General features: G+C 45.4%; 2 protein-coding genes across 2 annotated transcripts; both read right to left on the minus strand.

Annotated features, from left to right (window-relative positions):
• Positions 1 to 36,817: 36,817 nt before the first annotated feature.
• Positions 36,818 to 49,876, minus strand: LOC109734432 (BURP domain-containing protein 14-like). The gene is made up of 2 exons (XM_020293638.1): positions 49,812 to 49,876; positions 36,818 to 37,901 (listed from the first exon to the last, which is right to left on the minus strand). Exons 1-2 carry the CDS (start codon positions 49,874 to 49,876, stop codon positions 36,818 to 36,820), a joined length of 1,149 nt encoding a protein of 382 aa, XP_020149227.1.
• Positions 49,877 to 51,984: 2,108 nt separating this feature from the next.
• Positions 51,985 to 54,246, minus strand: LOC109734423 (BURP domain-containing protein 14-like). Its single transcript, XM_020293632.1, has one exon. It carries the CDS (start codon positions 54,244 to 54,246, stop codon positions 51,985 to 51,987), a length of 2,262 nt encoding a protein of 753 aa, XP_020149221.1.
• Between the last annotated feature and the right edge of the window lie 17,843 nt (positions 54,247 to 72,089).

A 72,089-nucleotide genomic window follows, 5' to 3' on the forward strand; every position in this document is an offset into this window, starting at 1 on the left:
GTGTTTTGCTACACCCGTAGTTTGATTTTGCTACTACCTGTGAAGTTTTTTGCTACATCCATTCAAATGGCGTTGATTGACTGGCGGCCGTTGTTGATGTAATTCCGTGCAGCAAGCATCAATGGCGACGGGCGGCGGCGGAGCTACAAGCATCATCGTCAAGAGCTGCAACCGCAGGTGGAGCTGTTGCATGGGTCGAGGTGACAACGAGGCCGGGAGGGGTGAGGACCGGTGACGAGAACGGCCGGCAAGGGCGGGGTCCGGCGGGCGACGAGGAAGACCGGCGAGGATGGGGATTGACGACGGGGACGGCCACCGGAGGGGACAGGAGGCGTGGCGCCGCGGTCCACGAGCGGGACATGCGGATCCAGCCCGAACTGCCCGAGAAAGAAGAAGCTAGGGGCGATCTGTTTTTTTTTGCCTGGATCCAACTGCTGCGCGGCTCACATCCAACGGCCTGGGCTAGACCGGCCGAAACTTTCGGCCGGTGCGCCGGCGCCTATAAGCGCCCCTTTTTTATAAAGGAGGGAGATGTTGTTTTTAGGTAGCGTGGGAGATGTTCCTTTATTTGCATATAAGATATTTCCGTCATCACGTGGCACAATAGGCCAGGACTCCTTAGGTATTTTAACAAACGGTTATAAATACTTTGTACAGAGATCGGTTGGATGACAAACTAAGTTTTTAAGGATTAACGTGGTAGTAGAGGGCTAGCTATTTACATGTAGATATGCATTTTGAAGTATTGGTGGATTTAGACGATTTTGGATGAAAATGTGTAAGACTAATATTTGGGTTGGAGAATGCGAAGGATTTGAATTTACTGATTTTACATGCATTAGATTGGTCTGACATTTTTTTCTCCGAAAAGGGTGGATTTTCTTAACTCAAAATGAAGCATCAAGAGGATACAAACACAATGGACACGCATATGACCTCTGCGTAGCTAAGATGCACACAGCCGACACCAACACATACAAAGGATCACACCGACATTGAGCAAAGTCATAAAAGACCAAAGCTATGTCTTGGTGGAGTTAAAATAAAGCAAAGATGATCCACACCGAGCTGATGACCTAACCAAGATAATGCAAGCACACATGGCATCTGACATCTTGTTTGTTGACAAGAAAGTAACTAGGAAAGGAGATATCAGGCACATATTCATGTATGCAGTCCTTCCACTATTCGAGGAAGCTAGACATTAAACTTAACTAATCAGGCACAGTTTTTGTTGCAGTAGGAGGTGCAGCAGGCGTTGCACTGACGGGAGTAGTTGTCCTTGCAGGCGTTGCACAACTGTGAATTGGTGCAGTTCCTCTTGCACTGGATCTCGACGCCGCTGTGGCAGCCGTCGCAGGCAGTAGCGCAGTTGCACCCCCCGCTCGGGCAGCTCCTGTTGCAGCTATGTGAGCAGCCGGCCACGCACTTTGGGACCTCTGTGGCCTTGCAGTGCTCCACGCACGCCGGGATCGGGCTGCAGTCGCTGCTACATGGGAAGTTGCGGGCGCTGCACGACAAGCTGCACTGCGACGCGCAGTCGCTGCATGTCGCCGCGGCCGGGCATCCCATTCCCAACAGCACGACGACAAGCACGGCCAACACAGCAGCAGTACTTGGCGAAGCCATTAGTTGCAAGGAGGCTAGCTAGCTGTAGTACAGGACAGCAGCAGTACAAGACAAGAAAAGGAAGGCTAGAGACGACGTCTGTATGATAGAGGAAACCTTCTCTTTATAGGCTAGCAAATTATCACTCATTATATTAGACATCTAGATGCCGTCTATCTATAATTCTATATACATGCATATGCATGCATGTTAGCACTCTTACCCAGTCAGCTTGGCCGTATTTGTAGTTGTCTACACACACGTACTTAATTCACTGAAGATTCAACTTGCACTAGTCATTTGCATCTTACAGAAGTTGACTTGCGGCGGAGCTACAAGCTACTTGAAGTAGTACTATATATGTCAACGCGTTGGGCTTAGCGAAGGTCAGATCTGAAGATCGAGATCAGACGGTACTAGCAACTCATTTAATTTTCATCACTTGACCGGGTCCATTTTTCACATACATGTTTAATTACTTAGAATATTTTTGGGTAGATCCCATTTTCATCGCATGATGTTGTAGTTAATTACATGGAGAGGAGATGGAGTGGTCACACGTGAGAGAGAGATAGAGAGAGACAGAGAGAGAGAGAGAGAGAGAGAGAGAGAGAGATATGTTGGCCCATAGGTTAAATACAATTGTGTCATGTCCTACATTTGAATAAGTCTTACACGAGATCATTAAGTTGGTCAGAGAAGCTAGCAGCCAGTCAACGGTAAATCCGGTAGGCTATCCGATTTACTTGAGCAAACTGTTTCATCAAACCTTGGCTCACGTTAGGAAAATCAAACATTACGTACAATTAACTTGTTGGATGTTGTCAAGCAATCTATTCTCGCCACACACAACGTACTAGTAATTAATTCAATCTAGATTCTCAAAACAGGTTTCTACCCCAGTTTATAAATGAAGTGCATAGCCAAATGATATATATGGTGTTGAGTAAAATCATCCAAAGCTGCTCACAACAGAAAAATTGACAAAACACACCAAGGATGTGAAAGACACATAAGAGTGTGCTCTGGTTTTCTCTCGCAGTTTTCCTTTCTTCCCGTTACAGTTTATTTTTCACACTATTCATGGTGCCTTTTCATTTCATTTTATAAAAAAATAAAATGGAGATATTACCCTTTATTTTCTTGTTTTTTCCTGCTTTTTATTTTCTTGATTGTCACTTTTTTGTAGATACATTTGTTTTTTATTTACATGTCCTTTTCATCTTTTTACCTGAAATATGTGTGGTTTCTTATTATTTTGTTCTATCAGCTTTAAATAAAATGTTCATCATGTATTTCAAAATTGTTCACCACGTTTTAGAAAAAGCACCACATATTCTACAAGAAGTTAGGTGTATTTTAAAAACAGTTCACATGTATTTGAAACAGTGTTCATCACCTTTAGAAATATTCATCATGTACTTTATTATTATTTTATGTATGTTTTTCTTGTTTGATTTGAAAAATCCATCAGCATTTTTCAAGATGTGTAAGAAAAGTACATGGACATTTATTTAAAATATGTGAAAACTTTTCAAATTTTACATGAACTATTTTTAAAATACATGGAAATTTTGAAATAAAATATGAACAAACTTTCCTATGTCCTATTTTTAGTTGCACTACAAACATTTTTTATGTATACTATGAGTTTTTTTAATACACGTTGAACATGTTTTAATACATGAAATACATTGTTGAATTACGCCTGACAATTTTGAAGTGCAAGATGATTTTTTTAAATACATGATAAACTGTTTTTAAGTTGTGACATCTCTTTCGGACACCACTCCCCAAAATAACTACGCAGAGTTTATAGTCATTGTCGATAGATGGAAATTTGCATACCAAGCTAGTCATCAAAGAATATCTTGCACTTTAGAAGATCGTTTATGATGCGAGGATGGCTTGGATGCACGTCGAAAGCACTCCTCAAGGATGACTCCATGCTTGTCTTCTCGGATTCCATGGCTCCATAACAACTGATTTCTATAAAAAAATCTTCAATCTATGATAAGTGATTGATGCTGGCAGGTGAGACCCTGCTGGCTCTGGTCCACTGGCACTGAACATTAGCAAAAGCCTCTGGAGCTTGGTATCGTATCGGCCTTAAAGGACATGTACAAATCTTTGTTTAATTGGAGATAAAACACTTCAGATCCAGGAATGCTCTTCTGTCATCGATGGTAATAATTTCTACAATGGATCTTCTTTGGATTTCAAATCGAGGTGAGTGAGGACAGGAAAGTCAGCAAGGATGCCAACACCGTCATTTAGCAGATGATGAACTTTACTCACTAATTTCAAGAATTTATGTGTCCCCTTATCCAAATAACAACCGTGGAATACCAATAGTAATTCATGTGTGTCTCCTAGCACTAGTATAGAAACCCCTTATAGGATTTTGCTAGTAACAGCATGTCATGAAAATCGATCGTGGCAACTATTTTTCCAAATTACTAGTAACGTTCGGCGAAAAGAATCAACGTCATAGAAGCAAGAGTACTAGCAGCGTCCGACGATATCGAACGCTGCTAGTGTGGTGCATCATGCTAGCGTACCAGCCATAAACTACTAGCTGCATTCGAGCGTAAGGAACATCATGGGTAGTTACAACACTGACAGCGTTCTATCTGATCCAGGACGCTACTAAGGTTATTATGTGCAATTGTAAAGATATATGTAATTTATATTTATATTTGAAAACTCTTGTTACATTAAGTTGTTGTGTTTTGATTCTTTAATACACACTAAACCTATCTGTTCATACAAGTTGGAAGGCAAAATAAAAACCAATATTTAATGATTGAACTCCTCAAATACATAAAACGTACCAGGAGCGTTTGACCTGGGGCAAAGGTGGCTAGTGCACACTCTAGCAGCGTTTGCCGGATAGCGAACACTCCTAAGATTTTTGTTTTACCGAGTAACTTTCATACTTCAGAGACCAACCTATCTATAATTGGATATGTAAAAGTAAAGTGGTGCAAACTATGTCTATATATCTTAAACTCCCAAAGTGTAGAAATCACACCAGCAACAACGTATTATAGCTGCCAAACGCAGTTATAGACTAGAACGCATGCGTGCTTCGAAAGTTGACTCGAAGAGGGGTAACTTACTAGCAACTCATTGAATTTTCATCACGGGTCAATTTTTCACATACATGTTGAATTAGTTAGAATATTTTTGGGTAGATCCTTTTCATCGCATGCTGCTGTAGTTAATTAGATGGAGAGGAGATGTAGTGGCCGCACTTCAAAGAAAGATGTAGCTGGTAACATGCAGTTCGGAGAGAGAGAGAGAGAGAGAGAGAGAGAGAGAGAGATCCATTGAATTTTCATCACTTGACCGGGTCCTTTTTTCACATACTTGTTGAATTTGTTAGAATATTTTTGGGTAGATCCCATTTTCATTGCATGATGTTGTAGTTAATTACATGGAGAGGAGATGTAGTAGGTGCACTTCAAAGAACTAGGTAGCTGGTAACATGCAAGTCGAGGGGGGGGGGGGGGGGGGGGGGGAGAGAGAATGAAGTTGTTATGTCAGGCCGTCAGCCAGCAATATTTTCTCGCCGTGTACTATATTTAGTAATTAATTCGATCTAGATTCTAGAGGCTTGACAAAGTCTTGCACAAGTGCATTAAGTTGACAAAGTCTTCGCCCATAGGTTAAATAGAATTGTGTTATGTCTTACACTTGACAAAGTCTTAGACGAATCCATTAGGTTGGTCAGCGAAGCTAGCAGCCAGTTAAAGTAAATCCAGGAGGATCCGATTTACTTGAGCAAACTGTTTCATCAAACCTTGGCTCGCGTTGGTCAAATCAAACATTACATACAATCAATTTGTTCCATCAAGTTGTCGGCAAGCAATCTATTCCCACCGCGTACAACATACTTGTGATTAATTCTATCTTGATTCCAGTGCGTCTCCAGGAATTTGAGGCCCGGTGCGAAAAGTAAAAGTTTTCACCCTGAGTGTCAAGGGGAAGGGAGAGGACCAAGGCGACACGCCAAGAGGAATGCGACACCCACAGCCATCGCCACCATTGGCTACGAGACGCAAAGCTTTTGCTTGCCCTCCCTGCCTCCACACCCACCTACCACGCGCAGTAATAGGCCATAAATCCACCATGGTGATGGAACACCATGTTGAGCCGGTATCTACAGATCTAGAAAGGTCTAGGCCGCCACCGGTACGACAGCTTCACCAGGACCACCTTCCACCATGCACCCTACTACTCACATGGCCAACACACACCTCCGTTAACCTCAACGCCACCGCCAGACATCCACTGCGGCAACCATGGCCCCAACACCCCCATGCTTGCTGTCACCAACCACTGAAGATATGGGCGGGAAGGTCCCTCCTCCACACATGGACAACCCCCAAGCTTGTTCCCACCCGGGCTTAGTCCGATCTAGATATCACCGCCCACCTTGCCTCTCTTGGGCAAGGTCTGAGCTCCCCGGTGCTGCACAGGCACTAGGGGCATAAATGAATCTTTGGCCTACCTAGCTACTAATCCACACCCTCAACGATGGTCATAACCTAGGAGTAGTCTAGCTCTTCGGCAGCAGCCCACACATGCTCAACACGGTTTCGAGAGGAGCCGACCTCCGACCGACAACACTAACGGAAGGCAAAGGAGGGGAGCCCGCTCCGCTAGACTCGTGCCACCGCCGACCAAGTCGCCCCCAAGCCTTCTTGCCTTCGAACACCATCGACCACTACCGCCAGTGCACAGTCAAGACCGGGAGTCGCAATCACGACTAGATCAACCACCGACCAAGATCCCCACGCAAGCCACACCTCCTGCCGGCCATGCCTCCGCAGCGATGCCACCACGGCTATCCACCTGTGCCATGCCGTCGGGAACTAGCCGTCGGGCCTCTGTGCACAAGATCTAGGGCCACGCCCCCACACACCTGGGAGCCCCACGTCACCATATAGAAGAGCAAAAAGGAGGATAAGCCCCGCTACGCGCCAGCACCATGCCGCGTGGGCTTTGCCTGGCTGCGCTCGTCAGCGGCGGTGAGGAGGAAAAGGCAGAGGATTGGTGGGAATGGAAGCGCTAGGGGTGGCGCTCGGGCTGCTCACGGGAGTGTCTCCGGCTGAACTATTTTTTTCTTTCTTCCGAGACCTGATTCACGCTTCCAGCGATGACACTATTCGATCTAGATTCTCCCATTTGGCCCATAGGGCATGTAGAATTGTGTCATGTCTTACACTTCACAAAGTCTTAGATGAGTTCATTAAGTTGGTCAGTGGAGCTACCAACCGGTCAACGGTACAAAGAGATCAAGATAGATCCGTAACAAATTTGCATGTAGGAGAATCCTAGATTTACATGGGCAAACATTTTCATGACAATGTGTTGCTACTATTTAAACATTCGGTTGTATTGAAATAAGTTACTCCATATATTTCAGTCATGCAATTATAATGGCTCAATATATATGCTAAAACTAGCTAGCTAGTGTGGGTCACTGTGCTAGTTCAAAGTAATGTGATTTTTTTCCCGATAAAGCCAAACTAATGTGATGATCTGGATACCCCTCTCCTTGTCAACTTTGGAAACTTCCATGCATGCATGATGCAAGTTGAAGATATATGAAATACGAGGTACGCCCCGACGACTTGTAACTTGCATATGCATGGCGCCGTTTAGATGGACGATCCATGCATGTGTGTGTACTCAAGTAGTTAGCTGGAGGGGGTGCCTGCCTGACTACTCTATAAATAGCAAGGTTGGCTCTACGATATGGGCACCAGCATACATACATACATTGTCATCCTCTTCTCTTGTAATAATTTGTAATAATGGCTTCATGGAGCGCAGCTGTAGTGGGCGTGCTGGTGTTTGTGGTGTTGGGCATGGGAGCAGGGCCGGCGGCGGCGAAGATGGCGTGCAAGGGCTGCCCCACGTACTGCAGCTCGATGTGCAACAGCACCATCAGGGGAGTGGCGTCGTCGAGCAACTGGTATTTCTGCAACGGCCCCTGTGGCTCACCGACGAACTGCGTGGAGGGCTGCAAGTCCTCCGGCCGCGCGCCGTGCTTGAGCGCCTGCGCAAGCTCGTGCAGCCCCTCGGCCGGGAATACCTACTGCTCCAGCTTCTGCGCCGGCTCTTGCAGCCGCATCGACTACGAAACCGCGTGCAAGAGTAGGTGCTGCCCTTCCCGTCGGCAGTGCGACGAACGCATCAGCGGCATCATCCAGACGTGCATCACCGGCTGCACCACCGGCTGCCAGGCCAACTGTGTCACCGCCTGATCGACTCATCGTCAGACAACTCGAGGACTGCATCTATCATGTATGTATGTATGTACGCATGCATACGTGGCTATGCTTTGTTGAGGTTGTGTCATTGTTGTCGATTTACGCATTACGCTGCTTGTAACTGGAGTAGATGTTTGGACCTCGTTGTCTTACATCTGTTTTAATAAAATCCTGTGAGGTTTTTTCTCTGTCCCATCAGCGCATCCTATAAGGTAGTTCTCTTGTTTTCAGAAGTTACAGATTTTTTCCCTCATAAATAAAGGAAGTTGCGGTTTAAAATAAAAACAGAAAGTCAGTACGAAGTCATTTTACATAAAAAAAACAGAAAGGCTAATTTACCACAAGAAAGACCAAATTAATGGCAGATTGATCCCCGCGACCCTCTATCGCGCTGCCACCAGCGAGGCGCCCAGGGAGGGCCTCCCGATCTACGCCGCCAATCTCCCTCCTCCCCCCCCTCCTTCCTCGCCGCCACCAGAGGGCGCGGCCGGGCGAAGCCCGACCGCCGGCGGCGGCGGCAGGGCTAGATCTTCTTCTCGCGTGACAGGGTGGAGCGGGCCTCTCTCGTCGGGTCAGGGTGCGGCACGGGCGCGGGGGCGCCGCGGTGCGCCGATGCAGCTGCTGCATGGGGGTGTTGCGGCGTGAAGGGCTGCGTGGTAGCAGAGGCGTGCCTCGTGGCGGCGGTCGGATCTGGCCGGCAGGCGGCACGGGCCACGGCGGCGCGTGCGGAGGTTACTACTCTCCTTCCGGTGGCAGTGGCTGAGGTAGTGGTGGAGCTCTCATGTGGCGCGGTGGCGGTTGGCAGATTGGATCGCCGGGCGGCAGGTGGCGGTGGTGGCATGCTGCAGCCGCTTAACCTCAAGTTCGGATTCGGATTGCAGTGGTGGTGATCATCTCCTCCGTCTGAGGTGGTCGACCTGAGGCTGGGTGATCGGATCTCGAGATCCGTCGTGTAGTCCCGGCTGCGAGTTGGGGAAACATAGTTGCCGGTGAAAACTGAGCCGACGACGGGTGATGGCGGCATTTTGCGTTATTACCTTGATGAAGGCATCGTCGTGTAACTATTGTCGACCCACTCGTGCTGCTCTGGGGGAAACCCTAGGATCCATCTTTCAGATCAGACAATGGCGTCACAACGGCGTCACTGCGGCGTCGTTTCTCTCTTGGGAGCATTGTTTGTGGAGCAGCGCTGGATGACAGAGGCGGGAGGTGGAGCGGCTTCGTCCTGCACGAAGTTTTGATGGAGACTTCAAGTCATGCCTAGCCGACAGGTGCTACACTTTGTCATGCGTGTTCGGCAGGTGCTATGCACGACAAATCTTCCAGGGACTTCAAGCTGTGTTAGCTGGTGGTACTTTGCGGCATGGTGCCGTGTTGTACCGACGGCGACCGCGACGTGCTCAGCAGTTTGCGCGAAGGGAGGTGGTGCCGTTGGGCATCGTGGTGGCGTCGACGGAGGGCCGGACTGGCAAGGATGATGCATATCTCTTTCCTGAAGATGGGTTAGCGGTTTGATGATGATGCGGCCTCTAAAACGTGTGCATTTGGTGCACGCTTCTGCACCGGTTGTAGGTTCCAATACGTTATGTGGATGGATCGGCGACGTCACCGGTTTTAGATATGGGGAGTCAGGGTGGACGTACCGAGAGGGCTTTTCGGCCCGCTCGTGGCCCGCTCGGTCTTGGCCCGCTCGGTCCTGGCCCGCTACATAAATTGGACGGTCCGGTCTGCCAAATCAGGCCCGAGAAAATGTCCGGTCCGGTCTTTAACCGAGCCGACCGAGCGGACCGAGAAACGCAGTCATCGTGGCGGCCACCGGCAGCCCCTGGGTGAACCACCGTGTCCCATAGCCTCTTTCCGCCGCTCGCCGTCGATGCCGTGCGTGCACTGCCGCCGTTCGCGAGTTCTCGATCACGGCAACAGTCTCAGCAGAGCACGCACGCACGCACTCATGAAACGCTCGGCCGTGATTTTTGCATCGTGGGAGAAACGCTGGGCCATGATTTTCTCGTCCAACAAATCAGGAAAGTGTTGCTTTGGAAGGTGCTAGATTTTATACCGTCAGCTTCCTATAATCACGTCACGCGCGATCCCATGGTGCCGTCTCCTTTTGTTCAGTAAAACAGAAAACTGAAAGTACGAGTACGAGAGAAACAGGGCTTGATCCAAAAATCACGTTACCGTTTGACGATTAACTCCACGTCCCATTTGATCCGCTAATCACGCAAGGCCCGCACACGAGAAATCATGGGCTCATGCACACCATAGATTACTTGCATGCAACGGAAAAACTGCTAATCAACAAACATGTGCACGTTCATGGCAAAGAACCGCGGCGCCCACGCACTTCCCACGGCACGTCGCCCACCTCGACACAGGCGCTCGCGCATGTCACCCACCTCGCCACAGCACCTGCGCACGTCGTACACCTCGCCGCTGCACCCGTGCAAGTCGCCGCCGGTGGTCGTTGGCCGGTCCGCTCGGTCCGGCCCGGGCTTCGTCGTCGCCGGTCCGGTCCCTGAAATCAGGACCGTCATGCTGCTCGGTCCGGTCTGGACCGCCGGCGGCCGGTCCAAACGTCGGCTCGGACCGGGACCGGACCGGCCCGGACCGTGTCCACTCTGAATGGGGAGTGAGAGCACTTCACATTATCGAGTTTGTAAATGTGAGTGGTGGCTTCGAGTGGCTTGATGTATATTCTTGTCAGATCTTTGTTGAATAATTAATAAAGATGGTTGTATGCATCGATCGATGCAGAGGCCAAGGTCTTAACCTCTTTTTGCAAAATAAAATAAAATAAGAAACAACTAGTCATGTCACTACTGTAGAGCAAACCTCCTATACTGCCACGTACTCCCTTCATTTCATAATGTAAGATCGTTTTGCAAGCTAACCGGTGGCAATGCATATGCATGCATGATGCATCTTACAACTCACCTTTGCCGTATTTACACATACATACTTAATTCATGTTACTGAAGATGCCACTTGCGCCACTCACATGCATGTTACAGAAGTAGACCTACGGAGGAGTAACAAACTAGAAAATCATCATCTGAATGCCTTGGGCTTAATGAAGTTTTAGTTTTGACGAGTTATAATACCCGGGCAAGTGGACATTATTCTACTTTGACCTGTCAAAGTCTAAACCGAAGATTTAGATCAGGAGGATCTTAAATCACTACAGGAAAATCACTCGTGCACCGAGTGTTAAAACACGGGCTCACGATTTACATAAAGGTATGCCAAGTGAGTATCAAAATGTACACGGCAAACAATTCATACTGTTTACACCAGAGTAAGCCGTGAGGACATACAAAAGGCATTCGGTTTCCGATTCATACTCTTCTTATCTGTGAGTAAGCCGTATGGCACTTGAAAACGTACTCGGCATAGAAAAAATCGCCGGCAAAGGCTGCTGCTATGTGTCGTCCGTCGGCGCACTTGACGGCCGTCGGCATAGTATGCTCTCCGGACACTCGGATAATATTCTCGATTTCTCTTCTTAAAACCGGTTACGCTTGACCTGCGCAGTAAGCCTTGTGGCCGTGAAATAACACTCGGCTTACACCAGGTTATAAATGGAAATGGCCAGCCCTTTGAGCTTGAAATCCTGCCACCGACGAATGTAAGTCGGGGCCCTCTCCTCTGCCACTTTGCCCACCGCATCCGCAGCCACCACCGCCGCTGTCCCAGCAAGAAGCACGGACTTCATCCCTCGCCGGTCTTCGTCGCGTTGTCTCGGAACAAGAAAGGTCAGTCGATCAATCTAAAATCTTACATGTTGTTCGATCTTCGTGTTTATATATAGTTCCATCTCTTGTTGTTTGACCGGTTTATATATGATGATATTTTGTTTAGTTATATATAGGGGTAGTGAGAATACAAGAATGTGTGAATTGTGTTGCTTCGTGTGTGTTCATATTTATATTTGTGAAGGACAAACTATGAACACGAACGTGGCTCGTGTGTGTTTATATTCATATTTTGTTTAATTATGTTGCTTCGTGTGTGTTCATATTTATATTCATATTTGTGATGGACACTAGCTTGGTGAAGGAACGTGTTCGCAATCACTCATATTCATATGAATAGAACAATGTTATTTTGTTCTTTATATTAGAATAGATGATATCTTGTTACATATCGATTATTATATGGCATGCCCTTTTTTTCTTATATGACGAGAGTACGATGGATTTTGTGCACTGGCTATAGTAGCTAGATAGAAGCGATTGGTAATTGTCTATTTGGATCGATGGTCGATAGCTAGCTAGTATTGTAACATTTTGTTATGTTAATAAAAATGTAAAAATGCATGCATAAATTACATATATATTCAAATATTTGTATATGTGTATATATATTTCAATTGTAGTGTTACACTTTATGTGTTTTTATATAGTTAATAATGACATCTATCTATCTATCTATTCTATACTAATTATAGACTCCCTAGAAATTACCACATCAATTAGAAATTACGAGTCGTTCATCTCTGTGGGGCGCCAAATTATTACGTGTAGATTTAACCATAAAATATCAGCAAAAAAACCTGCTCGGAAGGCCCAAAAACCTTTCTTAGAAAAAATGGCAATCTACACCACAATCTCATTCCTTTGTTAAAAAAACAGAAAAAACAAAAGAAAAAAGTTTATCTCAATCTGTCAATAGAATATAGGTCCGGTTAGCAATCTCATATCTCGAACTCGACGATCTCTTTCCTTGGTTAAAAAAAGAAAAAAGTAAAAAAAGCTTATCTGAATCTATCAACAAAATACCAGTCCGGTTAGCAATCTCATACCTTGAAATCAATCTATCAATAGAATAAATAAAAAAACTATTCCTTGCTCCATGGGTCTAAAGCTCCATGGCTCTTCTCTCCATGAAGCAATCGGCAACCATACTCCACGATCTATGCCTTCTGATTAGAAAGATCAACCACCTGAAGTGATCTCTATGCATTATCCATCGTCTCTTCCACTTCCGAACCAATCTTGTGGCATGGAATCCTCTCTCTCTCTCTCTCTCTCTCTTCGAAAAAATCCATCGTCTCTCTCCAGCTAAAGGCGCGCCCAACCTTAACAACACCGAGTGTTTTCCGGTAATGAAGCCTTACTCGATTACTTTGGAGCCGAGCCAATCGGTGTTGTGAGGAGATGAAAATGCAATACACGCGCGTCCGTAAGCTACTAACACCTAGCTGACGGATCTACTTCTCTGGGAGAGCAGGTATACGTGCTAATCACTTCAATCTGTTATGCCAAACACATGGATTCAGGACTCCGCTGAAGTGATCAAAGAACATTCAGTTCTATCTTAAATTTTAAATCCAGTCAATATTTCTACTCATTTTGCTTACTATTTCTAATAAGCGATCTGATAAGGGAGCATATGCCGTTCTTCTGCAAGGGAAGGCCGATCTGCTTCGCTAAATAATGAGTTAGCATTGCTCGACAAAGATAAATCGCTTGGGATGGAGCGGCTCATATCATGAAGTGATGGTCTGTCGGTTGATGTCTACACATACATATTCTTAAAAATCATACAAAACTCGGTGCAATCCAATGGCCCTGAGGGAGGACTTCTTATGCAATGCGTTTTAAGATCAAATTCTACCATTCTTCCGTGGCAGAAAGGAGGAAGTGTGTCTTCGTAGGTAGTGAGTATACATGAACATATATGCTATAATAGGGGAGCTTGATCATATACCTTTCAGAAATTTATATGTCACAAATACATGATACATGCAACAACTTTCGAATTTGTAACAATGTTGTGTAGTAACATAATAACAATCAATAATAACATATTCTTATTATTGTCCAACATTTCTAATTTGTCATATTCAACATTAAAAGTGCTAGCCAGTGCAAATGCATGGGTTGATGACTAGTAATACAATAATCTAAAACTGTAACCGCGCATCGCAACCGAGTTATAATATAGTTTGATGGATCAAAATTTCACCTTATGCACTTGTAATTATTTCCCGGGAGAAGATAAGCAGAGGTAACATGCCAGTCGAAAAATTTCTAAAAGTGTTGGGGTGACATGATTTAAGTCTTCCCGAGAGAGAGAGGAGAGGGGAGTGAGGGGGGGGGGGGGGGGTACATTTAATTCGATCTAGATTCTCCCTGATTGTCCCTTAGGACAAATACATTTTTTTAGAAAAGGAGGATGACCCCCGGCCTCTGCATCTGGGAGATGCATACGGCCACTTTATTGATTATTCTCGAGGCCCTTACAAAGTATTACAACAATATGCCAGAATCCACCATCTTGGCAACATATGCCGCTACTCCTATCCATACGATGAAGGGGTGCTAGCTGGGCCACTCAGACCACTCACCTAAGCCTAACATCAAAAGCCGGAAGCCCCAGCCGAGCCACATACCGGGTCTGGGGCACAATCCGGTCAGACGCACTCGTGTGTCGTCGCCGCCATCTTCCACAGGTCCGTCTTCAGATCATATTGAGGCATCTACCTTGTCTAGCCACTCAGCCATCGACGTCACCATGACGCCAGACAGCTACCTCTTCCTGCGCGAGTCCATCCCGCGCATCGGACGCCGAGCCTCCACATCACCATGCCGCCGATAACCACCGCCATCAATGTGTGAGATGAAGCACCGCTCCGCCGAGTCCGGCAGGGCTGCTGAAGACCAAGCACCGTGGAAGAAGGACTCCGAGGCAGAGCACATAGGCGGCAGAGCGCCAACGCACCGCCACCAGACGAACTCCGACCACGCCACCAACCGCCGCCAAGCAACCAAAGCATCACATCCACCCCAAGCTCACCACGAACGACACCCCGAAGAGGGCGACGACGCCCGGAGCGCCGCTGTCGCTCGATCCGGCAAGGATTTGGGCTTTCGCCCGGCATACGAGCTGGGTGGAAGGAGGAGGGGAACGAGGCAACCTGGACGGCGCCTACAAGAAGGGTACGGCGCCCTCGGGCGTCGCCGCCGTCGTGGCCAGCACTGCTGGCCTCGGATTTCTCCGGAGCCACCTCCCACCTCCAGCCGCCAAACATGTACAACTCCGGCGACAAAGGCCGCCCAAAGCAGGACCATCGGAGGCAGCCCTGGTTGAAGTAGACGGAGGCCTTTGGATCTGGATCGGGCGCCGCCGAGACGCCCGCACCACAACCGCCACCTGCCGCCGCCTCGTCACCCCTGCGGCCGAGGAAGAACGGCCAGCACCAACGAGCACCGGTCACCGCAGACCCGGTGTCGATCAACTAGCCGAGGCCGCCGCCACGAATCCAAAGCCCCCCGAGGAAGAACGGGGCAGCCAGATCCTCGCTGCCACCTTCACCGGCGGCCGAGCGGCGAGCCGGGGGCCACCTCCGGTGGCGACGAGGGAGAGGAGAGGTGGGGGAGAGGGCCGGCGGCGGGCTAGGGTTACGCCGCCCGAGTCGCCCCTGCAGGAGCGACGCGGGGGCCAGAGCTAGGACAAATACAATTGTGCTATATTTTACACTTGACGAAGTAATAGACGAGTGAATTAATTTGGTCAGCGGAGCTAGCTACCAGTCAAAGGTCCGAAGAGATGCAGTAACTAATTGGCATGCCATTGGATCCTAGATTTACCTGAGCAAACAGTTTCATGACAACTTGGCTCGTGTTAGTCAAATCGAACAATGCTCATGCATGCTGTTTTTCGTGGTGACAAATGGCATACCTAATTTGGTATGTTCTAAGAATTTTGTATTTCCTTTTCAATCATATTCTGTTCATGCCAAACCTACTACCAAACGGACACCAATTAATTAGTAAGTGAACACAATGTGTTGCTACTTATGATATTTCCATGGTGACCCGCCTTATTTAACCATTCTGTTGTATTGTGAAAAGTGAATGCTCTTTTCATATATTCGAGTCATGAAATCGTAATGGCTTAATATCATAAAGAGTACTATTGTGGGTCACTGTGCTAGTTAAAAAGTAATGTGATGATCTCGATACTCCTCTCCAAGTCAACTTTTGAAACGTACATGCATGATCCAAGTTGCACATATAGGAAAGTATGTAGGTAGTACTAGGACCCGACGACTTGTAAGGTGTAACGTGCATATGCATGGCGCCGTTTAAGATAGTCGAGATCTGCCAGAGATGCCCTTAGATGGATGATCCATGTGTGTAGACTCAAGTGGTTTGCTATAAATAGCAAGGTTTGCTCTACCATATGGGCACCAGTACCTTCACACATCAGACATCACATACAGCCTGTCCTCTTCTAATGGCCTCATCAAGCGCAGCTGTGGTCGCGGTGCTGGTGGTTGTGCTGTTGGGCCTGGGATGGCCGGCGGCGGCGGAGACGACGGCATGCGAGGGGGACTGCCGCATGAACTGCAGCTCTATCTGCACCCACAACATCAACGCCCAAGCGTCACCCTGGCTTGATTGCACCACCTCCGGACCCTGTGGCCCGCCGCCGGACCCAGGCTGCGTGCAGGCCTGCAAGTCCAAGGCCCTCGCCCGGTGCGCGGACGCTAGGTGCAACAGGCAGTGCGCCGCCTGCCACGTTTCCCGTCAGCAGTGCCGCGAAACCATCGACATGTTCATCGGGATGTGCACGGACGACTGCACGACCCGCTGCAAGAGGGACTGCGTCGCCACCTGATCCACCGGCTAACTACCCCCTCCATCCCGTAAGACTTTTTTTAACACTACACTAGTGTCAAGAAAGTCTTACATTACGGGATGGAGGGGTGGTTTTCTTTGCCAAATAGTATCATCTTCGTTGTGTTTGTGTCATTGTTGTCCACTCCTTGCTTGTACCTAGATGTTTTGATCTCGTTGTCTTACATCTCTGTTTTAATAAAATCCTGTGATATTATGGAACGGAGGGAGTACAAATTTACCAAACAAAGGCAATGGCGGATTGATCCAGTTCAACAACATAAGAAACAACTAGCTAGTATGTCACTATTAAAGAGCCCTAACTATACCTCCATCTTCACGTATGGCAATGCATATGCATGCATCTTACCAGTCGCCTTCGCCGTATTTGCACATACGTACTTAATTCATGTTATTGCAGATGCCACTTGCGCCACTCACATGCATGTTACATACAGAAGTAGATCTGCCGAGAAGTAACAAATTACTCCCTCCGTCCCAAAATAAGTGTCTCAAGTCTAATACAATTGTGTACTAAACTTAGTACAAAGTTGAGAGACACTTATTTTGGGGACGAAGGGAGTAGAAAATTAGCATGTCAGTGCCTTGGGCTTAACGAAGTTTTGACGAGTTATAATACCCGGGCAAGTGGACATTACTCCACTTTGACCTGTCAAGGTCCAAACTGAAGATTTAGATATGTAGGATCTTAAATATGTATAGTGAAAACCAAAAATCTATTTAAATTTTCTAGCGACTAGGCTACGACATATTCGAAACCATGGTTAGACAATTCAGGGAACCAATTTGAAACTTGGGGATCCAGTACCACTACTCTAGGATAAATTGCCGTGTGGAGGCGAGCGCTAAAAGCCTAACGACGGCGGGCGAGGTCTCTAGAATCGCCCGCCACTGATGGGGTTATTTCAGCTCAATAGCCTTTTTTTAACATAGTACAGGTGCAAGTGCTCATACATACGCGCATACACTCATCCCTATGAATGCACACACGCACACTCTACCCCTATGAGCACTCCCGAGGGACTGAGCCTGCATATCATCTTGAGATTTACGAATCCACCGTAGGCGCCTCGTCGTCGACGTGAACGTCTCTTTCCATTGAAAGCGTATCGCCAGGAATAATGCGAGCACCAGGATTTGAACCCTGGTGCGCTGGGGATACCACTATCCCTCTAATCATCCAACTACAAATTGGTTCGCAGCTCAATAGCCTTTCTGTTCTACGCCAGATGTAAAAAAGAAAGGTTTATTACGCCACCAAGCTCCAAAATTTGTTACGCCGAGTTTCACTATTTGTGTGCAATATTTGAGGTTACCACGAGTGTACGGATCTAAGGGCATGTACATCGGTACAGACGCCTGGTATCTGTAGGATATGTACACATCATCTATATAGACACCATCAAAAATAAAACTCAAAGCTGGGCGTCTGTTACGTTGGCTGTAGAAACTCCAACCGCTCGTAATAATTAGGCCCACGAACACGAGATGCAACAGCCCACGACATGCGACGGACTCGTACAACGGGAAACGAGTTGTCTATATGCAGCGATCTATGCGGGAGTAGACCATCGATATTTCCGCAGACAGACTCTAGCGTTTTCCCTCTTCTCTCTCCCCCGTGTCAGTTATTTTCCTACGTGGCCAAAGTTACAGACAGCTTTTTTTTTTTGAAAAATCTCGCCACTTTATTGGATAGTAATGTTCATAGGTACACGGTTTGGGTCATGAGGAATCCCCAACCAGACATGTCTACCTAAGTCAAGATTACAAGCAAACATGGCGAGATTATGAGCCTCAAAATTATGACTCCTAAGCTCATGAACAAAATTACAGAAATTGAAGCTAGTCCTACGAGCTACTATTTCATGAACAATTGCCGAATGTGGTCCTCCCGTGCCCTAATTTATGTCCTTGACTACATTCTGGCAATCTGATGCTATCAGTAGTTGCTGAATATCCAGGTCCTCTGCAAGTGCAAGCCCCTCCCTACATGCATAAGATTCTAGGATCACCGCATCATTTATTCCTCGAAACACCACCGCCGACGACCCCAAGTAAGCTCCAGAGTGGTCTCGACAAATCGCAGCTACTGCTCCTCCACGTCCATGGCGGGCCACAACACCATCTACATTGATTTTCTGGGTGTGAATCGGTGGAGGTATCCAACGTTGCTGCACATTACTGGAAGGTACACTCGCTGGTTTAATAGCCCCAGCTTTCGGAAGTTGATCTAGCTCATTTATGTAGGAGTTGACAAAATAGAAAACCTGATATGGACTTTGAAAGATTGCTTCATGTATTGCCTTTCGCCTTGCATACCATATAGACCATCTATCAATCTATCTATCTATCTATCTATCTATTCTATATACCTCTACTAATTAGGGACTCCCTAAAAATTACCACGTTAATCAGTAATTAGGAGCCGCTCATCTGGTGGGACCGAGTTATTACGGTCCAGATTAATCCATATATTTAGAATTCCAACATTAATTAAATTACCATGTTAATCGGTAATTAGGAGCCGCTCATCTGGTGGGATCGAGTTATTACGGTCCAGATTAATCCATATATTTAGAATTCCAACATTGATTAATGAAACGCAACGATCTCTTCTAGCAAAAAAAAATCTAACGATCTCAATTTGTCTCCTGGGTCGGATATGTGTGTCACGTGTATCCCACCAGGCTGCAACAGTCCTATCTCCTCACGCAAGGCTTTTTATTTTTCCCAAATCTTCTCACACAAAGTTTATCCATGACCATGTACCTTCAATCTAGATTGAGGCCGCCCCTCCCTCTTGGCTGATGCATGCGGCTAGACGTCCACCAATTGAGACAGCATGCATGGCTGGCTGGCTGCACTATGTTGGTGTACATACATGCTTCGGTTAATTTTGCTGAGACATATCTATCTTTGGATGCAGGCTGCTGGATCGATTCCGTTCAAGCCTAGCTAGCTTTCAATCGGCCGGAAACATGCCCACGCTACAGCCTAGGTTAATGGATTTCATGACAGCTCGCCCGATGCTTTTGTACGGCAGAAAACACACCAGCGCCAACATGTGGGATGACGAGATGTCTGGCTGCACTCCAGTGTCAGCAAGGTGGGCTAAAGAGATAATACCCCAGCGTCGGCCTCGGATATGCTCTCGGCGCATTGCAAGTAGTCGTGCAAATTTAGAGTATGTTCTTTATTTTCTCATCTTCGATTTCTTTGTGTTGCTCCCATTGCCATATGTATAAATTGCTAACTGCATGTATATGGGATAGATATCTACAATATGCTGCAAAAGATTTACTCGCATATAGGCTGCCACATGGGTAAGGCAATGAATGTCGTTCTGTCATAATCAATTTGTAATACCTTCATTTCATTTTCAGATTTTCCAGAGTAGTGTTCATCATTACACACTAAAACAAAAATTGTTGCTATTATGGCTGCTTGATTTCTCCATCATAGCAAGACAAGGAATTGAACAAGATTTCAAGTCAGGTTTATGCATTGATGTGTGTGATATGTAAGCAAACATATTATATTTGCTGTCTAATAGTTGATTGTATGTTGTTTAAATAAAAAATAATTATCCAATGAGATTGCATGACCTCGCAATCATAACTTACAAAATGATGTCAAATCATCTTTATATTGGAGATGGTAGAGGAATAAACTAGCCTATATCAATGAAATTACACAATAATTTTTTTGGTGACCATGTACTTGATATGCATATATTTTTGTATATTAGTTCCTTTTGGACCTTTTTTTTGCGGGAAATCCAGGAACTTTTGTTCAGCTAGAAAAAAAGCAACGCTGCTATGCACACGACGCCGTGCGAACGATTTCTGCACGACAGCCCATATCAGTCCATTCGTGTATTTCATAGGGCTCATGCATACGGTTGAATTGGCCATCATGCATCCGTCGTGCATGTATGCGTCGTCCCTGCAGCAATTTCAAAAAAAAAAGACAGCAAACTACAATATCAATTCGCCCAGTTAAGTCACATATTTATCTCTTGGGTTTCAGATGCTTTAAGTTTGATCTGAAGCATCAATAGTTAACTCAATGCTTCATATTATTGTTATCATGGAATAACTTCATTCCATTATAATTCTTGATTCTCTTTATTTTCCAGGGAAGAATTGTCAAAATTGTGTAGCAGCACAGGCAAGTGTAGGTTTTTATTCAAGATGATGGATACGTTTAATGTGTGGTATTACAAGTCATATTGCCCAGCGACAAGTGAGATGCTTCAAGTGCATGAGCCGTAAGGATCCCTAGATTATGGACATATCAAAATATACAACAATTCTACCTGCCTGCACTAATTATTTCCATTCTAATCCTCATAGATGATTTTTAGTATTTTATTTACACATATAATCAGATCCTTTGATGTACTTCAGGAATACATGAGGTCTTCGTGTTATACCAACACGGGAAAAGTGGAAAATTACTACAGGTCAAAGCCTCTCGAATGTCGATCTATAGAATCATGGATTTCCTATAATAAGTTAATCCGACAATGCAATAGTGTAATACAATCTTCTACACATAGCATATGTAGTTAACTGAATTTAATTAGCATCCTTCGATTAATCTCAGTACGACTATGTTGAAGGCTATTGCTCGAGATTTTGACTTAGTATAAAAATGTAGTGGTTCACTTCTGTAAGGTTTGTACTAATGAAAATTTGTCAATTGTTGATTCTTCATACCTACACTAGTAGAAAACAGGGCATTGGTTCGGCCCTCGTAATACCATTAATCCCGGTTGGCTCACGAACTGGGACCAAAGGAGGCAACTGTCCCGGTTCGTGAGCCCAGGGGGCCGGCCAGGCCACGTGGGCCATTGGTCCCGGTTCGTCTGGACCTTTTGGTCCCGGTTCCACGCACGAACCGAGACCAATGCGCCTCGCCCCTGGCCCATGACCATTAGTCCCGGTTTGTGCCACAAACCGGGACTAAAGGGTTGGTCCTCGTTACGGTCAGAGTTCAGTCCCACCTCGCCAACCGAAGGGCGCTCACACCGGTTTATAAGCCCGTCCCTCTCTGCCTTGTTGAGCTCCTCTCAAAGTGAAAATAGATGCCCTTATACAGGGAATTTGACCTAAATTCAGAGTAAATTTCTTTGAAATTCATAGAAATTTATTATGAATTTAGGTTGAATTCTCTCTATAGGCACATCTATGCTCATTTTTTTATGTTGGGGTTGGCGATCTTTACAGACTTTTTGTGTGTTGAATATGCACCATTCAAAATCAGTCTCTGCTTTGAATGGTTCATTTTCAACACACAAAAAGTCTGGAGTTCAAATAAGTTCAAGAAAATGAAATCCCTTTGTAACAGATGAGTTTTCGTCCGAAATCCTGATACTTCGAAAGAGATTGTCCATTTTGTTCATGAAGTGCATCCACCTTTTGCCGGGACCCTCTCAACTTTTTAGCACATGATATGTGGGTGAAATGATGATACCATGCCAACTTTCAACCTTTTCAGAGTTCATTTGTAGGGTTTTTCAATTTCAGGTTCATTTGAAACGCTTTTCAATTTTAGGGTCTTATAGCTCAAAATAATTAGTAAATGCATGAAAATAACAAATAAAGTCAGAAAGGATTGAAAAATGATGATGTGGCTTTGAATGGTGCATTTTGAACATACAAAAAGTCAGGAGTTCAAATAAGTTTTAAAAAATGAAATCCCTTTGTAACAGACGAGTTTCCGTATGAAATCCTGATACTTTGAAATAGATTGTCCGTTTTGTACACGAAGTGCATCCAGTTTTTGCCGTAACCCTCTCAACTTTCTTGCACATGCTATGTGGATGAAATGATGTTACCATGCCAACTTTCAACCTTTTCAGAATTCATTTGAAATGCTTTTTAATTTTAGGGTCATATAGCTCAAAATAATCAGTAAATGCATGAAAAATGGTGCATGAAAAATAACAAATAAAATAAATAAGTAATTAGAAACAAAATAATATAAACTTTATTAAAATATATAAGTAGAAACAAAATAAAATAAACTTTAATAAAATTTATGAAACTAAAATTAACAAAGTATTTTCTGTTCAAAACATTATAAGAAACCACTAGTATTATTGAAACTAAAATTATATAAAATTGATGCAACTAAAATTATCGAAGTATTTTCTATTCAAAATTATTAAAAGCAAGAAGAATTTTCATAAAGAACTTTTTTTGTTAGAAACTTTAATAGCAAAAAGAATTATCATAAAGTAAAATAAATAAGTAATTAGAAACAAAATAAAATAAAATTAAAAAGTTTTTTGTTGTAAGTAGAAACAAAACAAAATAAATAAAGAAAAAAACAAAACAACAGGCAAAAAATAAAAAATATGCCACCTACTAGGCCACCACGGCTTGAATACGACTAGAAACCCATCGATGGGCCAGGATTCAGGCCCGCAGAAGGCCCAGTAAGCCCATCAGGCATAGCAGTGACAATTAGGCCCGTAAGCCTGCAATGGAGAGAAGTTCGAGAGGGGTGCGGTAGTGGGGCTTATAAACCACTGCGCGCCCCTCTCAACTACCGAGGTGGGACTAAACTTTTGACGCGGGCGCAGCAGCACAAGGCCTTTGGTCCCGGTTGGTGGCACCAACCGAGACTAAAGGTGTGCATTGGTACCGGTTCGTGGCACTAACCGGTACCAATGCCCCCCTTTAGTCCCGGTTGGTGACACCAACCGGGACCAAAGGCCGCCGCTTCCCGCCCTTTGGGCTGCTGAAAAGAGGCCTTTGGTCCCGGTTGGTGGCACCAACCGGGACTAAAGGTCTCATTCGTCCCGGTTGCTGTCACGAACCGGGACCAATGCTTCGTCTATATAACTAGCACTTGTGAAATTTTTCATTCAGTTCGTCTTCCTCGCCCCGACGACGCCGCCAGGCTGCCCCTCTGCGCCTCGCCGTCGCCGTCGTCGCCCTCCCTCCGACGCCGTCCCGCGCCGCCCAAACGCCGTCCCGCGCCGCCCAGACGCCGTCGCCGCCCCACGCCCCCTGCCTCCTCGTCGCCCGTCGCCGCGCCCCTCACCTCCGCCCCTGCCTCCTCGTCGCCCGTGGCCGCGCCCCTCACCGTCGCCGTCGCCGCCCCCTGCCTCCTCGTCACCCGTGGCCGCGCCCCTCACCGTCGCCCCCGTGCCCCGCCTCCTCGTCGATCGCCGCCCCCTTAGTGAGCTCATATATATTTTCCTAATTTAGATGTGTAGTTAATTTAGATGTGTAGTTTAGATGTGTAGTTAATTGAGTTGTTGTAATTTTTCATAAATGAATATGCAAAAGTTAGAATTTTTTTCTGTTCATAGATTTTTTGTGATATTATTGTTGAATATGCAAATGTTTGTGTGTTCATATATATGCAAAGAATATGTCAATTTTTTCATAGAATTTTTATAAATTTTTTCTGTTGTAATTTTGTTCATAGAATTTTTATCTTGTTCATAGAATTTTTATGATTTTTTTCTGTTGTAATTTTGTTCATAGAATAAGAAGAGAAAGTGTTTAATAGAATTAGTTAGAAAAATAATAGAACTAGGTAAACTAGTTTATTTTTAGTAAGTACTACTTTATGCTATTTATAGTAACTGCTTAGTAGTTGAACTAGTTGATTTAATAAAACTAGTTTATTTTACTATAGAAGTAGTTTATTTTTAGCAAGAAAATTAATAGAACTAGTTTATTTTTTTAGTTAAAGCAATTATTCCCGCATCGACGTCGACGATGCCAATCCCGCATCCTCGTCGTCGACTCGGCGGAGGAGGCCGGCTTGATCAGAGGGGCCATGTCCGGGACTGGGCTCCGCCGGGCTGGTTTTGGGAGGCGTAGGTTGGTGAGGAGGCAGCCCGTCATTGACCCGATCCTTGTTTGGTGGCGGTCGCGTGGGCCGGTGATGGTGCCGAGGCTTCCGGACACCGCGGAGATGGTACGTCACCGTGTCAGCGAGGAGGACGAGCACGTCCGTCGCTACATGGTTGCGTTGGAGTGCAGGTTCGACAATACCTGGCAGGTTCTTCAGGGATCTCACTGGAGCTATGATCCTGTGATGGTTCCTTCTCTTTGGGTATCCACCGCCCGCGCCGATACCCGTCGGGCGCTACGGTTCTAGCTGTACTAGCAATGCTATATGTATGATAGTATTCGAGGTGTATTAGTGATAATATTCGACGATGTACGGACGCATGGAGATGATGTAGTTTTGCTTATAATTGAATGCATCCTAATTTGAATACTACTTTATTTTATGATTTGATTTTCCTTATTGAATGCTCAAATTGGAAAACTACTCCTACTTTGAATTCTAAAATTGGAGAGCACTATGCAAGGCGTATGCATATGATTAGTTGATAGCTTATAGGGTTTTTGTTTTCGCAGAAATCTAGGAGCCCCCCTCCATCATCCCCGCCGTCGTCCCCGTCACTGACCCCCTCCGATCTCGAGGTGAGACCAGCCACGAACCGGTTTTAGAAAGATAATTAAACGATATTTCGGGTTGACTTTAAGTCTATTGAGTCTCCACCATATATGAGAGGACGAAGAATCCCGACTGTTGTCGTGGGGGTAGCTTCTCCTTCGTTCCCGTGTGCTAGACAATTTGGTGTAATGCACTCGGGAACGAAAGGAAGGAGCTACCATCACCGACGGTCGCAAATGTCTGAGAGGAATCAGTGAGGGAGAGTTCCACCATATATATATGAGAGGACGAAGAATCCCGACTGTTGTCGTGGGGGTCGCTTCTCCTTCATTCCAGTGTGCTAGACATTTTGGTGTAATGCACTCGGGGATGAAAGGAGGAGCGACCATCACCAACGGTCGAATGTATACAACACGTGAGCTGAGAGTTTTCAAGAAAAGACTCGACAAACCGATAGTCAACCCGTGATGAATAATAATGATCTAACTTAGGTTTTTAGTACATATATTTAATTGTAGACGTTTAATATTTGAATTATGAACATAGGAAATGTCGTACTCGGACGACGAAAGTCTCCCGGGGGAGTGCGACTGGTGCCATGACGACCGAGGTCTGTGCGACAGGCCTCACCTGGACGAAGATCGGCGCTTCAGTATTAAGCTGGAGGAGACCTTTGATGTTGAAACGGTACGCAACGACAAGAAGTGTTATTTTTTCGTAATTAAGCACGGCTTCAACTATTTCAACGTGTACTTTTCATCTTTTACAATTCGACTAGCTTATCCCATGCCATGCAAGACGCTACGTCTTGGAGAGGATGGTTTTGAAGACCATGAAAGTATGGAAACAAAGAAAATTCACCTAAGGACCCATCATGATATAGATTTTGAAGTAAATCTATATAATTCTGAGAGCGTAACCCATTTTGGTTGCAAAAATTGGGAAGCATTTTGCAAGATGTATGGTTTTGATGAGGGTATGCTTGTCACCATGGATCTTGGTGATCCTGACATCGAGAAAGACAATATGGACATTTGGGTCCTTGTTGATACGCCTCCAATTCTACCGCTATGTGAGTTTCTCAAACATAGTTATTAGCTAATTTATATTGTTCATTTCAAAATAGTTGACAACTTATTTTCATTGACAGCTTATTTTGATTGTTCAAACAATGTGCGGAACATGGTAGACAGAAACTACTACACCGATGGGTCTGAGTTAACTTATAAGGAGAAAACTCATATGGTCGGATTTTGTACTGATCTTGAGAATTACAATATATATTATAAAACTCCTCCACATTATGGTCAATACGTGCCACTAGTGCACGTGTTGAACTACGGTAACTACTATGGAGATACCCTAGTAAGATTTCTTACTATTACGACATCCGTGCATCTTTTGCATACTTCTAAAACTAGTACATCATTGCTAACTATGAAGTTATTACTATGTTTTTCAACAGATAATCCCAGAGGATTGTGTGCCTCATTTGATGTATCAGAATGGTAGCCTTGATGTTTTGAACATACAACCAGGTCATCCTACGAATCTCAACTGTCCATACCGGATTTCTAAAATAAGTGGGGACATGAAAATCGAAGAATGGAAAAAATGTATGGACAGTCGCAAGGAGGTTCTTAGAAGCAAAAGGAAGCGAAGCGCAAAAATTGGAGACAGGATGATCTCGATTCTCCATAATGGAGAGTCGGGGTCTATATTGTTTTATGCTATTTTACCTTAAAGAGGGTATTTAGGTCCTACCTAATACTGATGATCATGTGCTAAGAACAATTAAGTAGGGTTGGTTCGATGACTATGCGGATGATGATCGTATGACTTGTTATTAATAACGAGTAGAAGTTGTATGATGATGATTAGTAGGACTTGTTATATGATGATGCATGATGCGGGCATGAAGAGTTATTATATATCAGTGGGTGAAATGAACATGGGTTGGAATGAAGTGAAGGCAACAAGCATGTGGTGCATGTCGAAAGTAGTACTAATCCAAACTTGATCAAGTTAGGATTAATATTACTTTCGACATGCACCACATGTTGCCTTCACTTTAATCTAAGCCATGTTTAGGCATAGCAGTAGCGTTGGTAAATCAAGCACGGAAATAAGAGAGGACAGTTCTCTCTGTTAGCTAGCTTACACACCCTAAATTACCCCCTAAACCCTCCCCCCTTAAAAAAAAACAAAACACCAGCCACTGAAATGCTGACGCGTGGATGCCTTTTGGTCCCGGTTGGTGTCACCAACCGGGACCGAAGGCCCTCCTGCCTGGGCTGGCCGCAACGGCCACGTGGAGGCCCATTTGTCCCGGTTCGTGTAAGAACCGGGACTAAAGGGTTAGGGCATTAGTAACGACCCTTTAGTCCCGGTTCAACAACCGAGACAAAAATCCCTTACCAACCGGGACAGATGACCCTTTTTCTACTAGTGCTACAAGCTTACTTCTAAGTCTTACTTCTGTTTGTAAAACCGGAGGACATTTTCTTCACATTACTTGATAGTTAAAACTTTTAACACGTAGCATAATTTGCTGATGATGGTCGGCCACGATGACATGGCATTTCCATTATGGCGATATGCCAATACAGCTATAGTAATAGCGCCCCAGCTCGCATTTTTTCATATCATTCAAAGTTTAGTTCACTTTGAAAATCAAAGTTATCAAAAAAATCTAGACATTGGTTAGCTGTACATGTTTGATTCTGCAAGCTAGCACAGTTATGTCAATAAACTTCTGAGCTATTAGTGAACCCAACACGATTATGCATGGGTTTGACATTTGCCTTGCCCATTTTTGTCTATTATATTTCTTATTTGACCCACTTTTTCGTACTCGCATTGTCAATTTTCCGTAGTAGATTATAAAGTAACCACATCACATCACAATTTATCAACTGTAAACTGAGCCTAAAAGAATACGACTATTTGCATGCATTTTTTTCTGCAGAATTATGAAGGATTTAGGAATATTATTTATTTTTGCTACATATGATGAAAGCTATTACAGAACATTATTATTTTGGAGTATAATTAAATTTTCTTTAAATATTTCACATTTCGGAAAACTCAAGTACAACTATATATGTATAATGCTAGCCCGTGCAAATGCACGGGTTGACGACTAGTAATGTGATAACCATTCGTGCAAACTCCTTCTGGTCCAACACATCATTCATATTAAAAAGCCAACTCTTAGCACTGGATTCAGTGTTCACTGCCATTTTAGATACTAGATTGTCATCAATGAGCGCCCAAGTGCATCTGGCGTTTGTACAGGATATTAATGCATGGCGCCACGAATCCACACACCCGCAGAGTGGGCATGCATCCTGCTTAGCCATGTTGCGATGCTTCAGCACATCCATCGTTGGCAAGGAGTGTCGAGCTAATCTCCAGACAAAGATCTTGACCTTCGAAGGAACTACCATGCTCCAAAGCGAAGATCACGAATTCGCTTCCCTCTCCGTGTCCGACTGACCCGCTCTTCCTTCCAACCAATTCTCTCGTTGGATTTTTGTAGTGACCATGAACTTATATGCTGAACTGACCATAAACAGTCCCCTACCATCAGGGTGCCACGCCCAGAAATCAGAAATGTTCCTAGTGCACACCGGAATCTTCAAAATTGCTTCTGCGTCAATCGGTAAGAAAGTGGCACGTATAAGCTCTTCATTCCATGAAGCTGTTGCTAGTAAAAGGAGCTCCAAGACCATCCTGGGAGGGTTTGACACCAAGGAGGTAATAGGGCGAAGTGACGCCTCCTTGGGAATCCAATTATCGTCCTATATGTCAGTTGTTTGCCCATTGCCAATGTGTCTGATTATTCCTTGTCTTAGAATATCTCTCCCTTCTAATATTGCTCTCCAAATCTGAGAAGGTCGAGACCCAAGCTCCGCATTGAGGAAAGGAACATTAGTGAAATATGATGCTTTCAAGATGCGTGCACTCAGCGAGAAAGGTTCCTGTAAGATCCTCCATGACTGTCTTGCAAGCAATGCAAGGTTGAAAAGTTCTAGGTCCCTGAAACCCATGCCACCTAGGTATTTTGGTCTAGTCATTATTTCCCATGAGACCCAAGCTGGCTTCCTCCTCCCTTGTTTGCACCCTCACCAAAATTTTCTGATGAGAGAACTTATGTGATCACATAAACCTCGAGAGAGCTTGAAACAGGACATCGAGTAGACCGGAATTGACTGGATTACTGACTTTATAAGCACCTCCTTTCCACCAGCAGATAAACATTTTCCCATCCATCCTTTCGTCTTATCCCACACACGGTCACTCAAATGGTTGAAGGTGCCCTTCTTTGAGTGCCCAACATCCGTTGGCATCCCCAAGTATCTATCCCTCAAAGATTCATTTGGTACTTGTAAACATCCCTTGACAGCATCTCTTACTATTTGTGGGCACCCCTTGCTAAAGAAAATTGACGACTTATCTTTGTTGATTCTCTGTTCCATTAACACCCGCCCTAAAAAACAGCAGGCTATCATCCGCGAATAAAAGGTGGTTCACCGGCGTTGCAGATGGCGCCACCTTAATACCGCCGAGCTGGGATGATTGATTCTGAGAATTTAAAAAGCACGAAAGGCCCTCTGCTGCCAACAAGAAGAGATATGGAGAGATAGGATCTCCCTGACAAATACCCCGTGTCGGTTTAAACTCCACCAATTTACTACCATTGAACAAAATTGAAAAAGAAACTGTTCTCACCATTTTCATCACAGTGGCCACCCAAGGTGCAGCAAAACCTAGTTTTTCCATGATTGCTTCCAGATAACTCCACTCCACCCTATCATAAGCTTTCATCATATCCAACTTGAGGGCACAATGGGCACTATTTTTTGACCGGTTCCTTTTCATAAAATGTAAACACTCATATGCTGAGATGATATTGTTTGTAATAAGCCTTCCAGGAACAAACGCCGATTGCTCTTCAGAAACAATATCAGGCAGAATCTCCTTCAAGCGATTAGCAAGTACTTTGGAGGCAATCTTGTAGAAAACATTACAAAGGCTTATCGGACGAAATTGTGACAGGAGAGTGGGGTCTGATACCTTTGGGATAAGAACTAGCATCGTATCATTTATGTACTCTGGATTCTCCTCCCCGCGTACGATGCCCAACACTGCCTTAGTAACTGCAGCTCCACATATGTCCCAGTGACGCTGGAAGAAGTGTGCTGGAAAACCATCGGGCCCAGGAGATTTTGTTGGAAACATTTGGAACAGTGCCTTTTTCACCTCTTCCTCCTTATACTGTGCCATTAGGGTGTCATTCATTGCTGCTGTTACCTTAAGTGGGACATGCTGTAGCACATCATCCAAACCTTGCACACCCTCTGAAGTGTAAAGAGTTTTGTAGAACTCCATAGCAAGTTTTTGCATCTCAGTCCAATCATCAGTAAGCTGCCCATCCGGCTTTTGTAGAGCCTTAATCAAATTCTTTCTGCGCTGAATTGATGCACGAAGATGGAAAAAATGTGTGTTGCGATCTCCTACAGATAGCCATTCGACCCGTGATCTCTGTCTCCACATCACCCCTTCCCTCATAAAAAGCTCAATCAGACGGTCATTAACCTTAATCTCCGCATGGCTCAGCCCCACTCTTGCATGATCAGACCGCAACCTTTCAAGTTCTTTTTTCAATTTTCTGATCTCACTGCGGACGCTACCAAATGTGTGCTTGCTCCAGTCGCCCAGATTACTAGCAAGCATGGTTAATTTTGCTCGAACATCGCTGGCTGTCTGGACCTGGCCATTCGCCTCCCATGCAGATCGTACGGTAGGGATTAAATCTGAGTGGGTATCCCACATAGTCTCGTACCGAAACAGTTTTGGCACTCTGCTTGCTGTAGTCGAGTCCAGGTTGAGTAGAATTGGTGAATGGCCCGATGTGGCAGCAGTAAGGTAGTCCACCGCTGCTAACGGAAATTGCGCACACCATTGCACCGAGCCCAATGCCCTGTCCAGCCGCACCCTAGTGAAAGAGCCGCCGGCCACCTTTTTCTCGAAAGTCCACTTCCTTCCCTGAAAACCAAGGTCTACAAGACTGCAAATATCGACAACATCTCTAAAACCTTGAACTTGGGTCTGGCTCCTCTGGCCGATCCCATCATGCTCATCACACCGAAGAACCTCATTAAAATCACCAATGCAAGCACATGGCAAGTCATGCAGCGATGCCAACCCCCTCATTGTGTCCTAGACAGCTGACTAGATACCTTTGTACATGCCCTAAAAAACCACGCACATGGATGGACCTGAGAAGGCTAAAAAACAACGCACATGGATGGACCTGAGAAGGCCCGGGGGGAGAAGCCCATGCGTCTCCTCATCATCATATCGCGGAGGATCCATCTCAAAAGAAAACAGCGGAGAGAACCGGTCCGTCTTCATCCCTCGCGCTGCTTCCCCTCCACTTTAATTAAACCATCGCCAAGAACTGCTCTCCTTCCCAAACACAGCAAGTCTTCAGCCGGCCGCCGCGTCCACGAGCGCTGCGCACGATCGAACCCCGCTTTATAAGCGAGACATGGCCGCCGGCGCGGCTCGCGTCGCGTGCTGGGATCCCGTCGTGTACATGGTCATCCTCGGGAGGAACGCCTCCTAGAGGTAACGCCAATCTGGCTTCTTGTTTCTTCAAATTGCCTTCTGAAAACTGAAGTGTGCATCTGTGAACGGTAGATCCGGGCGCTCAGCGTGGCCAGGCATGACGAAAAAAACACTGGGCCGGGGATTACCGGTTGACAAGGCTGGATGCGTGCCATCTACTTCGATTCTGGTATATGCTTCTCTTTCTTCAGTCATTTACTGTTGCTCTGTTTCTGCCGTTAGCAAGTTTCAGTGTCGAAAAGTTATTTTCTAAACTTCAGAACCACGGGATTGATATTCTTTCTGGACACCTCGAGTAAGTAACAAAATCGTTTGTGGCATATTTAACTCGGGTGGTTGTGTTTACGTTGCGGCGGAGTTCCAACTCTGCCAGCAAATCAAGATTAAGTCGGACGGTGTGAAACCCTTTTGAGTGTAAATGTCTAACTAAATTATTGAAGATGGTCTGAAATTCTTTTGCATGATTTGCTTCACCAAGTATAATTGTATTGATACAACTGGCTCACCATAGTTATATTTACCAAAAGATATATTGTCATCATAGTGTTGGTTCCTTTCAGATTTCTGGTACATAGCTTAGATCATTCATTGAACCAATTGGATGTTGTAAATGAGATTGAAATTCAACAAGGCTACTGAGTAGATATGGAAGTTTACTGAAATGACTGAGCTAAGCACCAAAGGGAAACAAGCTATTTGTTTCCCATCAGGCACCTTCAGAAAATATTCATTACTTCTTTCGTTGGTGTTCATACACAGTCTACATTTCATCTCCTAGACCTTCCATTTGCTGGCAAAGTTTGATACAGTTGTCTATAAGCCAATCTGTGAACTTCATGTTATCTTTTATTTCAAAGGTTTTAGGCTTGTTACTATCAGCGGTCCAGTGTTAAGTGTTACTAGTTTGCACTCCACCACATGGGGTAGTTCCTAGAGATAGTACTCATATCATTGATGAAGGACTTTTGTCTTTAGTAGCCTATGAAAAAGTGATATGGAACTAGTAAGTGATAACAAGGAGTATTCAACTTAGAAGGGATATGGAAGTAACAATCAAACATTAGTCAAAATTGATAAATATTTATCCCAAATTTATGAATATTTTCCCCTTTTTACGCTCCTAGCTTGAATATGTGAAAAATTTAAGAAATCTTGCCACATTTTATCCCTTAGTTGTTTGGCCTTGTCACATCTCTCTAGATTAGGCAAGTGTACTTCAGAGATTTGCTTTAACATGTCAAGGGGCAATAACAACATCACTCTATGCATTATGAAATAGCAGTAGAAGCAAGAAGCAAAGATAGGCTAGGTACAATAGAATGCTTAAGGGTGAATTTGTGACTTTTTGTGCCATTAAGCGCTAGTATTGTACCTAGGATATCGTCTTCTATTTATCCTGCTATTTACTAACACATAGTCAGATGCGGTTTAAAAAAATTCTTTGACCGTGGAAAAAAAATCTTCGAAGTAACTTCCTAATCTAGGGAGATGTCACAACGCCAACAATTGGGGGTTAAAGTGTGGCAAGATTTCTAAATAAGGGAAAAGTTGGTGCAAAGATCATACTCCTAAACTTGGGATATAATATTAAATTTTCATTAAGGTTTCGTTGTTCTTACCATATCTCCTCTAGGTTGAACATGACTTCTGGTGAAGTTTTTATGATGTGCATTCGATTGGTTGAAAGCTAAAGAAATATTAAAAAAAATCTTCATTGAAGATCTTGGTTTCAAAAGTTCCTTGGAACTACCACATGTTTTTATCACGTTCAAAGGCTATTCAGAGATCAAAAGCCCTTCACTGATGATGGGGGGTTTGGATATCTCTTGGAACTATCATAGTGTGCACTTTTAGGAGGAAACACTTACCTTAGGACCGACACAATTTATTTTTTGGCTTCACTACCTGAGTACCAACATTTGTGAGGGCATCGAAACTTTTCCAGGTGCTTACAAAAGTTTATTGCATTCGGTTTATGTTTTGTTTAGAAACCTTGCACTTCTATGATGTCTGGGACATGCACTAATTCTGCAACTTTGTAGTTGCACGACAGGGTGGAAAATAACAAATCGCCTGTTGAGTTGGCTTCGCACGAGCAATACGGAGCCATGTGCAATGTCTGTTGCGGTAGTATTGATAAATCTATGAAAACAACTTGCGACCATGTATCCTACTCCTGGTGGTGGCCCAGGATCCGAATCCACAAACAGGATCGCGTGAAGCAGACGCTGCCGCAGAGACATCCATGATCTAATGAGCGCTCGATTCCTCGCAACCGGAGCTCTCCTAGCTTGGCCAGGGCTTGGACGGAGCCGGATCTCGTGGGGACGAAGAAGCTGGTGGCCGGAGCCATTGCTCCCTCGACCAATGGGGGTCGACTCGCGACCGAATTGACTGGAGCTATGGCGGAGCTGCCATATTTGAGGCGGCGGCGGTCACGGCAGGAGAGCCGGGAGGGCGGCATGAAATTTTTGATTGGCAGCTGAGCGTTCACTCCTCGCGCCTACAGTTTTGCGGCAGCAGCTTGCCTGCTGCAAATATATATCACTTGGGGTTGTTTGTTTGTCTGCCTCAAAACGGGACCATAAAAATTGAGAGAGGGTTCCTGTTGGAGCACTGTTGATGCAAATATAATCCTACAAATACCCGTCCATGAAGATATAGATGACTTTATAGGTTGGCACTATGACAAAAATTTATTTTCTCTGTTAAATCGACATATAAAGAGGCGGTGGATACTCATGATCAGGAATCCAGTTTAGGCATGACATCTTCTTCTAGTGCAGAGAATGGTTTCAATTGGAAGAAACTATGGTCGCTGCTGCTGCTATATGGGGATATCCTCTGTTAGAACACATTAGGCTTCGGGTACTTGAATGCCTAGATTCCTTTAAATTCATGGAAGAAATTCTTGAGCTTAATGAAGAAAGATTAGAAACTTGCATTCTCCATTGGATGTGGTGATACCAGAGAAACAAAGCTAATGTGGGATATAGAATCACGTCGAATGATGAATTATGTTTCTCAATTAACCACTATCTTGTTAATGCTCTGGACAATGTGCAGCCAAGCAAACATACAAGACAGAACACTATCCAAAGATGGATACCTCCTCCACTGGGAATTATGAAGCTTAGCACTGATGGTGCCTTTCAAGAGGAAACTTTTTCTAGAGGTTGGGGCTTCACTCTAAGAAATGATACGGGTGCATTAATAGCGGCTGGAGCAGGGAACCTGGAATATTTAGTAGATGCCCTTCACTCTGAAGCACTGGCGATGCTCCATGCTGTGAACGCGGCAATCATGATGGGTTGTGACCGGCTAATTATAGAAACCGACTCTCTTTTGCTAAAGCAGGTTGTAGCATCAAATACTTATGATCTTACACAACTAGGTGCTATTTTTAGAGATATCAAATATCAATTTAGAGTTGGTTTATCAGATGTATCTGTCAAACACTGTAATCAGGAATGTAACCATGCTGCACAAACTCTAGCTGCACATGGCACAACCTTGAGTAGGAGTACATGGGAAATCTAGCTTGACAAATTTCCATCCTTTGTATCAGACTGTGTAGCTGGAGATTCTGCCAGCACTACTTTATAATCGAATGCAGAGTGTTCCATTAAAAAAACAGTTTTTTGGGCAGCTGCCCTATTATAGGGTTGCTGGTGAACCATGTGACACATGTGGTAAGCAATCCAAATAATTTTTAAAAAATTAGGGCTGTTGTTGAAGATGTCCTTACCTCCCAACTTGTCCACACACTTCCGTTGCTGGTTTCTATGTTATTTAGGAATAAGCGAACTAGTTGCTCGTGTGACAGGCCCCACATACTCAAGCACGCACAAGGTGTTTCCAAACCACCACTTTTACCAACCTTACCGGTGCATTCAGTCAAAAAAAAAAAAAACATGGATTGCCTACATTTGCCAGAGTGATTTCCTTTGGGCTCATGAGCTAGCCTAATCTCTCTTAGCAAAAACCCAAAACAAAATGTGATGGCGTTCACCCGTTCTGCTAAGTTGTAACTTTTGACAATACAAATACACAACACGATTTCTGCACAGAGAAGAAAACGGAACAACTAGTGTTCGGCTGAGAATGAACTTATTCTCAGTCAAATTTTCTAATTTGTTCATACATTTGCAAACAAAGAGTTCACCTGTGCTATTTAAAAATGCTCAACTAATGTACAATAAATTTTATACTTGGTTTTCATAGCTATAAAAAAGTAAATCTTGTACGGATCTCAATGTCAGATCCTAAAAAAATATAAGCGATCAATGACCTTGGTTGGCAATTACCAATTTTTATTTTGTGCACTAATGTTAGTTCCATAGTTCCTGTCCTTCGTTGGCAAAAACATTCACATATGTATGCAGCCCTGTTTTTCAGTCCCCTCGTATTTTGGATTAACCTTTGGCTATAGATTTGACCTGTAAAACAAAAGTGATAGTATCATCTAAAAAAAGTGATATGGCACAAAAAAATTAATGTTAGTTTTGTCTTCGATTTTTTTTCTAATGGTACTATTTTACATGGAACTCATATACTAGTAGCTATATTGTCAAATTTTGGCCCAAAATTCAAGAGGACCAATAACTCGGGACCTCGAAGTACATACATGTGTAAATTTTGTAAATTGTTGTAAAATGTAATTTTGTTATTTTACTCTTGTCCCATCACCTCGCAATAACACATGTATTTTGATCAATGTTTGTAATCAACCTGCTGCAAAAATAATAATAATGGCACTATAACATTCGCAATTAATTACCGAAGAACTGTGAAAATTCATCTGTCCATGCATTACTATGCCAAAACTAAAAAGTATGTAGTCCAACGAGCATGTCATTTAACAAAAAAAAAACCAAGGCTAAGGGGAGAAGTTCCCTCCCTTAAATTTCACTGTTAGGTAGGTTGGAGAATCAAACCCACGTGGTTTGAGTTTTCTTGTTGATATGACGTTACTAGCAATCAAACAGGTAAAAATGCTACGAGTCATTTCATAAAAAAAACAAAAATCGCTACGAGTCATGTTCTGAAGAGGCCGGGTCTGAACTAGTCATGTTTGTATCTTGATATGAAGTTACGAGTCAAACAGTTAAAAAAAAATGCTGTGAGTTAACGATCGGAAAATGTTCTTTTCACTTGAATGGACTATAAAAATTCAAATCAGACCGGACGCGCGCCATTATCAGGTCAATCGGCCACCGTCCAAACCATGTCCCCTTGCAAGATCCAATGGCACACCTCCATCTCACCCGGCTTCCCGCCAAGCGCGGCGAATGCGCCGTGACCCGGGCTCCAGTCCGACGTGTCGAGGTGGCAGATCGCCACGCCACGGTTGATCTTCCACCCGGAGTCGGTGGCCAGGATCTCGGCCTCGTACACCCGCATGCTCGGCACCGAGTGGCAGTAGTACACCAGGTACGGGAACATGCTCTGGTGGCACGACACGGACCGCGTCGCGTGTCCGCCGGCGACGCCGGCCACCCTACCGATCCTGATGTCCCAGCTGCTGCCAGCTGCAGACTCGGTGCTGCGCACGGCCACATTGTCCCAGAGCATCTCCACGGCGAAGTCCAGCATGTCCTCGGCCGACGTCGCGCACCGCTTGGTCTCGCCTCGGCTGGGTGGGCGCGCGCACTCATCCACTGTTGACGCCACCACCTGCCTCATCGCGTTGCCCGACGGCGCCCCGAACAGCGCAGACACGGCACCCGCCTCAAACAGGATCTTGGCGGCGATGTCCCTCGGCAGGAACGCGCGTGGCGGCATCTTGTCGGTGATGTCCGGCATCGGCATCCGGTTCCCGGTGATGAGGTCTCGCTCGCGGAAGAACTTCCCCGGCTTGGGCGACCACTTGGGCGGCGGGCGGTGGTTCCTGGAGGAGGAGAGGGAGAGGTTGGCTGCCACCTTGGACACCTCCATCCTCAACATGTTCTGGTACTCCTTGAACTCGACGCCCTCGTTGGAGTAGGCCTTGAAGATGGTGTTGTCGCCGGTGTAGCGCGTGAACCCAATGCGGTGGTTGGGGTTGGCGCCCTGGCCGTACCCCTTGAACGCCACGCTCCCTGGGTTCACGGACTTGCCGTAGCTCTGGAAGTCGGCGGCGGTGCCATTGGCGTCGTTCGCGTAGGACGTGAAGCTGTCGTCGCCGACGTTGGCATTGTCCCTGTACCCCTTGAAATCGTCGGCGCCGCCATTGCTGCCGGAGGAGTAGCTCCGGAAGTTGTTCTGCGGGGTGTTCCCGTTGAGGCCGTAGGAGTCGAACGTGGTGATGCTAGTGTGTGAAAAAAATTGGGTCCATTTTATTGATGTGAAAAAATAGTATCTAGACTTGCCCTACCAACCAACCCAAACCACCACCTTTGAACATGGTGTGCTTCTTTCCATGCATGAAATGACACCAAAATTTGTCAGCATGTGCACATGCTCATGGCAGGCCTCCATGCAAAACTTGAAAGAATTATGTGTCACGTTTGGCTAGTGTTTTAGGGTTGTTTCACGGCGAAAACCCTAAAAATGCATGAAAATCCAGAACTCAATGAAATTTTATCATGGACGCTTGGTATGGTGATGCTAGTGTGTGAAAAAATGGGTTCGTTTTATTGATGTGAAAAAGTGCATCCAGACTTGCCCTATTGGCCAATCCGAACCAACCCCTTTGAACGTGGTGTGATTCTTGTGATGCATGAAACAACACCAAAATTTACCAGCATGTGGGCAAGCCTCCACGCAAAATTTGAAGGAATTCGAACACCGAACACACGTTGCATCATGTTCGGCTAGTGTTTTAGGTTTTTTTCACGGGGAAAACCCTAGAAAATGCACAAAATATCAGAACAGAATGAAATTTATCATGGATGCTTGGCATGCTGATGCTAGTGTGTGGAGAAAATTTTGGTCCATTTTTTTGATGTGAAAAGAGTGCATCCAGACTTGCCATACCAGCCTACCCGAACAACCACCTTTGAACACGGTGTGCTTCTTGCCATGCATGAAATGACACCAAATTTTGTCAACATGTGGGCATGCTCATGGCAGGCTTCCATGCAAAATTTGAAGCAATTCGCACACCAAACACACCTTGCATACAATTTCAGAATTCAATGAAATTTATCATGGATGCTTGGCATAGTGATACTATTGTGTGGAAAATTTTGGGTCAATTTTGTTCTTGTGGCCAAAAGTGCATCCAGCCTTACCCTACTGGCCTACCCGAACCACCACCTTTGAACATGGTGTGCTTCATTCGATAGATAAAATGAAACCAAAATTTTCAGCATGTGGGCATACTCATGGTAGGCCTCTATGCAAAATTTAAAGGAATTCGGACACCGAACGCACATTGTGTCACTTTCTGCTAGTGTTTTATGTTTTTTTTCACTAGGAAAATCCTAGCAAAATGCATAAAATGTCAGAACTCAATGAAATTTATCATGGATGCTTGACATGATGATGCTAGTGTGTGGAAAATTTTGGCTCAACAAAAAAGGTAAAACGAGAAACTACAAGAACAAAAAAGAACGAAAAATAATAATAAACCAGTGGCTCATTGATTTATTTTCATTTATCTATTTAATATATGTTCAGAAATTTTAAAACTGTTTGATTTTTTACCTGAACATGTTTCTATTTAAACGAACATTTTTGTTTAAGCGAACAACAAACAAACAATTTTTCTACTTAATAGATGTTCAGAAAATTTAATAATATTGATGTGAGCACTTGTCTATTTAAGCGAATAACTTTTTGACATATCTGTACAATTTTTTAAATGCGAATATTTTACTTTCTGAATAAAATTTAGAAAAGTGAACATTTTTTAATTTTGACCAAAATTTTATAAGTGTGAGCATTTAAAAAAAAGAAAAAAGAAAAGAGAAATAGAAAAAAACAAGAAAGAAATAGTGATAAAAGGACCGGTTCAATAATGGGCCGACCCAGCCGCGAACTGAAGTAGACGAACACCAAAAAAAAGAAGTAAATATCCACAAGTGCTAGGATGTCCTAGTTGGTTATTGTGGTTCTCCGTAGACCAAAAGGTCTTGAGTTTGATTCACATTGCTCGAGCTATTTTTTGAACTTTAATAAAAAGTGGGTATGATGCCTCGTACATGTCATATATGGAGATGGATGTACGGTTTGATGAAATGACCATACTATCCTTATAAGGTTTGTGGAGGAGGGGTGTACCGAAGCAGGCATTGTAATCACATGTCTTTATTGGAGAGGTTCGGACATCAAGTCCTAAGTTCGCAAGGACAACGAAGCCAACTTTTTTGTCACTACGATAGGAAAAATTATATTCCCAACCACCGGAGGAAGATCTTTACATGGGGTAGACAATCTCAGAGAAGTTATTGACTGGCGTTGCTCAGATCAGGATTGCAACCACAAATTTATTTTGTATGTACCACATTACATCTGAGAGATTGTTGGCTACAAATATGAAACCTTCATAAATTCATAGAGAAAAGATTGTCCAACATTCATTAATAGTGAAGCCCAAAAAATTATAATGTTCTATAAATTGCAAAGATGGAGTAGTAATTTTGAGAAGCTAACAGAGAGCAATTAGTAGGATTTGCTTTCGAGTGATGCATCATACAAGGCATGCATGGAACTAAACAAACCTTGATGGGCAAGGTGGACATGGAAAGCCATTGGGTGCACGCATGTTGGGGGAGCTAACTGGGATTGAGAGGCAACCAGGAACTAAGAATTACATCAGCCATTGTGTCATGTTATTTTTATAACATATTATCACGAGGCGAACTTGCATTCCCCACCATGACTTGGGTTATTTGTCGACCAGATGATGGGGCCATATCATCAGCAAAAGGAATATCTCACAAAGCTGTTGGAACATCTTGTATAAGGTTACGTTTCTCCGGCAAAACAGTGTTTCATCCCACCTGAGACGGAGGTGGTACAGGGCACGCAGGGCCAAGGCTCGGAAGCCTAGAATTTTGTTATTAGCCATGTATACGTATATGTTAGGCGTGGTCCTTTGTGTCAATTACAATATACATCCCAGCCTAGTCAATTTATCCCTTTTGGCAGGACTCTGAAGTACACTGATATGGTATAATCCTGAGTTAGACCATTAATCAATGCTCGTACTGTAGGGGGTAAGCTGTAACTTCGGGGGTTGATCAAGAGAGCAAGGAGATGAGTGATTGAATGAAACAAAACGTAAAGGTTTCTCACTGATGCATCCTGTCATGGTGCAATTTCCGCAATATGCGTGAAATTGACTATTCTTGCGGAGTTGGATTTCCTCTATGTGAAGCTTTGGCATGAAGATAATAATAAGTAGAGTTAATATATTAAAATTAATTTGCTTCGAGGAACCATGCAGAAATTAAATTTGCGGACATGTTCGATAAGTGAAGATCAATCGCTAGGACTCTCTCGAACACCTAATACTTTCCATAATCCTAATCTAGCTAGTGAGCTTGTAGCAAGGACACCATTCGGCTTCACTGGAGAGGAAGAAGAAACACAGCACGAATGGAAGCAATTAAGGCCTAGTTTGGCAACAAGGTTTTTTGCAAAGCCAATGTAATTGAAAACCTCGTTATTCCAATGTGTGGGCAATGAATACTTCAGTTTCTAAAAACCGCAATTTTTCTCAGTTTTAGCAAAACTATAGAGATGTTTGGGAAGTGCAGTTTTTCTTAGTTTCTTGGTTTTGACCACTCGTTGCATGCATAATTCTAGATATTGCTAGCTGAACCAAATTGAGCTACATCAAAGGAGTTATACAACGACGTGATCAGCTTGTGTTAATTAACGGCCACCGCATGCCTATAGCCTTGTCATGCACGTGAACATCATCTAGATGCTAGGATATGTTGTTGAGTAATCTTATATCTCTCGCCACATGGAATCGACCGGCTCCAAGTATAACTTTGCTCCAAGTATCAATCGATCTACTCCAGGGTCTAAGCCTTGATAGGACCGAACGTCTAGTACTATCTGTAAGTGGATCATGGTGGTCTCCACAGAGGGTAGGGTGCTCTGCAGGCATTAGTAGGGATTACTTCATGAGGTGTCCCATGCTCATATTGGAAGGAACAAAAAGAGAGAAAAACATGTCGAGGTCTAACATGACATGCTGTAATATGGTCATGAACCCAATTAACTTCACTTGGCCACCACTACAATGTTCTCTCTTTTTTAAGAAATATTTGTACTTTCTACACAAAGTCACTTTGATAATGTGATGCTCCTTTTATAGCTGGTCGCTGCACCGACTTTATTACAGTGTCAGGATCTTAGATGGAGCAAACACTCGAACGCTAGTAATGTTTACTTTTAAGAGAGTGGATTTTTGGGACCTGTGTATCTATGCACCAGTCATTGATGCTCTCCATTTTGAAATGAACGACCACGAGATATTGGCCACGGGGTGGTTGTGGCACCATTGGATTGGCCATGCGATACTTTAACAGTATTCCTGTACAAAGTTAACTTGATAGGATCAAATGACTATGCTTGTGGCGGATCTTGATGGCAGATCGAACGATGATTAGGGGTCAAGATCCAGAACCATGGTTCTTTCAAACATTAGTGGGTTGTTATCACCTATCACATATGTGTACCATTCGATTCCATTGATTTTTTTTTGGAAAAGGAGGATGTACCCCCGGCCTCTGCATCTGGACGATGCATGCAGCTATATTATTAATTATTCACAAAGACCATACAAGGTGATACATCAATAAGTCTGAAGCCACCATCTTGGCAACGCTGTTGCTACTCCTATCCCCTTGATGAAGGTGTGCCGAATGTCCGGGCCTAATACCAAACAGACATCGCATCAAAGCCTAACATCTAAAGCCGGGTGTCCCATCCAAGCCACTACCTGGATTGGGTCCCACCACTAGTAGAAAAAGGGACTATTGTCCCGGTTCGTGAGGGCCTTCTGTCCCGGTTTGTGAACCGGGACTAAAAGGTCGTTACTAATGCCCTTGGCCTTTAGTTTCGGTTCTTACATGAACCGGGACAGAAGGTCCTCCACGTGGCCGCTGCGGCCAGCCCAGGACGGGGGGCCTTTGCTCCCGGTTGGTGACACCAACCGGGACCAATAGACATCCACGCGTCAGCATCTGGCTGGAGCTGAGGTTTTTGTTTTTTTTGAAAGGGGCTGATTTAGGGGTTTTGGGGGTTAATTTAGGTTGTTATTAGGTAGCTATTAGAGAGAAGTGTCCTCTCTTATATCTCCGTGCTTGGTTTACCAACGCTACGTACTGCTATGCCTAAACATGGCTTAGATTGAAGTGAAGGCAACATGTGGTGCATGTCGAAAGTAATACTAATCCTAACTTGATCAAGTTTGGATTGTACTACTTTCGACATGCACCACATGCATGTTGCCTTCACTTCAATCCAATCCATGTTCATTTCACCCGCTGATATATAATAACTCTTCATGCGCGCATCATGCATCATCATATATAATAACAAGTCCTACTAATCATCATCATACAACTTCTACTCGTTATTAATAACAAGTCATACGATCATCATCCTCATAGTCATCGAACCAACCCTACTTAATTGTTCTTAGCACATGATCACCAGTATTAGGTAGGACCGAAATACCCTCTTTAAGGTAAAATAGCATAAAACAATATAGACCCCGACTCTCCATTATGGAGAATGGAGATCATCCTGTCTCCAATTCTTGCGCTTCGCTTCCTTTTGCTTCCAAGAACCTCCTTGCGACTGTCCATACATTTTTTCCATTCTTTGATTTGCATGTCTCCACTTCTTTTAGAAATCCGGTATGGACAGTTGAGATTCGTAGGATGACCTGGTTGTATGTTCAAAACATCAAGCCTACCATTCTGATAAATCAAATGAGGCACACAATCCTCTGGGATTATCTGTTGAAAAACATAGTAATAACTTCATAGTTAGCAATGATGTACTAGTTTTAGAAGTATGCAAAATATGCACGGATGTCGTAATAGTAAGAAATCTTACCAGGGTATCTCCATAGTAGTTACCGTAGTTCAACACGTGCATTAGTGACACGTATTGACCATAATGTGGAGGAGTTTTACAATAGATATTGTAATTCTCAAGATCAGTACAAAATCCGACCAGATGAGTTTTCTCCTTATAAGTTAACTCAGAGCCATCGGTGTAGTAGGTTCTGTCTACCATATTCCGCACATTGTTTGAACAATCAAAATAAGCTGTCAATGAAAATAAGCTGTCAACTATTTTGAAATGAACAATATAAATTAGCTAATAACTATGTTTGAGAAACTCACATAGCGGTAGAATTGGAGGCGTATCAACAAGGACCCAAATGTCCATATTGTCTTGCTCGATGTCAGGATCACCAAGATCCATGGTGACAAGCATACCCTCATCAAAACCATACATCTTGCAAAATGCTTCCCAATTTTTGCAACCAAAATGGGTTACGCTCTCAGAATTATACAGATTTACTTCAAAATCTATATCATGATGGGTCCTTAGGTGAATTTTCTTTGTTTCCATACTCTCATGGTCTTCAAAACCCATCCTCTCCAAGACGTAGCGTCTTGCATGGCATGGGATAAGCTAGCCGAATTGTAAAAAATGAAAAGTACACGTTGAAATAGTTGAAGTCGTGCTTAATTACGAAAAAATAACACTTGTCGTCGTTGCGTACCGTTTCAACATCGAAGGTCTCCTCCAGCTTAATACCGAAGCGCCGATCTTTGTCCAGGTGAGGCCTGTCGCACTGACCTCGGTCGTCGTGGCACCAGTCGCACTCCCCCGGGAGACTTTCGTCGTCCGAATACGACATTTCCTATGTTCATAATTCAAATATTAAACGTCTACAATTAAATATATGTACTAAAAAACCTAAGTTAGATTATTATTATTCATCACGGGTTGACTATCGGTTTGTCGAGTCTTTTCTTGAAAACTCTCAGCTCACGTGGTGTATACATTCGACCGTTGGTGATGGTCGCTCCTCCATTTTTCCCCGAGTGCATTACACCAAAATGTCTAGCACACGGGAACAAAGGAGAAGCGACCCCCTCGACAACAGTCGGGATTCTTCGTCCTCTCATATATATATGGTGGAACTCTCCCTCACTGATTCCTCTCTGACATTTGCGACCGTCGGTGATGGTAGCTCCTCTTTTCGTTCTCGAGTGCATTACACCAAATTGTCTAGCACACGGGAACGAAGGAGAAGCTACCCCCACGACAACAGTCGGGATTCTTCGTCCTCTCATATATGGTGGAGACTCGACAGACTTACAGTCAACCCGAAATATCGTTTAATTATCTTTCTAAAAGAGGATTTGGCTGGTCTCACCTCGATGTTGGAGGGGGCGGTGACGGGGACGACGGCGGGGATGATGGAGGGGCCGGGGCTCCTAGATTTCTGCGAAAACAAAACCCTATAAGCTATCAACTAATCATAGTGCTCTCCAATTTTAGCATTCAAAGTAGGAGTAGTTTTCCACTTTGAGCATTCAATAAGCAAAATCAAATCATAAAATAAAGTAGTATTCAAATTAGGATGCATTCAATTATAAGCAAACTACATCATCTCCATGCGCCCGTACATCGTCGAATATTATCACTAATACACTTCGAATACTATCATACATATAGCATGGCTAGTACAGCTAGAACAGTAGCGCCCGACGGGTATCGGCGCGGGCAGTGGACACCCAAAGGGACGGAACCATCACAGGATCATAGCTCCAGTGAGATCCCTGAAGAACCTGCCAGGTATTGTCGAACCTGCCCTCCAACGCAACCATGTAGCAACGGACGTGCTGGTCCTCCTCGCTGACACGGTGACGTACCACCTCCGCGGTGTCCGGAAGCCTCGGCACCGTCACTGGCCCACGCGAACGCCACCAAACAAGGATCGGGTCAACGACGGGCTGGCTCCTCACCAACCTACGCCCACCGGAAGGTAGCACCTCCCAAAACCAGCCCGACGGAGCCCAGTCCCGGACATGGCCCCTCTGATCAAGCCGGCCTCCACCGCGGAGTCGACGTCGAGGATGCGGGATAGGCATCGTCGACGTCGATGCGGGAATAATTGCTTTAACTAAAAAAACAAACTAGTTCTATTAATTTCCTTGCTAAAAATAAACTACTTCTATAGTAAAATAAACTAGTTTTGTTAAATCAACTAGTTCAACTACTAATTAAGCACTTACTGTAAATAAAATAAAGTAGTTTTATTAATTAATCAACTAGTTCAACTACTAAGCACTTACTATAAATAAATAAAATAAAGTAGTTCTTACTAAAAATAAACTACTTCTATATATAGTAAAATTTAATAAAATAGTTTTATTATTTAATCAACTAGTTCAACTACTAAGCACTTACTATAAATATATAAAATAAAGTAGTTCTTACTAAAAATAAACTACTTCTATATATAGTAAAATTTAATAAAATAGTTTTATTAAATCAACTAGTTCAACTACTAAGCACTAACCTAAAATCGATATCTACTAATAATTAACCTCAATAAAAAATTAATACATATATGAAAAAAACGTATATAAACAAAAAAATTCTATGAACATTATATTCATACATACATAGCCACATCCATTCATCATATAGCTACCACATACATATATGTATATATACATTATATATATGAAAAAATGCAACGAACAAAAAAATAATACAAATTATATGAAAAAATAAACAGAGCCGTGGCGTGGCGGCGGCTCACATCGGGCGACGGAGGCGACGACGTGGGTGGCGGAGGGCGACGGCGACCGCGGCGGGCCGAGGGCGGAGGGCGACGGCGACGACGGGGGGGGTGGGGGGCGGAGGACGACGGCGACTGGCGACGGTGTGGGCTCGGGGGCACGGGCGACGGCTGCGGGGCAGCCTGGAGGCGTAGATCGAGCACGCGGCGTCGTCGGGCGGGGGGAAACTGGCGATGAAAATCTGAAAATTTCCTAAGTGCTGGCTTATATAGCAAAGACGTTGGTCCCGGTTCAACGCACAAACCGGGAACGATGCCACCTTTAGTCCCGGTTGGTGCCATCAACCGGGACCAAAGCCCTCTGCTTCCCGCCCTTTGGGCTGCTGAAAAGAGGCCTTTGGTCCCGGTTGGTGCCACCAACCAGGACCAAAGGGGAGCATTGGTTCCGGTTGGAGCCACCAACCGGGACTAATGTGCTGGCGCGGTGCGGTGGGAAGTTTAGTCCCACCTCGCTAGCTGAGAGAGCTCAGCACCTGTTTATAAGCTGCGTTGCAGCTCAGGTGCTGAGCTCCTCTCTAATATGCAGGCATTACATGTCTACCCTTGTCACTGCCATGTTGGGCTTATTGGGCCTGCATCCTGGCCCATGTGCAGATGGGTTTCTAGTCGTATGCAGGCCGTGTGGCCCATTAGGCGGCATTTTTTTTATTTTTTCCAATATTTTTTTTGTTTTTTGAATTATTTATTTTCTTTTGATTTTTGCTTTATTTTTTTATTGTTTTTGTTTTTAGCTCAGAATAATTATAAACTTTCTGTTACTCCATTAGTTTCCAAATTTGAATAGTTTAAATTTTAATTCTTTACGAAAATACTAGAGGTTTATAAAAGCTTTTTAGTTGATTCCTTTTGCTATTAGAGTTTATAAAAGCATTTCAAATGAACTCTGAAAAGGTTGAAATTTTGCATGGTATCATCATTTCATCCACATAGCATGTTCAAGATAGTTGAGAGGGTTACGGCAAAAACTGGATGCATTTCGTGTAAAAAAAGGACAATCTCTTTCAAAGTATCAGGATTTCATACGAAAACTCGTCTGTTACAAAGGGATTTCATTTTTTTAAACTTATTTGAACTCCTGACTTTTTGTGTGTTCAAAATGCACCATTCAAAGCCACATCATCATTTTTCAATCCTTTCTGACTTCATTTGTTATTTTTCATGCATTTACTAATTATTTTGAGCTATAAGACCCTAAAATTGAAAAGCATTTCAAATGAACTCTGAAAAGGTTGAAAGTTGGCATGGTATCATCATTTCATCCACATAGCATGTTCAAGAAATTTGAGAGGGCTACGGCAAAAACTGGATGCACTTCGTGTACAAAACGGACAATCTCTTTCAAAGTATCAGGATTTCATACGGAAACTCGTCTGTTACAAAGGGATTTCATTTTTTAAAACTTATTTGAACTCCTGACTTTTTGTGTGTTCAAAATGCACCATCCAAAGCCACATCATCATTTTTCAATCCTTTCTGACTTCATTTGTTATTTTTCATGCATTTACTAATTATTTTGAGCTATAAGACCCTAAAATTGAAAAGCATTTCAAATGAACTCTGAAAAGGTTGAAAGTTGGCATGGTATCATCATTTCATCCACATAGCATGTGCAAGAGAGTTGAGAGGGTTACGGCAAAAACTGGATGCACTTCGTGTACAAAACGGACAATCACTTTCAAAGTATCAGGATTTCATACGGAAACTCGTCTGTTACAAAGGGATTTCATTTTTTAAAACTTATTTGAACTCCTGACTTTTTGTGTGTTCAAAATGCACCATTCAAAGCCACATCATCATTTTTCAATCCTTTCTGACTTCATTTGTTATTTTTCATGCATTTACTAATTATTTTGAGCTATAAGACCCTAAAATTGAAAAGCATTTCAAATGAACTCTGAAAAGGTTGAAAGTTGGCATGGTATTATCATTTCATCCACATAGCATGTGCAAGAAAGTTGAGAGGGTTACGGCAAAAACTGGATGCACTTCGTGTACAAAACGGACAATCTCTTTCAAAGTATCAGGATTTCATACGGAAACTCGTCTGTTACAAATGGATTTCATTTTTTTTAAACTTATTTGAACTCCTGACTTTTTGTGTGTTCAAAATGCACCATTCAAAGCAGAGACTGATTTTAAATGGTGCATATTCAACACACAAAAAGTCTGTAAAGATCGCCAACCCCAACATAAAAAAATGAGCATAGATGCGCTTATAGAGAAAATTCAACCTAAATTCATAATAAATTTCTATGAATTTCAGAGAAACTCACTCTGAATTTAGGTCAAATTCCCTGTATAAGGGCATCTACTTTCATTTTCAGAGGAGCTCAACAAGGCAGAGAGGGACGGGCTTATAAACCGGTGTGAGCGCCCTTCGGTTGGCGAGGTGGGACTAAACTTTGGCCGCAACGAGGACCAACCCTTTAGTCCCGGTTTGTGGTCATGGGCCAGGGGCGAGGCGCATTGGTCCCGGTTCGTGCCTTGAACCGGGACCAAAAGGTCCAGACGAACCGGGACCAGTGGCCCACGTGGCCTGGCCGGCCCCCTGGGCTCACGAACCGGGACTAATGCACCCCATGGGTCCCGGTTCATGCGGAACCGGGACTAATGGGCTGGCTAGGCCCGAACGAAAGCCCTGTTTTCTACTAGTGCACCCCGGTCTGGCACACTCCCAGTGAGCACCACACGCTGCAAGGGCCGTCACCTCCATCATCCCTCGGTCCATCCTCAGAGCAAAAAAGATGTACCGAACTTTCCAGGCCTGTCTGCCATCAACGCCACCATGACGCCAGACAGCTTCCTCCTCCTACGCACGTCCGGCTAGACACATCCGTCGTCGAGAATCAGCTACACCATGCCGCTAATACTCGTCGTCGTCGACGCGGTAGATCCAACGCCGCTCCACCTGCCGATCGACCTCAACACTGTCGCCACTGCAGGAACTGCCATGTAGAGCCCACCACCAACAGTACCTCTCCCCCGAACACCCAAGCCTCCCAAGACGGCGCCTCCATGGAGGACACGACGCTAAGGGCGCCGCCGCCACCCAATCCAAGACGGATTTTGGACTTTCGTCCGGGAGTGGGTCAGAGGTGGATAGGAGGGGACCTTGGCTTCGCCTCAAAGGAGGGTAACGACGCCAAAGCCATTGCCGATGCCGGGTCGATATAGCCGACCAAAGTTTCCTCCGGTCCCCAACCTGTATCACCAACCTCTGTCTGCTCCGGATCTGGCCATAAACCGAGAAACGAAACCATCCGGAGAAGAAAGCACCATGGGACGACTCTAGTGCAGATCCGTCCAGGCTCCAGATCCAGAGAATCCAACCTGGGCAACGACGAGTACCACCACCCCGCACTGGCCGCCGGCGTCCAAGCGCCAGATCGCGAAAGATCTGACCCGAACGCAGGGGCTCACGCAGCCACCAGATCCTGGCGCTCCCGCAGCCGGCAATCCGCGCTGCAAACGTGGACTCCAGCCATCGGCGCATCGTGCACGCCGCCGCCAGGATCCGCCCGCAGCGCCGCCGAACCCCACGGTAGTCCGGCGCCACTTCACGCACAGGCCGTCCCGTGCCAGCCAGATCGCGCGTAGGGGAGAGATACCCCGCTGCCGCCCTTGCCGGCCAGGCTTCGCCCGGCGGCCCTGCTGGCGGCGGCGAGGGTGAGGGAAGCAGGGGAGAGACGCCCGACGGCGGCGGCGGCTAGGGTTTCCCCCTGGCCGCCCACGGGGGCGGACGAGGGGGTTACGAGGAGGAGGTTACGTGATTTGGACAACTACTACGATACTATACAAGCTCAATATATATAGCTAACTTTTAGCCAACCGCTAGCTAGTTTTGCATAGATAGTTACATATCCTCGTTTATCCTCGATAAGTCATGGTGCATGTCAACTGGCACTAACACTTATGCAAGCATAAGCTTGTGAGGCTTCAGGAATTTCAACATTTTAGACACAAAAGGTTGGTGAGTAAGCAATGCATTGTGCATGTTACCGATTCTCATTCGCAACATGTAAGCTCACACATACTCCTTTGTTGCGAGAAAGATAGAGCTATACTGATGCCTCGACATTACGATCACAATTACGAGTGATCAAATATTCGGGAATATGGTTACAATTACAAGCAAAAAGCTTAGAAATTTGCTGGTAAAGATGTATGGATATGCCAAATTGGTGGTGTGGCTCTTGCATGTGCCAAATGCAAAGCTCCGGACTTGCAAACATCGAGGCAATTAAGCCAAAATTATGACAAGCTTTTTCATTGAGGGTCCAAAATTATGTCATGTAACACGGAGGGTCATCTTTGGTACACGCTGCATTGAGGCCATTGTATTGGAGAACAAGTGCTACGACCTCCAATGGATACGGGACTACTCGAAAAAACCCTACAAAATGAAACTGTTATAGCAAAGTTACATCAAATATTCGCTGAATGAACACGAAAGTTTCAATGGAACGAATACAAAGTCGAAGCCAAATATTCAATACGATACTGGTTGCAAACAAGCACACCAAGCTGGTGTGGTAGCAAACATCGGTGTCGGCTCCTGCCCATCAGCAGTCAGTTACCTCTCATCTTGTTTACACACTTCCGTTACTGGATTCTATGTTAATTAGGATTAAGTTGTTTTTGACAAACTGGTTAGGACTAAGTGAACTAGTTGCACGCATGCCAGGTCATACAAGCATGCACAAAGCGCTTCCAAACCACCACTTTTACCAACACTAGCAGTGCATACACGGGGTGCCTAACCTCGCTTAGCCAAAAAAAAAAGAGCGTTGAGACTTTCTGCTAAGTTTCTATCATTCGGCTGAGAATGAACTGATTCTGAGTAAACGTTTTGAATTGTTCATATACTGTATTTGCTAAATAAATGTTTACCCGTGCTACTTTAAAATGCTCAACTAGTGTAGGAAAATTGTAGTATTTGTTTTAAGAGTTATATAAAGGTAAATCTTGTATGGATTTCAATGTCATAACCTAAAATTATATAAGCGATCAATGACCAATATAGCAACCTGTGTACAAAATTATTAATGTTTATTAGTGCAGTAATGTTAGTGCCAGATCTCCTGGCCTTGGTTGGCAAAAACATTCACATAGTTCGCCGTCCTAGTTTTCTGGCCCCCCTTGTAGTTCGGATTAACCTTTGGCTATCAATTTTGAGTTGTAAAACATAAGTGATATGCCACAAAAAAAGATCTTGGTTTTGTATTCGATAGAAATTTCTAATGTTACTATCTTTACTACATAGAACTCGTATTTCATTAGTTATATGGTCACAAATTGACAGAAATATGAGGGGGGGGGGGGGGTATTTTTGGTGCTATTTTTTCAGGGCCTACGTGTTGACTACGAGGCACGCGTTCTACTGTTCAAAAAAGAATCCCTAAATTTTCCTTTTCACTTGAACTCCTAGGTTCTGAAGAGGCAGGGTCTGAACTGGTCATGTTTGTATCTTCTTGATAAGGAGTTGCGAGTCAAACAGTTAAAAAAATGCTACTGAGTCAATGATCAGAAAACGGTTCTTTTCACTTGAATGGACTAAAAATTCAAAACAGACTGGCCGCGCGCGGTTATCAGTTCAATCGGCCACCGTCCAAACCATGTCCCCCTGGAAGATCCAATGGCACACCTCCATCTCACCGGGCTTCCCGCCAAGCGCGACGAACGCGCCGTGCCCCGGGCTCCAGTCTGACGTGTCGAGGTGGCAGATCGCCACGCCACGGTTGATCTTCCGCCCGTCGATGGCCAGGATCTCGGCTTCATACACCCGCACGCTCGGCACCGAGTGGCAGTAGTACACCAGGTACGGGAACATGCTCTGGTGGCACGACACGGACCGCGTCGCGTGGCCTCCGGCGACGCCCGCCACCCTGCCGACCTTGATGTCCCCGCCGCTGCCCGCCGAGGACTCCGTGCTACGGACGGCCACATTGTCCCCTAGCATCTCCACGGCGAAGTCCAGCATGTCCTCGGCCGATGTCGTGCACCGCTTGGTCTCGCCCCGGCTGGGCGGGCGCGCACACTCGTCCACCGTCGACGCCACCACCTGCCTCATCGCGTTGCCCGGCGGCGCCCCGAAGAGCGCCGACACGGCTCCCGCCTCGAAGGGGATCTTGGCGGCGATGTCCCTCGGCAAAAATGCCCGTGGCGGCATCTTGTCGCTAATGTCCGGCATGGGCATTCGATTCCCGGTGATGAGGTCTCGCTCGCGGAAGAACTTCCCCGGCTCCGGCGACCACTTGGGCGGCGGCCGGTGGTTCCCGGAGGAAGAGAGGGAGAGGTTGGCTGCCACCTTGGACACCTCCATCCTAGACATGTTCTGGTACTCCTTGAACTCGACTCCCTCGTTGGAGTAGGCCTTGAAGGTGGTGTTGTCGCCGGTGTAGCGCGTGAAGCCGATGCGGTGGTTGGGGTTGGCGCCCTGGCCGTACCCCTTGAACCCCACGCTCCCCGGGTTCACGGACTTGCCGTAGCTCTGGAAGTCGGCGGTGGCGCCATTGGCGTCGTTCGCGTAGGACGTGAAGCTGTCGTCGCCGACGTTGGCGTTGTCCCTGTAGCCCTTGAAGTCGTCGGCGCCGCCGTTGCTGCCGGAGGAGTAGCTCCGGAAGGTGTTCTGTGGGGTGTTCCCGTTGAGTCCGTAGGAGTCGAAGGTGTCCGTGGCGCTGTTCGCCTTGTCGCCGTAGTTGATGAAGGCGGACATGATCGAGTTGGTGTGGTTGCCGTAGGACTTGAAGGACTCGCCGACGCTGTTGGCCGTCTTGCCGTACCCGGTGAAGCTCTCCACGCCTGAGTTGGCGTCCTGCGTGTACGCCGAGAAATCGCGGGAGCGGCCGTTTCCGGCGACGTCGTAGTTGGCGAAGGTCACGGCGACCGTGTTGGTCTCGCCGTCGTACTCGGCGAACTCACCGGCGCCGCCGGTGGCACCGGCAGTGTAGGAGTTGAAGCTGGCGGTGCCGACGTTGCCCAGCGCCTGGTACGTCGCGAAGGAGTCGTTCCGGCCAAGCGAGCCCTTGCCGTACCGGTGGAAGGAGTCGACGGGGTTGACCTGGCCTCGCGAGTAGACGGCGAACGCGTCGGCGCCGCCGCCGCCGCTGTTGCCGTAGCTGCTGAAGTTGCCGTTGGCGTAGTTCTTGAACGGCGCGCTGGAGTTGGTGGCAGGCGAGCCGGACGCGTCCCCGGCCTTGGACGGCCCCGAGCCCGACCAGATGGCGCCGGAGGTGGAGGGGCAGAGGATGGACGCGGCGGTGCAGAAGGCGGGCAGGCGCGAGCCGAGCTGGCCGGCGGCCGCCAGGTTGGAGAAGGCGACGGCGTCGGGCGCGGAGAGCGGGGAGAGCTTGGCGAAGAAGAAGGCCGGGTGGAGGCGGCTGCCGTGCACCTTCCGGTGCCAGTACCGGATGAAGGCCGCCTTCGCCGTGAACGGGTTGACGGGCAGCGACGACGACGGCGTCAGCCGCGGCGCCGGAGGGGATGGCGAGAGTGGCGCCGCTTTGTAGGAGGAAGGGGAGCTCCGTGGCAGGCCGTATGGCGGTGGCAGCAAACGCAGCGGCGGAGCAGCGGACGGGGAGAGGGCACCGGAGAGCAACGAGGACCGTGGTAACCCGCGTGGGGTTGGGAAACGTGGCCGTGGATCATAGAGCTCCGAAGGCCGTGGATCATAGGGCGGAGAAGTGGAGGGAGAACCGACGGTGGACCGTGGAAGCCATCGTGGCGCCAATGGACGTGCCGCCGGAGAAGGGCATGGTGAGACGGCAATGTACGTCGGCGAAGAGCGTGGCAGGCGGGAGAGGAGGAGCAGGACGACGGTGACCAGGATGAGGTGGGAGTGGCGAGGGAGCGCCATTGTTGGCTTGGAAGTTGGGGATGCATGCAGCAGAGAGACGTACGGGATTTATTGGATCAGGAGGAGCCGGATTAGGATTATTGTTGGAGTTTGGACTGGATGAATAATGCATGCGCAGAGCGTTGGAAAATTAGAAGCGATGTTGTTGTTCCTTGCTCGTCAGATTGACCGACCTAATTCCTAACTGTCCGCTCGGGATCAACGGCGACCTGCACAGCGAGACCTTGTTCTTTTGAATGACTGGGGTTCCAATCTGTCTTGTTCTAGTACTCTGGGTGCGGCAAAATTAGCATGAATGTACTACGTTTCCAACACAACTAGAAGAGACATTATTGATTCGTGCCGATTTATCTCATGAAATTTTACATATTTATATCCTGGTCTCGCTACGTCACAGTCCAGATATAATCAAGGGAAGTTCCTAGAACTCATCTAGAAATTTTTTTAGGGGTAGAACCATAGTATGAAATCAGCCACGGTTGCATGAATTTCGTCTGATTAGTTGAAACAGTGTTTAAAATTTATGCGGGCAATGTTGGATGGCCGGCTCCTGCATCCGTGTCTGTGGACTAGTCCCTCTTATCCATGGATGGATGCGAACGCAAATTAGCGGATCAGAGAACTAGGCAGTTGCCTAGTAGCAAGGTTGGCAGTGGCGCACCATACGCCCAGGGTCCGACTCCCGCTATCGGTGTCAAAACCGGCGGATCTCGGGTAGGGGGTCCCGAACTGTGCGTCTAAGGTCGATGGTAACAGAAGACAGGGGACACGATGTTTACCCAGGTTCGGGCCCTCTCTATGGAGGTAATACCGTACTTCCTGCTTGATTGATCTTGATGAATATGAGTATTACAAGAGTTGATCTACCACGAGATCGTAATGGCTAAACCCTAGAAGTCTAGCCTGTATGACTACGGTAATGAGTATCTGTCCTTTCCGGACTAAGTCCTCCGGTTTATATAGGCACCTGGAGGATCTAGGGTTACACAAAGTCGGTTACAAAGGAAAAGAATCTATATATTCGGTCGCCAAGCTTGCCTTCCACGCCAAGGAGAGTCCCATCCGGACACGGGTGCGGTCTTCGATCTTCGTATTTTCACAGCCCATCAGTCCGGCCCATGGCTAACAGGCCGGACGCCCGAGGACCCCTTAGTCCAGGACTCCCTCAGTAGCCCCTGAACCTGGCTTCAATGACGTGGAGTCCGGCGCGCAGATTTGTCTTCGGCATTGCAAGGCGGGTTCCCTTCTTTCCGAACTCCAAGGTAGTCTTCAGACGCGATGATTGTATCCGGACCTGTCACATACCACACACAACCGTAGAGAGAACATAATGCTCCGCGAGTCCAATCTGCAGATGACGTCATATCTGTCTGGTCATAAATTCGAACCGTTGTTTCGCCTGCGGCCCCACGTTCCGAAACGTGGTTGTCATTGACACGCCTTATCCAAGCAGAGATCATGTCTCCTTATTAAGGGATTCTTTCATCGACACGGACGTGGGTAACCCAACCGTCCTTAGGGTACAACTCCTTGGGAATAGGCAAATTTTAAGGCCTGGGAGGAGGCGTTCGATATTTTCGGCCTTTATAAAGGGGCATAGACCCGCCCTTCCTCTCCACGCTTGCTTCTTCCTCGAGTTCCAAAACCCAGGTTTCACCCTCCGTAAGCCTCAGTCATGTCCGGATCCAGCCGCCAAGGCCGGTGGGTGGCTTCTTCTGTCACAGAGGAGGATATCGCAAAGCTTCGGGCGGCAAGATATCTGACCACAGAAATCCTCCATCGGCTTCCCGCAGAGGGGCAGGTTATCCCTACCCCTAGATCCAGCGAGAGGGTCATGTTCGTTTCCCACTTCCTCCAATGATTAGGATTCGCCCTCAATCCCTTCGTCCAGGGGCTCATGTTCTATTACGGATTAGATTTTCATGATCTCGCCCCGAACTCTGTTCTTCTCATCTCGGCGTTTATCGTCACGTGCGAAGCCTTCCTCCGAACTCCTCCACACTTCGGCTTGTGGCTCAAGACTTTCATTGTGAAACCGCAAATGATAGAGGGGGAGCAGGCGGAGTGCGGTGGCGCCTTAGTGAGCAAGCTTACCAGCGCTATCTGGCTAAAAGGATCTTTCAAAGAATCTTCCGACTAATGGCAGCAGGAGTGGTTCTATATCACCGAGACCCGCGGTTCCAAGTGGGCAGCTGCGCCTGCGTTTTGATCCAGCCCCCCAATTCAGCTTGCATCGTGGATTAATAAGGGGTTGGACTGGGGATCAGTTGACGAGGTGCGGACTCTGCAAAGTCGCATCCGAAGCCTCATTGAAAAGGATATCAATATTGTCAACGTTATTCAGGTAATGCTAGTCCGCCGAACCCTGCCGTGCCAGCGACGGCCTCTCCGCCTGTGGGAGTTTAACCCAGAAGGGCCACAGACTCTTCAGCACTTCTTCGGCACTACGCACGAAGGAATGTGGAAATTATTCTTCGGGAGACGAAAACAATGGCCGGATACCACCAAAGATACTGGCCTAGACTGTAACCATCCGGACACCCCGGTAAGTACTCGTCCGCCGAACACCTCATAATCAGATATTCTGTGGTAAGACACTGAGCACACCATCTTCTTCCAGGGCTGGATAAAGAAAGCGGAACGGATTAGGTGTAGGACCCCTCTTCCCGAAGACTCAGTGGACCCCTTGTTAACAAGGATGCTGGCACCGGCACCGCATCAAGCGCCGGCAGGGAGGGCAAGGTGGAGAGTGAGAAGACTCGGGGCGACCTTCGTTCCGGAGGTAAATTAGATACTGAGTCTGGAGAAATCGACATTTCCTCGCCCGAAGATGAAGGCGAAAGAGAAGCCAGTATCCCTTCTCTCTTTTCAGGAGGAAAATGGCCGCCTCCGAAGATTGGGAGGGGCGGTCTCCTAAGAGAGGCAAGATGCTACTGTCGAGCGGCTCGGGACTGGAAGGCGACGCCAGTGAACAGCTCCGTCTTGAGGACAAGCCCTCAACCAAACTGTAAGTGAATCTGGGGTGCTTTGATAGCGTCCCGCTTCTTTCCTGTTACCGAAGAGATACGTAACGTGCCTGTGTATTTTTACAGTCCGGCACAGAGTTTTTCCGGGCAATCCTCCTCTTCGGGAGATCTCCTCCCAGAGATGATGGAAAGCGAGACGCCTCCTCCAACCTCCTCGCCCAATAAGAGGGACGACTCCGAAGTGTCATCTCGGAGGGTTATTCTTGATCAACAAGCGGTGCAGGGGATGAAGGAGGCAGTACCCGAAGGTGGACCTCCAATCGTTAGGGATTCGGGGGCCGATAATGAAGGCCCCGGACTGTCCGGTTTTCAGCCAACGATGATTCTGGAGACGGGTGAACGGGTTCCTTCAAAGGATGGTCGTGCTCCTTCAGCGGCTTCCGGAGACCCGGCGGCGCCGGATATCTTTAGGGATATGTTGTGAAAAGCATCTGTCTCGGGGGAATAGCGTACCTTGATGGGTACGGTGGTTGAGAAGATTCTGTCCGCGAAGAGCGGATTGAATGAAGCCTTCATGAGCCTGCTAAGAGGCTTCGAGGTGTGTAATGTAATGTTTTCAACTATATTTTATTTGCAAAGATGCATCTGTGTACAGGTAGTAGCCCCTGAGACTCGGGTTGGCTTCCCATGGGAAGCGAACGGAGGATCAAGAAGAAATACTCAAGGACTAATCTGATTAACTGGAACACAGGCTGCTTCCCCCCGGCTACTTCCCAGACTACGGATATCGCCGAGCTGCAGTGGAAGCTTGATGTGGCAGGGGATGACATTGCGTTAATCAATATGCATCTTGACGAGTCGCAAGGTATGAATTTGGGGCAGTCCCTTCACATACATTTTTGTGATATAAGCATGACGCTGAAGGTTATATACTGGAATATGCATGACTGCAGATGGTGCTGCCGCCGTTGAAACTCTTCAGGCGGAGCTGGCCCGGGTCAAGGAGCAGGCCCGGTTTAGTAATGCGGCTGCCGAAAAGGCATCGGTTGAGTTAAAAGCCGAACAAGCTGCTCGGCGCCAAGACGAGGAGAAGATATCCATGATGGCGCTCGAATTAAAAAATGCTGCTAGCCGCTTTGAACTTCTTGAGAAGGAAAATGAAGCCAAAACGGCTGATCTTAACAAGGCCTTACGAGAGGCGAGGGAAGCGCGGTCTGAATTCAGAGCAGCCCGTGAGGAGATCCGGCAAGCTGGGGAGATTGCGGCCGGTAAGCCCTTTTTGCTATAGACTAAGTTCGGCGATCCGAACTATGCTCAGCTTAACCAAGTGTTCTCCGGACGAGTTTCTATACTTGCCGAAGAGTTCTTCCGATGCGGCGCAGTTTTACCAAGCGCGAGAGGGGTATGCAACGCAGAAGCTTTTCTGGTCACAATTTGGTGCGTCAAAGCGCCCTCCGTTGCTGAATGAACAGATGTCTCAATGGGCCGAGCTTCATAGGATATCCGGCGCTGCCATGAAGAACGTCATAATCCGGCTGTGGCCGACTGAGCCTGTTCCGAATAGCTACTTCGGCTTGGTGCAGCGGCTCGTTTATGCGGTGCCACATATCGACGCTGTGAAGCAGTCGGCGTGCATTGAGGGTGCACGGATGGCCTTTGCCCGTGTCAAGACATTCTGGGGGAAGATGAAGGCCATCGATGTTGCGGCGAAAAGTCCACCCAAGGGCAAGGACCGTCACGCACCGGAGCTTTATTTTGAAGATGTCCTAGAGGCTGCCCGCTTGATATAGGGTCCATGCTCGAAAGACGTAATATTCGAGTGAGGTGTATGAGAATTGTAAAAGATATTTTTATAGTTTAATCTATTTTTATGTTTTTCTCGAAAGCTTATGTTCCTCCTGTGTGGCCGTTGTAATATAATATGAAAGTTTTCCAGTCGTCAGCTTCAGCCCCCTCGTAGGAAGTACGGGGGTGTTCGGAAAAGCATTTAATCACTCTTGATCCAACGTCTTGGTCCATGAAGGAGGCGATAATGTGGCGAACCAGGCAATCAGACTATAGGGCGTTAACACTTTCACTTAGCCATAGGAGTTTTATAGGGGGACTACGATATAGCCCCTGGTATGTGTACGGCTTATTCCAACATGGTGCGTTACATATATGTCCTGAAAAAAAGGTCCTTCGTGTGACACGGAGGGAATCGCGACAGATTCCGATAAGTCATCGAGTGGTTGACCAGCTCTCGCAGCATCATGACAGTCGGTTTTCAGCTTTCTCTACTGAGGTGTTTGACCAGATGAACCGGAAGCACAATCGCAGTAGTTCTCCCTTTACTATCCTGGCCGATAGAGCGGAACGTAAGGTAGCAAGCACAGGAGCCGGGCAACCCAACCATTGACCCAAGACATGATTCGGAGCTGATGCATATAAGGCCAAACTCTCGACGCCGAAGTACGCTGTAAAGCTGTTCGGACTTTGTTGGCAACTCATTTGTTCCCATACCGAGCCCCTGGCAAGCTATGCCAAAGTATACCTGTGAAACAACCATATGAGCCAGGCACGAATGATTAATTTGGATAATGTTTACTGGGACCTGAGCGATATGCCAATGATTACTTTATATATATAAAGACCACAACTCCGGCTATTTGACATGCCCGGGGTCGAAGGCGGAGGAAAAAGACATATTACAGGCTCGAAATAAAGAGTGCGGTCTACAAAAAGTTATTGTGGACCTCCTGTCGCACGTCTGCACCGCCTATCCTCAGCGAGGGGGGAATCCTTGATGGAAGTAGCCCCTTAGGTGAGTGTACGGATCCGAACTCCGATGGAGTCAGTTTTAGATGTTTGTCCTTTGCGTCACCTGTTTTTAAGAGATAATGAAGAAAGAAGTAAAAAGAAAGTAGATAAAAAATGTTACGGGAATGCTTGCAGGCTTGTCCGTATTATGCTTCCGCCAAGGCCCATGGTATCTGGAGTTCGTAGTGATGTATGCGAGGTACAAATTTTGCGGGTGTATGAGGTGGGCGGCGGAAGCCGAACTGCTATTTCCGCTCCGGGATTGGTCGATCCTCGGGGGGAAATTGCTCCTGACCTCCGGTATTTGGTTGGTGAACCTCCCCGTCGTCCCTATCGCCTGGCGGCCTCCTCCCCTTGTGTTCGGCGTTGAGCTTACCGACCTGCTTGAAGACCCAACAGTTTCTGTTGGTATGATTAGCTGGTTTATCGGGATGGCCGTGAATCTGGTAGGGTCGGTCCAATATCCCGTCTAGGTTGGATGGTCCGTCTCGGTTCGCCTTGAATGGCTTTTTCCGTTGACCGGGTTTGGGATTGCTAAATCCGGCGTTGACCGTTGTGTCACGTGATCTTTCATTATCATTGCGACTGTTGTGTTTGCTTCGTCGTGGCTTGCCATTCCTGTCTCGGATTTCGGAAGTGCCCGAGTCGCCGGCGTTTTTACTTCTACGAGCGAGCGAATTGTCTTCTACCGCGCAAAAGCGGGTCATTAGAGCGGTAAGGGCTGTCATGGATTTAGGTCCTTCTTGACCGAGGTGGCGTGCCAGCCATTCATCCCGGACGCTGTGTTTGAAAGCCGCAAGGGCTTCCGTGTCCGGACAGTCGATGATTTGGTTCTTTTTAACTAAGAACCTAGTCCAGAGCATCATAGCTGACTCTCCGGGCTGCTGGACAATGTGACTTAAGTCATCGGCATCTGGTGGCCGGACATATGTTCCTTGGAAGTTGTCGCGAAAGGCGTCTTCCAAATCTTCCCAGCTGCCAATAGAAATTTCTGGCAGACTGTTTAGCCAGTACCGAGCAGGTCCTTTGAGTTTTAGTGGTAGGTATTTTATAGCATGAAGGTCATCTCCGCGGGCCATGTGGATATGGAGGAGGAAGTACTCGATCCATACCGCGGGATCCGTTGTTCTGTCGTATGATTCGATGTTCATGGGTTTGAACCCGTCTGGGAATTCATGCTCCATTACTTCGTCTGTGAAGCAAAGAGGGTGTGCGGCGCCTCTATGCTAGGCCACACTGCGGCGTACCTCCGATGGAGTCCATTTGCGGTTTTCTGCCCGGGCGTGGCTAGGTTTGTCACGCCCGAATAGGTAGCCGTCGTCATGTGTCGAGGCACATCCTCGCGATCCGTAGATCGTTCTTGAGTGACCTGCTCTACTGTCCAAGTCCTGTCGAAGGTCGTATGTGCAACCCCGAGCTGTTTTATTCTTGCCTTTACAGCGAGGTGGGGCGGTCTGGTGTTCGGCTTGAGTTGCCGCTTTATCCGGACCAAGTTGTGGTCGGCCTGCCGCATTGTGCGATGATGGTATGGGCTCCAGCGCCTCGTCATCGAATTGAGGTAGCAATCTACGCTTCGGGTAGCTTTTGGCTAGGCCACTAAGGCCGTACTCTTCGGCGGCCAGGACTTCGGTCCATCTATCATTGAGCAGATCTTGGTCCGCTTGAAGCTGCAGCTGCTTCTTTTTCAGGCTTCTTGCAGTGGCTATTAGCCGGCGTTTGAAGCGCTCCTACTCGAGAGGTTCCTCGGGCACGATGAAATCCTCGGTGCAGAGGCTTTCCTCTTCCTCGGAGAGCGGAAGATAGTTACTGTCCTCCGAGTCTTCGTGTATGGCCTGTTCATCCTGTTCGGAGGTTGTTCCGACAGGGTCTTCATTGTCTTCGGCATCGTCCCGAGTATTGTTTTCTCCGGTGCCGGTGTTGTTGTCTTTTGTACGACGTGACTTAGAGCGGCACCGCTGACGCCGGCGACTGGGCTTTGTCTCAGGAGGTTTGTCTTCAACTGGATCCTTTTTGTCATCGTTGTTAGTTTCTTTAGGCGTATCCACCATGTATACGTCGTAGGAAGAAGTGGCTGATACGTCTCCAACGTATCTAGTTTTCCAAACACTTTTGCCCTTATTTTGGACTCTAACTTGCATGATTTGAATGGAACTAACCCGGACTGACGCTGTTTTCAGCAGAATTGCCATGGTGTTATTTTTGTGCAGAAACAATAGTTCTCGGAATGACATGAAAATCAACAGAGATTATTTTTGGAAAATATAAAAAATATTGGCAAAAGAATCAAGGACAGGGGGCCCACACCCTTTCCACGATGGTGGGGGGCACGCCCCCCTGCCTCGTGGGCCCCCTGGAGCTCCACCGACCTCAACTCCAACTCTATATATTCGTGTTCGGGGAGAAAAAAATCAGAGAGAAAGATTCATCGCGTTTTACAATACGGAGCCGCCGCCAAGCCCTAATCTCTCTCGGGAGGGCTGATCTGGAGTCCATTCGGGGCTCCGGAGAGGGGAATCCGTCGCCATCGTCATCATCAACCATCCTCCATCACCAATTTCATGATGCTCACCGCCGTGCGTGAGTAATTCCATCGTCGGCTTGCTGGACGGTGATGGGTTGGATGAGATTTATCATGTAATCGAGTTAGTTTTGTTAGGGTTTGATCCCTAGTATCCACTATGTTCTGAGATTGATGTTGCTATGACTTTGCTATGCTTACTGCTTGTCACTAGGGCCCGAGTGCCATGATTTCAGATCTGAACCTATTATGTTTTCATGAATATATGTGAGTTATTGATCCTATCTTGCAAGTCTATAGTCACCTACTATGTGTTATGATCCGGCAACCCCGAAGTGACAATAATTGGGACCACTCCCGGTGATGACCGTAGTTTGAAGAGTTCATGTATTCACTACATGTTAATGCTTTGGTCCGGTACTCTATTAAAAGGAGGCCTTAATATCCCTTAGTTTCCATTAGGACCCCGCTGCCACGGGAGGGTAGGACAAAAGATGCCATGCAAATTCTTTTCCATAAGCTCGTATGACTATATTCGGAATACATGCCTACATTACATTGATGAATTAGAGCTAGTTCTGTGTCACCCTATGTTATGACTGTTACATGATGAACCGCATCCGACATAATTCTCCATCACCGATCCAATGCCTACGAGCTTTTCACATATTGTTCTTCGCTTATTTACTTTTCCGTTGCTACTGTTACAATCACTACAAAACCCAAAAATATTACTTTTGCTACTGTTACCGTTACTATCATACTACTTTGCTACTAAATACTTTGCCGCAGATATTAAGTTATCCAGGTGTGGTTGAATTGACAACTCAACTGCTAATACTTGAGAATATTCTTTGGCTCCCCTTGTGTCAAATCAATAAATTTGGGTTGAATACTCTACCCTCGAAAACGGTTGCGATCCCCTATACTTGTGGGTTATCAAGACTATTTTCTGGCGCCGTTGCCGGGGAGCATAACTCTATTCTTTGAGTCACTTGGGATTTATATCTGCTGGTCACTATGAAGAACTTGAAAGACGAGAAAACAAAAATTTATCCCTCAACTACGAGGGGAGGTAAGGAACTGCCATCTAGCTCTGCACTTGATTCACCTTCTGTTTTGAGTATGCTTGCGACACCTAAATCTGCTTCTGCTATTAATTCTGATATGTCGCATGTTATTGATGATGCCACTTCTACTATGCATGATACTTATGATGAAACTACTTCTATGCTTGATACTACTGTGCCACTTGGTGAATTTCTTGATGAACAACTTGCTAGGGCTAGAGAGAATGAAATTATTGAAACTGATAATATTGATGAAAGTGATGATGAAGACTCTCCCCCTAAATATGAATTGCCTGTTGTGCCTGAGGGCTATGTTATGGATGAAGAAACTGCTAGAGACTTTCTTGCTTGCAATGATAGAAGTGATCTTAAGAAATTATTAGCTAAGCTTAAACAAAAAACTCTGAATGCTATAATGAAATATGATCTTGCTTATGCTACTTCACCTATCTTTGTTACTGATAAGGATTACGAATTCTCTATTGATCCTGATATAATTACTTTGGTTGAATCTGATCCTTTCTATGGCTATGAATTTGAAACTGTTGTGGCACATCTTAGTAAATTAAATGATATAGCCACCCTGTTCACTAATGATGAGAAAAGTTGCTATTATTATATCCTTAAGATATTTCCGTTCTCATTAAAGGGTGATGCTAAGATATGGTTTAGTTCTCTTGATCCTGATTGTGTGTGTAGTCCCCAGGATATGATTTATTACTTCTCTGCTAAATATTTCCCTGCTCATAAGAAACAAGCTGCTTTAAGGGATATATATAATTTTGTGCAAATTGAAGAAGAGAGTCTCCCACAAGGTTGGGGGAGGCTTCTCCAATTACTTAATGCTTTGCCTGATCATCCTCTCAAGAAAAATGAAATACTTGATATCTTTTATAATGGACTAACCGATGCTTCCAGAGACCACCTGGATAGTTGTGATGGTTCTGTTTTCAGGGAAAGAACACCAGATGAAGCTGAAATTCTATTGAATACTATGTTGACAAATGAAAATAATTGGACACTTCCTGAACCAACTCCTAAGCCAACTCCGAAGAAGAGGTGTGTTCTATTTCTCAGTCCTGAAGATATGCAAGAGGCAAAGAAATCTATGAAAGAAAAAGGTATAAAAGCTGAAGATGTTAAGAATTTACCACCTATTGAAGAAATACATGGTCTTAATTTACCGCCTGTTGAAGAAATACATGGTCTTGATCCATCACCTATTGAAGAAATACATGGTCTTGATAACCCGACACAGGTAGTAAAGGTAAATTCTCTCTATAGGTTTGATGAAGGTGATATTCCTCATTATAAGTCTGCTAGCCAATGGTTAGATGAGTTTGATAATTTTATTGTCAAACAAGAAAACTTCAATGCTTATGTTGGTAGACAATTGAAACACAATTCTTATATGCTTGAAAACTTGGGTGATTATATGTCTAGAGTTAAAGGTGAACTTAAACTCATTAGTAAACATGCTTCTATGGTTACCACTCAAGTAGAACAAGTACTCAAAGCTCAGAATGATTTGCTCAATGAATTGAATAGTAAGAATAATGACTTTGCTGTTAGAGTGGCTACTAGAACTGGTAAGATGACTAAGGAACCTTTGTATCTTGAAGGCCATCCTAAGAGAATTGAGCAAGATTCTCAGAGAAATAATATAGATGCACCTAGTCCTTCTAAAAAGACGAAAAAGAAAAATCATAGGACTTTGCATGCTTCTAGTGAACCTGTTGTAGACACACCTGAGAATCCCAATGATATTTCTATTTCCGATGCTTAAACACAATCTGGTAATGAATATGAACTTAGTGATAATGTTAATGATGATGCTCATGTTGATGCTCAATCTAGCAATGACAATGATGTAGAAATTGAACCTGCTGTTGATCTTGATAACCCACAATCAAAGAATCAACGTTAGGATAAGAGAGACTTTGTCGCTAGGAAGCACGGTAAAGAAAGAGAACCATGGGTTCAGAAACCCATGCCTTTTACTCCCAAACCATCCAAGAAAAAGGATGATGAGGATTTTGAGCGCTTTGCTGAAATGATTAGACCCATCTTCTTGCGTATGCGATTAACTGATATGCTTAAAATGAATCCTCATGCCAAGTATATGAAAGAAATTGTTACAAATAAAAGAAAGATACCGAAAGCTGAAATCTCCACCATGCTTGCTAATTACACTTTTAAGGGTGGAATACCAAAGAAGTTAGGAGATCCAGGAGTACCCACTATACCATGCTCCATTAAAAGAAATTATGTTAGAACTGCTTTATGTGATCTTGGAGCCGGTGTTAGTGTTATGCCTCTCTCTTTATATCGTAGACTTGATTTGAATAAGTTGACACCTACTGAAATATCTTTGCAAATGGCCGATAAATCAACTGCTATACCTGTCGGTATTTGTGAGGATGTGCCTGTTGTGGTTGCAAACGTTACTATTTTAACGAACTTTGTTATTCTTGATATTCCCGAGGACGATAGTATGTCTATTATTCTTGGAAGACCCTTTTTGAATACTGCAGGGGCTGTTATTGATTGCAATAAAGGCAATGTCACTTTTCATGTTAATGGCAATGAGCATACGGTGCACTTTCCGAGGAAACAACCTCAAGTTCATAGTATAAACTCTATTGGAAAATTTCCATGGATTATTTTTGGAGGTTTTGAATTTCCTCTCCCGACTGCCAAGAAGAAATATGATATTCTTATTATTGGGGACGTGCATATCCCCGTTGAGGTAACATAGTGTTATTCGAAATTTCTCCGGTTCCATGTTATTCGGAATGAGTTTGTTAACAAGACTTGATCAACCTTGTTAGTGGATTCCTTTTGAAGAACATGAGATGGATGAAGTTAGAAGGCACAACCTTCTGTACCCTCTTTTTACTTTCTGTTATTTAGTCGAAATAAAGTAAAATTAGTATTTTTCTGTCTGTTTTCTGATTTATCGTGCAATAAAAAATACACCGAAAATAAAAGTTCTCCAAATTCCCTACCAATTTAATATAATTTTTTCTAGAATATTTGAGAATATTTGGCACTGAGAACAGATCAGGGGGAGCTGGCACCTGGCCACGATGGTCCAGGGCGCGCCCACCCCCCTGGGCGCACCCCCTACCTCGTGGGCCCACAGTGGCTCCCCTCCACTTATTCCTGCACCCACACACTTCTTCTTCCTCCCCAAAAAATCACCAACCAGCTCAAGCACGAGTTCTAGCTCATTTTACTGCGATTTTCGATCTCCTTGCTCAAAGCACCTCTCACAAAACTGCTTTGGGGATTGTTCCTTGGTATGTGAATCCTCCATTGGTCCAATTAGTTTTTGTTCTAGTGCTTTATTCATTGCAAATTTTTGCTGCCTAGGTGACCATGTTATTGAGCTTGCGTGTCAAATTTATATGGTTCCAAGTAGTTCTAATGCATTTTATAGGCTCTAGGAACTTGAGGGAGTAGTTGCTATCAATATTGTTGAGCTTGGTTCACTTTTATTTGAAGTTACAAAAAAATTCAGAAATTTTCAGAAAATTATGAAGAGATTTTTGAGGGGCTCTTCGAGCCGAAGCTCGAAGGATAAGTAAAGTGAAGAAGCAGAGAGGACCAAATATAATCTGCCTCGCACCGCGGAGGTTCAGCCGTGTGAATGGCCTTGCGATGATTTCTTGAGAGCAGCCGGGATTTATGATGATTTTTATGAGTTGGCTGAGAATGCAGGCCTCACCGACTTCCTCCACGAACAATGCGAACAACCAGTATCTCGTTCCGCTGGCGGCCATTCACGCCTACCGGAACCCTACGTCAGCTACAGAGCCGGAGCCGGAACCACAATTTGATCCCCCACGACAGTCTGATTACCTGTGGGATCCGGAGGTGATTGCCAACCAGTGGCAATCCGACGCTTCTACACAATACGACCCCAGCTATAACTTTGGATATCTGCCAGGCCAGCCGTGGCAATAGACCAACTTAGGCCAAAAGCCTAAGCTTGGGGGAGTACATATTTCTCACCGACGTTACATTTATGTTCACACACTCATTGCTAGATGTCGGTGCTCATACTTTTTCATTGTACTATCCATGCTTTCTTCTTGTGTGTTTGAAAAACCTTAAGAAAAACAAAAAAAATTAGTTGTAGCTTTTGCTAGTTTTCTTTTCTTGCTGTAGAAGTAATAATTAAAAGAAAACCCAAAAAGATTTCTCGTTCTTCTTTTGCTTGTTGGGAGCTTTCCCGTGTAAATAGTTTTATTTCTTTTCTTTTCTTTGGGGGTCGATAGGAGAAGACCATAATAAAATTGTTGAAGTGGCTCTTATATGCATTATTGTTGATTTAACCAAGAGCCCATATTGCCTTGTCTTCTCCTGTTTATTGAATGCTTGCAGATTCTAGCTTAGTCTAATGCACGTGCACTATTATTATTATTCACATAATTCGGTCGTGCAAGTGAAAGGCAATTATGACGATATATGATGAAATGATTGGGATGAGAGAAGCTGGCATGAACTCGACCTCTCTTGTTTTTGTAAATATGATTAGTTCATCGTTCCTGATTCAACCTATTATGAATAAACATGTTTGCAATGACAATTAGAGATTATAGTTACTTATGCCATGCTTGAATAGCTATGAATTTATAATGGTTTACCTTGCGTGCCAACATGCTATTAAAATGGTTGTGATGTGGTATAATAGGGTGGTATCCTCCTTTGAATGATTCGAGTGACTTGACTTGGCACATGTTCACGCATGTAGTTGAAACAAAATCAACATAGCCTTCATGATATTTATGTTCATGGTGGATTATATCCTACTCATGCTTGCACTCAATGTTTATTACTTTTAATGCATGTTCATGACTGTTGTCGCTCTCTAGTTGGTCGCTTCCCAGTCTTTTGCTAGCCTTCACTTGTACTAAGCGGGAATACTGCTTGTGCATCCAATCCCTTAAACCCCAAAGTTATTCCATATGAGTCCACCATACCTTCCTATATATGCGGTAACTACCTGCCGTTCCAAGTAAATTTGTATGTGCCAAACTCTAAACCATCAAATGAAATTCTGTTTTGCATGCTCGAATAGCTCATGTATCAACTAGGGCTGTCTGTATCTTCCATGTTAGGCGGGTTATTCTCAAGAGGAGTGGACTCCGCTCCTCACTCACGAGAAAATGGCTGGTCACCGGGATGCCCAATCCCATGCTTTATGCAAACCAAATCATAATAATTGCAAACAAAACTCCCCCGGGACTCTTGTTAGTTGGAGGCACTCGTTGTTTCGAGCAAGCCATGGATTGATGCTTGTTGGTGGAGGGGGAGTATAAACTTTACCATTCTGTTTGGGAACCGCCTATAATGTGTGTAGCATGGAAGATATCGCCATCTCTCGGTTGTTATGTTGACAATGAAAGTATGCCGCTCAAAATATTATTTGTCTCTATTTCAAAATCGAGCTCTGGCACCTCTACAAATCCCTCCTTCCCTCTGCGAAGGGCCTATCTATTTACTTTTATGTTGAGTCATCACCCTCTTATTAAAAAGCACTAGCTGGAGAGCACCGCTGTCATTTGCATCCATTACTATTAATTTATATTGGGTATGACTATGACTGGATCTCTTTTACCATGAATTACAATGTTTAGTCAGTCCTTGATCTTTAAAGGTGCTCTGCATTTATGTTTTGCGGTCTCAGAAAGGTCTAGCGAGATACCATCTTGTTATATCATATTATGATTATTTTGAGAAAGTGTTGTCATCCGAGATTTATTATTATTGCTCGCTAGTTGTTTATGCCATTGACATGAGTAAACATGAGACCTAAATGTTATTGTGAATATGGTTAGTTCATAATCTTTGCTGAAAACATGAATGCTGGCTTTACATATTTACAACAATAAGAGCAAACAGAGTTTGTAAAAGTTTTTCTTTATCACTTTCAGTTTATCAACTGAATTGCTTGAGGACAAGCAAAGGTTTAAGCTTGGGGGAGTTGATATGTCTCCAACGTATCTACTTTTCCAAACACTTTTGCCCTTGTTTTGGACTCTAACTTGCATGATTTGAATGGAACTAACCCGGACTGACGCTGTTTTCAGCAGAATTGCCATGGTGTTATTTTTGTGCAGAAACAAAAGTTCTCGGAATGACCTGAAAATCAACGGAGATTATTTTTAGAAAATATAAAAAATATTGGTGAAAGAATCAAGGCCAGGGGGCCCACACCCTTTCCACGAGGGTGGGAGCGCGCCCCCTGCCTCGTGGGCTCCCTGGAGCTCCACCGACCTCAACTCCAACTCTATATATTCGTGTTCGGGGAGAAAAAGATCAGAGAGAAAGATTCATCGCGTTTTAAAATACGGAGCCGCCGCCAAGCCCTAATCTCTCTCGGGAGGGCTGATCTGGAGTCCGTTCGGGGTTTCGGAGAGGGGAATCCGTCGTCATCGTCATCATCAACCATCCTCCATCACCAATTTCATGATGCTCACCGCCGTGCATGAGTAATTCCATCGTAGGCTTGCTGGACGGTGATGGGTTGGATGAGATTTATCATGTAATCGAGTTAGTTTTGTTAGGGTTTGATCCCTAGTATCCACTATGTTCTGAGATTGATGTTGCTATGACTTTGCTATGCTTAATGCTTGTCACTAGGGCCCGAGTGCCATGATTTCAGATCTGAACCTATTATGTTTTCATGAATATATGTGAGTTCTTGATTCTATCTTGCAAGTCTATAGTCACCTGCTATGTGTTATGATCCGGCAACCCCGAAGTGACAATAATCGGGACCACTCCCGGTGATGACCGTAGTTTGAGGAGTTCATGTATTCACTACGTGTTAATGCTTTGGTCCGGTACTCTATTAAAGGGAGGCCTTAATATCCCTTAGTTTCCATTAGGATCCCGCTGCCACGGGAGGGTAGGATAAAAGATGTCATGCAAGTTCTTTTCCATAAGCACGTATGACTATATTCGGAATACATGCCTACATTACATTGATGAATTGGAGCTAGTTCTGTGTCACCCTATGTTATGACTGTTACATGATGAACCGCATCCGGCATAATTCTCCATCACCGATCCAATGCCTACGAGCTTTTCACATATTGTTCGCTTATTTACTTTTCCGTTGCTAGTGTTACAATCACTACAAAACCCAAAAATATTACTTTTGCTACTGTTACCGTTACTATCATACTACTCTGCTACTAAATACTTTGCTGCAGATATTAAGTTATCCAGGTGTGGTTGAATTGACAACTCAACTGCTAATACTTGAGAATATTCTTTGGCTCCCCTTGTGTCGAATCAATAAATTTGGGTTGAATACTCTACCCTCGAAAACTATTGCGATCCCCTATACTTGTGGGTTATCAGTGGTCGTCCATCGCCCGAGGAATGGCGGGTTTTGGTCCTGCTTCTCGTCGGCATCGTCGTCCGTCCTGACGGTGTCTTCGGAGCCGTAATCAAGCATGTCGGTTCAGTCCTCGATAGTAGCTATGGAGTGGGTGGCGGGTGGGAAGCGAAATTCCCCATCATCAGCCCCTAGTTCGAACCGTACATAGTTCGGCTGTGAGTCCTCCGCCAAGGGCAAGTTCTTCAATGAGTTCAGCACATTGCCCAAGGGCGAGTGCTGGAAGATGTCTGCGGCGTTGAACTCGAAGATCGATAAGCGATCAAGTTCGGTATCCGCGGACTCACATGGTTCGGAGCTTATACCCAGAGAAGAGTCCGGAGTTCCGGTGACACGAGTATTGCGTGAGGTTAAGTCCATGTGCGGCTCCAACGCCGGAGAATCTGTGGCCTCCGTGGTGGGGTCGAACCTCCAATCCTTGGACACCGCAGTGTGCTCTGGATCTAAGGCCGGAGTAATCATAGGAGCTATCTCCTGGATGCGGTCTGACGACTGATTTAGGTCATGTTCGTCAAGGTGGCTGGGAGCAGTCGCCGTGGTCTCGAATCCGGCGAAGATCAAATCTCCACGGATCTCCGCAACGTAATTCAAGCTCCCGAATCTGACCTGATGGCCAGGGGCGTAGCTGTCGATCTGCTCCAGGTGGCCAAGTGAGTTGGCCCGCAGTGCGAAGCCGCCGAACACGAAGATCTGTCAGGGGTGGAAGGTTTCCCCTTGGACAACATTGTTGTTGACGATTGAAGGGGCCATCAAACCTTTTGGGGATGGCATAGTGGAACTCTCAATGAAAGCACCAATGTCGGTGTCAAAACCGGCCGGTCTCGGGTAGGGGGTCCTGAACTGTGCGTCTAAGGTCGATGGTAACAGGAGACAGGGGACACGATGTTTACCCAGGTTCGGGCCCTCTCTATGGAGGTAATACCCTACTTCCTGCTTGATTGATCTTGATGAATATGAGTATTACAAGAAATGATCTACCACGAGATCATAACGGCTAAACCCTAGAAGTCTAGCCTGTATGACTACGGTAATGAGTATCTGTCCTTTCCGGACTAAGTCCTCCAGTTTATATAGGC

This window comes from Aegilops tauschii, chromosome 6 (assembly GCF_002575655.3).
Source record: "Aegilops tauschii subsp. strangulata cultivar AL8/78 chromosome 6, Aet v6.0, whole genome shotgun sequence".
In the NCBI taxonomy this organism is placed as follows: Eukaryota; Viridiplantae; Streptophyta; class Magnoliopsida; order Poales; family Poaceae; genus Aegilops; species Aegilops tauschii.

Bases quoted from the DNA above. Each gene is read 5' to 3' on its own strand.
- LOC109734432 (XM_020293638.1), bottom strand. From the start codon at position 49,876: ATGGCTGGAGTCCACGTTTGCAGCGCGGATTGCCGGCTGCGGGAGCGC. The intron at 37,902-49,811 runs GTGAGCCCCTGC...TTCACACACTAG, and splicing joins CGCCAGGATCTGGTGGCTGC to CATCACCACGTTCGACTCCT.
- LOC109734423 (XM_020293632.1), bottom strand. From the start codon at position 54,246: ATGGCGCTCCCTCGCCACTCCCACCTCATCCTGGTCACCGTCGTCCTG.